The sequence below is a fragment of the Dipteris shenzhenensis genome, chromosome 17 (genome assembly GCF_047967505.1).
Source record: "Dipteris shenzhenensis isolate YYH24624 ecotype China chromosome 17, Dip_SZ_1.0, whole genome shotgun sequence".
In the NCBI taxonomy this organism is placed as follows: Eukaryota; Viridiplantae; Streptophyta; class Polypodiopsida; order Gleicheniales; family Dipteridaceae; genus Dipteris; species Dipteris shenzhenensis.
Genome location: NC_141612.1, coordinates 24,387,119 through 24,459,207, shown reverse-complemented (window position 1 = coordinate 24,459,207; position 72,089 = coordinate 24,387,119). Strand labels below are relative to the sequence as shown.

Below are 72,089 nucleotides of genomic sequence, written 5' to 3'. Positions count from 1 at the left end.
AATGTTGTAGCTCTCCCCTGGTAATCCATGCTCACGTCAACTAGTTTTGCAACCCAAAACTTCACATTCTCATGTTCATCATCTGATTGTCGAACTGCAACAAAACAATGGACGTCTATGTCTATTTGTGGCATAAACTCTCTCTTCTTGGGTCCATAATATGGACATGGGAGTAGTGATTCAAACTCATTTTCAAAGAGACCACATGCTGAGTGCAAGTCGTTACCAACATTTGGCCAAAATAAAGGACGTTCTGCCTTAATATCATCTTCTTGCATTTTTTCAAGGTCCTTTATCAATTGGTAGGTCTTACTAATTACAACAGTAGAGTGTTCCTTCCAAGAGGGCTTCCAATCAGGAAATCTCCGGAGCATTTCCTCTTTGTATGTAATAAAAGCTTTTAAGCCTTCTATTTCACCTTTGGATTTCTCGCTGAATTCTTTTATAGGAGCAAATGTTGGATGCATTTCTTTGCTCGAGATTGAAGTTAAGAGAGAGTAAGGTTCTTCAGGTTCCCATTTTGTATCAAGAGAATAGTGTTGTTGCATCACTAGTTTTTCATCCTTTAAGAAAAAGCGAAAATAGTGTGGAGCACTATGACCTATCAGGGCATCACCACCTTTTTGTATGAAAGGTATAATAAATCTCTTCCAATCATACATCCTCTCAACCATTGAGCATACTATTCCTTCCTTATGGCCACCAACTTGCCTCCCACATTTTCTTATCAAGTCATTCATCGTCTCCATGTCCTTGTGTTTTAGTTCTCTTGAAACTATGCTAAATACCTAATCGATATCCTCATGTGTGTGCCCAACCAACAAAAACCCAACTTTAATCTCATTGAAGACTCTATGAGCGATTAGCATTGAGCAAAATGCAAAGAAGAGTACATTCTTATTCTCTCGTGCACAATTGTCTACTTGTACTCTCAAAGTTGCTGGTAGGCGACCTTTTTCAGCATGTACATTGTGAATTGCCTTCATAACGGATGTTACAACTTGATTGCTATCATGTAAATGCAAGGAATCAATCCATATGTCTACAAAAAACTTAAATCCATGCACCAACAGTCCACATAGATGTGTCTTTAAAAAGTATTTTCCTTGTAGCTTAGGTGGAGTGTTAACGAATCGAGGTAATGTTGTGGTATTTTGATCCATACCATCTATAATAATGCACATGTACTCATTTGGGTGAGAAATAGCTTGCTCCTTCCAAAATGCGTATTTTATTCTAGAATGTCGAACAAGTCCAAATTCTCTCTTTTTTTTGTAAGCTTCTTTTTTTTCTAGAGATGTTGCACTCTCAAGTGCTCGCTTTAGATCATCACAGTCATTGCACTTTGACATTTTTTGCATCTTTGGGATTTTAACATGTCCAAAGCTTTTTTTCCAAAGAGTATACAAAGTATGAAAAGATGCTGGTGCATGCCCTCTTTGCCTCTGTGTTTCTCTAATAGAATTAAATACTTCTTTTTTAGTCAAACCTATCGGAAGATGCATTTCTAATAGATGGGGTTGTGGTAAAGCATTTTCATAAATGTAATCTTTCAAAATTGCTATTGCCACAACCGTTGAGGCTTTTGTTTTGGGCCTTCCTGTGTTTCCATGAATGTTAAATTTAACTCCATACTTTGCTTTATTAGCCAAATTCCAATATGTGCCTTGTGATAATCCTGTAATAATGCGATATGCATTATTGCAAACACTTTTTCATTTATAAGAGGCCTTATCTATTGTCTTGAACTTCGCCTTCTCTTATCATTTACAAGAAAGCAAGATAGTCTTGTGAATAGGTATTCCTTTCTTCTGCTCCCTTTCCTTTGCCAAACATGTTCTCTACAGCCCTTGATGTCATGTAAGTTAATGGATCGCATACAATAATGCTTATAGCATGTAGATCGCATTGCTTTTAGCATAATATCTTCATTCGTTACTCTTATTCTCTTTGGTTGCTTTTTTGGATCTGCCTAGACTTGTTGTCGTTTCATGCATCTGTATGTCCGTTTGGGGATCTTTTGTACATTCCTATTTGGATTTATGTAGTTCTCCTTGTAAGATTTATTTGTCACGTTTTCATGGGATGTTGCATCCTTGATCTTATCACTCTGACAATACTGAATTGTCCTTTGTTGATGTAATCCTCACTTTTGATACATTCGTCAAATCATTTGTAACATTAAATGTTTCACAATCAAAGTCAAATACTGACTAGTCCTTTGTTGATCTCATCCCTACTTTTGATACAATCATAGAACCACTTGTCACAATGGCATTAGAGTGTCCAGAATGATCTTCAAACTCATCTATTCTTGAGAGAACATCACTCATTGATGCACTTTCTATGGATTTCGTAACTCCATAATCAGTGGCGATAGAGTGTCCAGAATGATCTTCAAACTCATCTATTCCTGAGAGAACATCACTCATTGATGCACTTTCTATGGATTTCATAACTCCATAGTCTTGAAACTCCTCTACTCTAGAGAGAACATCACTCATTATATCATCGTGCATGATTTCCATAATTCCATAGTTACTTGGTTTGACTCCAAGAACTTTATCAGTATCCATGAAGCCATCCATGCTTGAAAAGAAATCACTTTTAACATCTTTGTCCAAGTTTTCAGTGTGCACAAACTCATCTCGGATAAGGCATCACTTGTGAAATCTTTTTCTTTCTCAGTACCAATGAACTCATCAACTCCTAATAAGACATCAGTGCTATAGTTGAGTGCATTGGAATCATCCATCTCTGAAGGAATAAAGCTTGGTACATTGGCATATTCTTTCAATTCTTTGATGTTGTAGTATATGAAAAACCACACGCCGAGACTTTCCAATCTTTAAAAATTGCATGCTCCATCTCAAATCCTTACCTACCTTATAGTAGGGACCATCCAATGAGATTGAGTTATCATCTATACCATCATCAGTAACTTTTTGAATTCTCATCTGTGCAAATTTCCAGTGTTTCACTTGTTCAAATCCCAAGACTTGACCTTCTGCTACATTCTTATTTGTAAATGATAACATTTGTAAAATATTTCCCACTCTAAAATTCAAAGATATGCACTTTGTATTCCTGAAGACATGTGTTGGATAAGTCTCATCTCTGTCCCATGCAATAAATGCTTTGTTGGAAGTATTATAGGGCATAACATCTCCAAGGATTTCCATATCCCCATACTTATGCTTTAGCTCAACATGTGCACTAAGAATCATTGATACGATAACTGCCACCTTATCTTCGCCAAGTCTTCTAAAGTGACAAATAGAATTTGGATCACTTTCATGGATTGTAGCAAATGCAACTACTTCTCTTTTGCAACATAGAATCACCTCCATCCCTAGAATAAATTTTGTAGCCATCTCCTTTGTGAGTTTCCTTTGCAAACAACCTATAACAACCATTATAAAGAACATTACTTATTTAAAAATATAGATCCTATTTAAAAAATTAATTAAACCCTAACCCCTAATCCCCAAACCATAAACCCTAATTCAGGCCCTTGAAACCATAAATCCTAATCCCTAAGCCCTAAACCCTAAATCTTAAATTCTAACCCCCAATTTCTAAATCCTAAATCCTAATCCTAGCATCCTAATCCTAGCCCTCAAAACCCTAAATTCTATACCTTAATCCCTAATTCCTAAACCCTATCCCCTAATTTCTAAACCCTAACCCTTAAACCCTAAGCCCTAAATCCTAAACCCTAATGCCTAAACCTAAATCCTAAACCCCTAAATCCTAATCCTTAAACCCTAACCCCTAATCCCTAATCCCAAAATCCTAATTCCTAAACCCTAAACTCTAATACCTAAACCTGAATCCTAAACCCCTAAATCCTAATCTGTAAAACCTAACCCCTAATCCCTAATCTCAAAACCCTAAACATAAACCCTAACCCCTAATTCCTAAACCCTCAATCCTAATCCTAGACCTCTAACCCCTAAACCCGAAACCGTAAAGCCTAAACCCTAAATCCTAAATCTTAAACCCTAAACCCTAACCTCAAAACCCTAACTCCTAATTCCTAAACCCTCAGTCTTAATTCTATACCTCTAACCCCTAAACCTTAAACCCTAAACCCTAAATCCTACACCCTAAACCCTAAACCCTATCCTCTAAACCCTAATTCCCAAACCCTAACCCGTAAACCCTAACCCCTAATCCCACCATCCTAATCCCTAATCCCTAAATCTTAAACCTCTAAACCCTAAACCCTAATCCCTAAACCCTAACCCCTAATCCCTAAACTGTAAATGTTAATCTTGACCCTTTAAACCCTAAACCCTAACCAATAAAAACTAATCCCTAATCTCTAAACCCTAAACCCTAACTCCCAAACCCTAAACCCTAAACCCTAACCCCCAAACCCTAAACCCTAATCCCTAAACCCTAACTCGTAAACCCTAAACCCTAAACCCTAAACCCCAAACCCTAAGCCCTAAACCCTAACCCCCAAACCCTAAACCAAAACCACCAAACCCTAAACCCTAACTCACAAACCCTAAACCCTAAAGCCTAACCCCCAAACCCTAAACCCAAACCACCAAACCCTAAACCATAAATCCTATGAGTATTTTTAGTAATATCATTTATTTAAGTAATAGTTTTAATTAGGATTCATAAGTAGGAGTGGAATTGATAGTAGGAATGTGGGAATGGGAGTGGGAGGTGGGAGGGTGGGAGTGGGAGAAAGGGAGAGTGGGAGTGTGGAAGTGGGAGTAGGAGTAGGAGAGGGGAGGTGGGCGTGGGAGTTAGAGAGGGAGTGGGATTGTGGGAGGTGGGGGTGGGGGTGGGAGGATGGGAGTGGGAGTGGGAGAGGGAGTGGGAATAGGGGAGGTGGGGGTGGGGGTGGGAGAATGGGAGTGGGAGTGGGAATGGGGGAGGTGGGGGTGGGGTGGGGGTGGGAGGATGGGAGTGGGAGTGGGAGAGGGAGTGGGAGGGGTGGGGTGGGAGGATGGGTGTGGGACTGGGAGAGGGAGTGGGAATGGGGGAGGTGGGGGTGGAAGAATGGGAGTGGGAGTGGGAATGGGGGAGGTGGGGGTGGGGTGGGAGGATGGGCGTGGGAGTGGGAGAGGGAGTGGGAATGCGAGAGGTGGGGGTGGGGTGGGGGTGGGAGGATGGGAGTGGGAGTGGGAGAGGGAGTGGGAGGGGTGGGGTGGGAGGATGGGCGTGGGAGTGGGAGAGGGAGTGGGAATGGAAGAGGTGGGGGTAGGAGAATGGGCATGGGAGTGGGAGAGGGAGTGGGAATGGGAGAGGTGGGGGTGGGAGAATGGGAGTGCGAATGGGAAAGGGAGTGGGAATGGGAGAGGTGGGGGTGGGAGAATGGGAGTGGGAGAGGTGGGGGTGGGAAAATGGGAGTGGGAGTGGGAAAGCCTGTGGGAATGGGGGGGGAGGGGTGGGGGTGGGAGGATGGGAGTGGGAGTGGGAGTGGGAGTGGGAGAGGGAGTGGGAATAGGGGAGGTGGGGGTGGGAGGATGGGAGTGGGAGTGAGAGTGAGAGGTGGAGGTGGGAGGATGGGAGTGGGTGGGAGAGGGCGAGAACACTTCTACAAAACTAGGTAGAAATGGCAGCCCAAAAGTGACATTTTTACATTATTAAATGGCACTTTCTTGCTGCCATCTCCACATGTGCCATTTTTTGGAAATGGCAACCAAAAGTGCCATATATTTTTGCCGTTTCTATGTCCATAATGGCAACCAAAAGTGCCATACATTTTGCCATTTTTACGTATGAAATGGCAACTAAAATTGCCATATAGTTTTGCCATTTCCACATACAAAACGGCAACCAAGAGTGCCATTTTTGTGTCTAAAATGGCAACCAAAAGTGCCATAAAATTTTCCATTTTTACGTATCAAATGGCAACTAAAAGTGCCATATAGTTTTGCCATTTCCACATGCAAAATGGCAACCAATAGTGCCATATATTTTTTGCCATTTTATGTCTTAAATGGAAACCAAAAGTGCCATGTATTTTTTTTGGTATGAAATGGCAACCAAAAGTGCCATATAGTATTGCCATTTCCACATGCAAAATGGCAACCAAAAGTGCCATATAGTATTGCCATTTCCACATGCAAAATGGCAACCAAAAGTGCCACATATTTTTGCTATTTTCATGTCTAAAATGGCAACCAAAAGTGCCATATATTCTGCCATTTTTACATATGAAATGGCAACTAAAAGTGCCATATAGTTTTGCCATTTCCATAATCGAAATGGCAACCAAAAGTACCATATATTTTTGCAATTTTTAATGCATGAAATGGCACTATATTTGAGACCAACTGTGAAAGTAATGGCTAAAGGTGACATAAAACTTATGTTTGAAATGGCAAAACGTGACATAAAAATTGTCACTTATTATATTCAAAATGGCAAAAGAAGAATTAAAAATTGCAAGATTTCATGTTAAAAATGGAAGTAAAGTGACAAAAAAAATGCCAGTTATTATGTTACAAATGGCAAGAAATCACAATTGCCATTTCTTATTTTATAAACAATAGCATTCAAAATGGGCAAAAAAATTTAACTTCTACTAGCTTTCAAAATGAGCCAAAATTTTACATATTGGAATCTTAAATGACTAAAATTTTACATTTGATACTTGGTATCCATGAATGAACTTTATTATCTAAGTGTAAATGATTAATCAAAAGTCTTAAGTGCATCAGTACTCATAGTACACAGTGTGAAGAAGTCATCTAAAATTCTAAGGAATAACTTATAACTTTTATAACACACACATTTTACTTGATAACAAAAATTGTTCGATAGTTAATTAAGAAATAAATAATACAAGTTTTACATAACAAAATAAAATAAAAATTTATAAAGACATTACATGAAGAGTTTTTCAAGCAACATTCAAGCCTATGGCTTTGGACCCAATGTCTGAATCTCATCATTTGCTTTAAATATACAAGCATCGTTAACGATTGCATCATTAACTCATACTGAAATTTAACATATATAAGGCAGACATAGATGCTTTAGTCCCAAATAACATGAGATGTTCCTTTTCAAAGGAAAACTCCATGTGCTCATTTTTAGTCAAATACATCTCTGCCATATCTCCATCATCATCCATCAATTGTTCAATTTCATCTCTTACCTATAACAGAAGTAAATTATATGATTTTTGCAATTCGATCTATACAGACAAAGAGAGTAAAGTGTTATCTATTCATATCAATTAGACATTTTGCTCAAGAACATCATTACAAATATTTCAGCAATATTGCAAGACGTTACCTTTTGCACATGACTAGTCAAAGAAACAAGCTTTCTTTTGAGTCTACGGACACGTTTCAAATTTAGTGTATTGAATTTTGAAGTCAACTCATCTAGAACAAGGTAGGCCTCACCTGCTTCAGGCCATGTAATACCTTTTCCAACCTGCAAATAAATTCCTGTGATTTTTGGACACACTTTTCTGATACTGAAAACTCAATCAAGAAAGCACTCTTAACATCCTTCTAAGAGAAAGGCTTTCCCTTTTGTGCAACTATAGAACTCAAAAAGTCTCAAAAGATTCACTAACTTCAATCTCACTATGTCCCTTGACTACCAATTCAACATTATACTCCTCAATTTTTCCCTCCAAATCCTCTTGAATCTGTGTATCCAAAGGTGCCAATGACCTTGTCTCCCTCTATTGAAAGAACTTGTTTTAAGATTCCTAGAAATTATGTAAAAATGGCAATTGAATATTTCAAGAGTGTAACCTCTATAGAAGAAAGTATAGAGTATCACTTCCAAATATTGCATGCTAAAAAATAGTCCTACAATATATGACAAATTCCATCATCTAATAGGCTAGGCATGTCTCCTTGGAGAAATAAGTGCCTTGTTATCTAATCACGAACTGCTTTGTCATTAACACTCCATCTGGCCTCTTCAAGAATTCAAACCATTTCATACAAGGCTATGAGAACTATTGTCCTTGTCCAATCCAACTGGGGGACATACTATGGCTTCCATCATTAGGTTGACACTTTGGTCCATCAGGATTGCAACCTTTCCTCTCGAGATCAACTACAAAATAACAAAAGGTGAGACCAAATTCCACATAAATGTCTTAATACAAAAAACAATGTTAAATTGCAAAGACTGTAATTGTGATTTGAGCTATAACTTCAAAACACCCCACCAACAAAGATCTTCAATGAGTGTGATTGACTTCCATTCTGCTTACACTACTGACCTTGTTAATAAAACAAGAGCTAGTCTCAATTATTCAAGCAACCCAATACATCAGAGGTGGCTGCCTATTAATAAGGAGGCATAGCACAAGCATTTGAGACCCATTTTAAAACACCACAAAGAGAAAATATGGTCAGAGAAGTGTAGAGTTTAAACATGCTTACTGGCATGTGACATATGTGAGTGCATGAGCACATGTATCAACTAACTTATTGTTCTACGTACATATGTGCATGCAGGACAAGGTAGGAAAACAAGCCTACATGTGATCCCAATAGTTGGAAGAAAATAAAAAATAATAAGATTAAATATACCTCCTCATAGAATCCTCTTTCCACATATATAGTTATCTCTTGGAGAACCTTTCTTTGCAACTTCAACAACAACCTTTTTTCTAGTCCAACCACAATTTATTCAACTTCAAAATCCTCTAGCAATAACAAGCCTTGCCCCTAGCTCACAATAGCAATCTCTATGTTCTTTCTACCATTCTCAACAACCTGCATTAACATACAATATCTCAATAGTAAGAAGGCAACACACTTTTGAGTGCAAAAGAATTTAAGCTCTACCAAGAAATAGGTAAATTAAAGCATTGCAAGTGAAACAAAAGTCTTGTGCCCATGCTCATCACCTCTGTTGGTAAACTGAAAAGAAAGAGTAGATTGAACACAAACTCAGAATACTTGCATTATAGAATGAAGAAGAGTGAGGTCCTTAATTAGGCACCTCATACATGCTCATTGACATCACTAATGACTTCAGAGCTCCACAATCATCTCCTCAATCTGCTCCTAGATTCTCTCAATCATCCTATGTGGCTCTCCACCACCTAATTGTGCTTGTGGGCACCTAAATGTGCCTCAAGCACTCACACATAGAAACCAAGGTGTGCCTGAGGCATGCACCTTGAGATATCCCAACAAACCCCCCCTCAAGGGAATGTCTCAGGCTATGTTAAGGATACATCTAGTCTCATAGTTTCTCATGCCATCTCATGGTGGTCAAGGATAAATCTATGGCTAGGTTCTCATGCTAGCAAGGGTTCCCGTGGGTGTAAAGTAAACAAAAAGGGATACAAAAAAACCTTCCATTGGTTATCTCCCCTGCATGTACATGCACACAATGTCTGCAGGAGGTACCATGGAGCAAAACATACACATGGCCTACATCATAAGGTGACCAGAGGTGTTTACAAAACACACAAAACACAAGAGTTTATTTCATTCATTTTAGAGGACTATCCAGGCTGAGTACCTTGACATAAAAAGAGAGATCTGGAGCATACATAGAGATGATTTAAAATGCATAATCTTCAAAGGATGCCTCATCTTATGGAGGCAAAATATCCATGTCAAGGCAAGGTCTTACCACATGGGCAGTGTCTAGTGCCTTATAAGATGGTACTATGATAGAACAAGTGGATCTGAAAATCATATCCTTCAAGAGAACAATTATCTTGTCATCTCCATAGTTGTGTAGAGAAGCATATCTTAGGTATCTGACCTTCATCTTTTTCTTGTACTTGGAGTCAAATAAAAGTGCCATGAGAGGGTAGATCTTTGGCTTTGTAGTTGCTTCCTTTTTGGCAACCATTGTTTCGGCAATCTTCAACAAGGAAATCAGGTTGGCATTTTCATCCTTTGTAGCATAACAAGACATTGCTTTATGTTTAGGCTTTTCACATATTTTGCATAAGCAAGCCATGAGAGGGTCTAACCCAGGTATTGGGTAGTGTCTTCTCTCTTACAAGGCTTAGAATAACAACTGAAATGCTTCAAAATATAAGCATTCAATGTAGCAAAGTCTTGTGACCAAATTTCAATCAATGATGCTTTCACTTACATGCTTCACAGAGGTGGCTAAAATGAATACTTTCCAATCAAAACCAGGTATAGCAATTCAAAGCAAAACTGAAGCCACACTTGTACTGATGTTATTGAAAGTTTCAAAAAAATAGAAATGTTAGAATAGCATCTTATGTAGCATCATCTTCAAAAAGCTTGTCAAAACTATCAAAACCAAAAGGCTGAACTTGGAGGGCTTGTAGCTTACTCTTCAGAGCAAAGGAAGAGGGGCTTTATAAAGCAAAAGAAAGCTCACATAAAGATGAACTTCTGGTGCAGAGATTTGAGGAGATTTCGTGCGACTTGGCTGGCTGGAGCGTCTTCAAAAACGACTGGTTTTTCTCTATTTTTACCTTGAATATGCAGCCATTGCTACTTAGATTTCAGCACAGGATAGCCCAAGGCATGGAGAATCTACCCCTGAAAGGAATTAGAGGAAGATGAAGTATGCTGAGAGAAAATGCAGAAGCAAAAGTCGACGAACTTCATGTAATGGCGATGAAACGAGGGCATCTTTCTTCAATTCTTTTTAGCCAGGGGTTCGCCCCTTCGAGGTGCATCTCCAGCAAGAAGGGCATGGGAAATGGTTGAGAACCGGAGGAGAACAAGCTTAAGCAAACTTTGGGAAGAAGAGGAAGAGATGGTGAAGAAGAAGATGAAGAAGATGATGATGATGTGGCAAAAATGGATCAAGGTGGATCAAAAGGCTCTGATACCATGTTGGTAAACTGAAAAGAAATAGTAGAGTGAACACAAACTCAGAATACTTGCATTATAGAATGAAGAAGAGTGAGGTCCTTAAGTAGGCACCTCATACATGCTCACTGACATCACTGATGACTTCAGAGCTCCACAATCATCTCCTCAATCTACTCCTAGATTCTCTCAATCATCCTATGTGGCTCTCCACCACCTAATTGTGCTTGTGGGCACCTAACTGTGCCTCTAGCACTCACACATAGAAACCAAGGTGTGCCTGAGGCATACACCTTGGGATATCCCAACAACCTCTTCTTCAATCTTAGGACTATTCTCTCCAGTGTTATTCTCCTCCACACCTCTCCATTTCTTATCCGCCTTGGGCCATATATTCACTCAACTTACTCCTCCTTGTATTCTACTTGTCACACCTAATTCTTCCTTCTCTCCATGGTTGGTTCAAGAGTGGTATGTTTGCTCAACATTACTCTACCCCATTTTCTAATTGTCACACCTAATTCTTCCTCCTCTCCATGGATGGTTCAAGAGTGGTTTATTCTTTTAGTTTGGAAGCCAACAATCAAGAACAAGAGAACCCTCATAGTGCTCCCCACCAAATGCCTACCACTGGCTTTTGACATAACAGCAACTAGCAATGCTCAAGGAATAGGCTACAAACTACTGATCCTCCATAGAGTTTAGGTGGATAGTCGGGCATTCACCATCACAAAAGCATAGTTATCATAATGGCTACAAGCGATTATCGCCCTTGAGGATAGCCATATTGTGGAGGGGACTCTTTTGGGATGATGGTCTTCATGTTGAGGCTCTAAAAAAACAAAGTTACTAGCGAGATCTCCCATCTTTCTTGGTTACTTCTTGATTGCCCTCATCTAATGTATCATAACTTCAAGGCTGAATTTTTTAATTCTTAGCATCGTGTGCCTAGGCACCCATCACAATTTTGTTCCTAGGCTTGCCGACAAAGATGTGGCATTCTATGGCAATAGCTACTTACAAATTCTTTTGCAAATGCTTTAATCAATTCTAGGGTACCTCAAGTACATATTGCGGTGGAGGTAATTTCCATGATTTGAAAGACCATTGATTCATGATGGATATTTTGTTGGCATGCACAGAGGGTGCCATGTGGTAGATGGAGCATCGAGTGTAGGGGGTCCCAATCCCTCACCTCCTATCCACACATGCCTCTCTCTCCCCCCAAAAAGTCCTGGGAGGGATTAGAGAGAGTCTTCAAATAAGCCTTTTATATTCATGCCCCCCAAGAGGGCACATATGCATATGGGATTATTTCCCAATATATCCACGTGTTGAAAGCGCACAAGACCCCCTCTATAATTCATGAATTAACCATGTCGAGGGATGAAGGCCACCACCTCCAACACCCCCTTGTGGACAAACCCCAAGGTACAACTGATCAAACCAAAGGTGACTCCCAACCAAAGCAAGGAGGGGCCAACCAAACAAGGCACATGGGACCAAATCGAAGCCCATGTAGCCAACAAAGATCAGCCTACATGGGTAGCTTGTAGCCAAATCCCATGGTAGTCGAATCATAGTCAGTGCCTTCAAGAGCCACTACCACCTCCGTTGTAATAGTCACAAACAATGCACTGCCATGAACTATCAATCTTTGTTGCCACACGCAGTCCGTTAGATAGTTCGTATGTTCAGTCCTACAGTGTCTCAAACAGTCCACAGGTTCAGTCCTACTCTGATACCATGTTAGCACGCATAGAGCGTGCCATGTGGCAGATGGAGCATCGAGTGCAAGGGATCCCAGTCCCTCGCCTCCTAGCCATGCATGCCTCTCTCTCCCCCCAAAAAGTCCCAGGAGGGATTAGAGAGAGTCTTCAAATAAGCCTTTTATATTCATGGCCCCCAAGAGGGCACATATGCATATGGGATTATTTCCCAATATATCCACGTGTCGACAGTGCGCAAGACCCCCTCTACAATTCATGAATTAACCATGCCGAGGGTTGAAGGCCACCACCTCCAACATATTGGAGTCTACTCACACAAGTGTTAGAAATAACCCAACAGAGGGTACGCATAGAGCGGAAGACTGATAGTAATGCCCAGGAGCTCACACAATGTGATGTGGGGTGTGGAATCACAAACCTCTTAACTTATGTGCATAGATGTGCAAGCCAGTAAATAGACAATGCTGAAAGACAAATATAGAAGCAACTCTTTAAAGTTTTCGTCCATCCAAAAACTAGGACAAGATACAATACCAAAAGGTCCATCTACTAAAGTCTAGCACTTCTAGATCTCTAAGCCCATGTGCTCCACCTCGAGCATATGTAGATTCTCTATCTAGATCCCTTCCACCTTGTTGTCCGGAAGCCAGCCTAGGTGGGCTCAGTCTACAGCCCTATCTCAACCTCCTTCTCTTATGTGTAGGTCCAAGGCTGTGGACTTGTCGCTACTGCTGTTTGCTCCCCAACTGCTACTTCAAGTGATGATTATGGAGGCAAAGCCCTACACAAAATAGCCGACCTAAACTGACTGACTTCAAGGTCTGGTCTGTAGGAATACATGATGTAGGTAGCCCCTATTAGGGCCCTCTTTTTGAGGGCCTTTGGCCCACACTCCAAGGGCTTTAGCCCTCCCTCCAAAAGGTAGGGTCCCAGCCCCTTCTATCTGCCTATATAAGGCTTAGTTGGTTGGCTCCAACCAGCCCAACCAGCTCAACAACAATGGCCAACCTTGCTACTGGTACACCCACCTCTATTATGCCCCTTTCTGGCACCTTGTATAGCACACACGAGTGTGCCTTGGCTGCACCACATGTCACATTGGTCCTCCTATGTGCCTCTATAAGGGGCCTGTTTTAGCCCTTATGTATAGTCCTTGAGGCGCCTCTACCAAGCTGCTATGCTGCCCACATGGCAGGCCATGTTCTGCCCATGTGGCAACCTCTTTAGCCCTCTCCCTGTGAGGTACTACCCATGTGGCAGCCCCCTCTCCACCATGAGTCTCTTAGGCACATGCCCTAGGTCTCCCTCCCCCATGCTCTCCTCATATGGGGCCTACAGATGGGGAGGTGACCTTTCCAACACCCCCTCTCATCAATACATCTAGGCCCAATTCCAACATGCCGATGATGATGCTCTAGTAACTCCCTAGTCGTAGTCCTCTAGAACATTTCGATGTCACAATCTTTACTTGTCTTTTCATCCAGTGGCTCCTGCTCCACTAGGCCTGGTTCCACTTCTGTACACCATCCTGGTACACATGTGCATCTTTGATAGCACCTCCTAGTAGCACCTCCTAGCACCACCTCCTTTAGTCACGTCCCACCTTCGAACTCGAGCAATCCAGTCGTCATGATCTTCCAGTTTTTCCCCTCATAATGAGTGAGCAACCTAGAGTCTTCCAAGAACCATGGTTTATTTCAACCCATCCTTCCTTTGGCGAGGTCTTCAACCAATGAATATTTCTAGATAATCTCAACCATGAACTCTTGGTGAGTTCTCAAGCAGGTACTCTTCTGGCTTCAATACTCTTTGTCTATCACCTTCTAGCAATCTGCGTCCAAGATTTGAAGAAGCACCAATACTTCCCCTTCTGCCTTCGAAGAAGGCCAATTCCTTCCAATCTTATATCTCCTAAGAAAAATGAAGAGCAGAGTCTGTCCATAGTCTGTCCATAGCATGCTATAAAGGCTCAAATGCAAAATATCAAGTACATACCAGATTGTGGTACTACCTGTGTGTTTGCTTTGAAAGCAAGCATTGTACCTCATCGAGGCACCCACCAAGAGCCTATATAATCCTATACTGTCCCCTTCTAAAGTATTGCATCCATCTAACCATGAGACCCCAGAGCCCTCCATGGAATGCACCCTCATGTTAGTGTTGACAGCCACACACCTGGAAGGTACCAAGTGCTCCATGTTGTCTTTCACCTAGAAGGTACCAAGCACTCCATTCTGGTTGGCCCCTAGAGTAGGGGGTCTGGCCCCCTTGTTGCAGCTGACTAGGGAAGGGGAGTCTACCTATATACAGGCCCCCTTCCCTCACTGGTTTTCATCTCATTGTGGAGCATTGGTGCCTATCTATAGTAGAGGTTCTCCCCACCATTCTTAGGGGTTGTGCTGAGATCCCTTGCAGTCTTGTGTGCTTTCTCCTCTCCTTCTTAATCATTTGTGTGAGAGTTTTGTTCTCTCTCTCTCTCTCTCTTTCCAAATCCACTGCACTTCTCACATGGTATCAGAGCCATGGTTGGCTAGAGACCCGAGGAGTGGAGGGAATGTGGAGCCAACACATTGAGAGGAGTGCAAGGGCTACTATTCAAAGGTGTTTGTGAGGAGGAGTGTGCGGAGGTTCAGATTCAGCAAAGGCATGACTTTAAAGGGTGTTTTTAGAATCAAAAGGAGTAGTTCTTGAGGACCGAGATAGCAAAGGTGTGAAGGTACTTAGGCTCTCAGCCCCTTCATCATCTTGTTGAGCCCTCTCCTCTCCTTTCTTCCATCATTCCCATTCTCTACCTTCTTTCGGCATCCACTCTCTCTTCCAGATCAATTTCCTTTTCACTTAGACATGTCTACTCTATCACAATGGTGGAGAGCAAGGCAAAATTTCCAATTTTGCCAATGCAAAAACCTAGACACAATTGATTAATCCTTGTGAACTATTAGATACCCAATGTTATTGGAGCACTGTAGTTCATTGATCTAGGGTCAATGTCCTAGTTTGGACCTAAGAGGAGGCTTCTAAGTGGGCTGTATAGCTCTAAGATAGATGCGCCTATGCAACGAAGTAGACCTTGCACCTACAATAGTATCCATTGGACTGTTGCACCAGTTGGATTATTATACTAGTACCAGACCAAAGGAGTACACCTAGCTCCTGTGGCCTGGGAGAAATGGTACCAGGATTCCAATGATTGTGTTGAGACACTTCATGCCAACAAGGGCCTTCTTTGATAGTATCTATGGTGGTCTTTAATAAGGAGCATCACATGATGTATTCCTCTAGCTCCCATTATAGTTTTGAAGGTGCACATCTTTCCACAAGGGGACCTTGCTTGTCTGAAATTGTAGATGTCATGATCACAAATGCAAATCTAAATATTGTACCACAGAGTGAGACCCAAAGTCTACCACCATTATGGGATAAATGGGGTCTCAAAATGGCCTCCAATTAGTGTTTCCTCATTTCAAGGGATTAGAGAGGGATTTTAGGTGTACCAATGAGAGTGTTAGGGGTGGGGCAATGGTATGTTGAGGTGGAGGGTGGGAAGGCCTATAGATTTCAGCCCGTTTAAGAGAATTAGAATATTGTGAAGGTTATTCGCACTGTCATCATGATCATATCCTTTATGTTTGCATCTTGAATATGTTAGTGGATTGGCAATGCCATCAATAGGCAGAATGATAGATTGGGGATTGATTCATGCACTGGCAGCTTGGTGAGCACCAAAGTCAGCTCCCTGCTGATCATGTTCCTTTTAGAAGCTGAGAGCAGATGTTGGAGGTCAACATCTCCTGATGTCACATTGTAGAGAGAAAGGACCTTGCTTATGGGTGTGCCCACCCTATGCTCGACTAGTGTAGGCTGAGTGAGGGCTTGTGTTGGGTTGTGGGTGTGCCCACCCCCTATGAGGGTAGAGTAGGGTAGGGCAGATCTTCCACTGTGGATCCATCTAGGCTTCATGGGTGCCCCTGTCATGGTGCACTTTGTTGATCTGCTACACCTCTTACACGTCCCCCCCACTGCCCCAACTAGTTATCGCTATCCTAGCCACTGCATGCCCCACCTCCCAAAAGAAAAAGAAGATGAAATTTTTCTACTACAAGAAGCTTGGTCACACAGCTAAGGAATTAATATGTTGCAAAATCTTCCCGCTTGCTCCCATGATTTTACGTTGCAGGAAAGCTTTGATAACATGATGTCAATATGGATGTTCACTAGTAGCAATGTTTCCCATGTGCTCATCCATTTCAAGAAACTTGTCATCTAGCTACTTTGCAAATTATGTCTATGATTGGCTTTTTGTATACCGTTGCCAGTCTCATGTTCTTGATGTGGTTGTCTAGTATCTAGCATGTTGAACACTCAATTGAGCTATTGCATAAACCTTTCAATCTTGGGTACAATGAGTAGCTTAAAGGGGCAATAGTTGTTAGAGATAAACGTCCCACCTATGAGCCCCCAAGTGGAGGGGATAGGGGACATTAGATCATTAGGGGTGGGAGGGACTATTGTGCAACAGCAAGGTAGAAATGAGGCTATGTGGTAGGGCCTAAAAGTGTAGGAGTAGAAGGAGAAATGGACCCCCTAGCTACCCCTTATTTAGGATTCCCAAGGGGAGTTGGTTGGGGCCAACAAAGACCAGTAGGTCAACCACCCAGAAACAAAGAGCTAGCCTCCATCCCTAGGAGTGAACTAGGCAGTTGACCTATTTCCAAGGCTGCCTGCCCTATAAAATCCACCCTTCCCCATCATTTCACTCATACAAAGCTTGTTGAAGCCTTCCACTACAGGTAGCGCACCCAGAGGGCACCCGGAGGGAGTAGTAGAGAGAGTTCTCAGGCTGGTGGTCTATACCAAGGAATGCATTGGAAGGGTTGTGGAAATTGCTTCCTCCTCTACAATAGGGCTGGAGGTGTCATTGGTACTCATGGTGTCTCTGATGTCATCAGAACCATAAACCAATGGATGACCCCCTGATTGAACCTCACCATCTTAGGAAAAAAACGAAAGCTTTTATACCAATGTAGCAGAGAGAAGGGTGACCTACTCTTTCTTGTATTTGTTGACTAAAATAGAGATAAATTGAGAGAAGGTGCACTCACAAACACAAGTGGGAGTAGTGGGGTTGAGTGCAAGAACTAACAAGGAATGTTGGAGTTGCAAGAAGGATTAAGCAAGTGAAGCAAAAGAGAGTGTTTATTCAAGAGAGACAGGCCCAATATATAGGCTCTAGTTACATCCAGTAGTGACATCGCATATGAGCTCAGTAGAGCATCTAGATCCACAAATCTCTTAATCAGTTCCATGATTCTCTCAATCACACACCACACACCTAGATTCACTCAATCACACCTACTAACACCTATCTAGGCACACCATGTGTTCACACACTCACAACCTTAGACCTTAGGACTCTAAATTCCATTATATCAATTTTTCCTTCATTCCCCCACACAAATTGATGGCCTTCAACCCTAGCAGTAGTCCATGGGAAACTTCATGGCTTGCCCACCTCTAGTGGAAACACACATGATCCACAACCTGGTACTCACTCTAGTTGCATCAATAGTAGACTCGTTTGGGCATCCTCATCCCAACATGATCTCACTCCTACTTTGGTTTGTTGGTTTACAATTGGGAGATAGACAATGACTATGCATGAGAATACCCTTAGATTCAACAAGGTAACACATAAGACTAACAATCATTTGAGGGGGACATCCTAAGTGAGAGTGCTCTCAACAGAAGTAAGAACGGAAGAGGGAGAGAGAGAAACAGAGAGCCACACAAGTTTTGGTGGGTGCAGAACCACCCTAATCTTCTTTTTCATTCATTTATATATGTGTTTGAGTATTGTACATAACCGGGGTAAAGGCACAGTGACCTTTAACCCCCACAACCTCCCACTTAAAGGACAATGTGCCTTTAAGGGAGAACAACCAGTGAGCATACTATCCAATGCCCATCAATACACGACAATACTCAAACCGCTGACTAGGTAGACTCTTCGTCAACATATCTGCAGGGTTATCATCTGTATGAACCTTGACAAGCTCTATGCACTTGTCCTCAAGTACCTCCCTGATGAAATGGTACATGACCTCAATGTGTTTGGTCTTTGCATGAAAGACTAGATTCCGTGCTAGCTGAATAGCACTCATGGAATCACTATGCAATGTCGGTACACCTGTATGAATCCCCAAATCTCCCACTAGCCGATCAAGCCATATAGCCTCCTTGCAACCCTCTGTGGCTGCAACATACTCAGCCTCTGTGGTAGACAAAGCAATGCACTTCTGTGCGTGAGACATCCACAACACTGCATCACCTGCAAAGGTGAACACATAACCAGAAGTGGATCTCCTACTATCCACATGCCCTGCATAGTCTGAATCTATGTACCCAAGTACACACATGTCTCCTTTACCAAAGTAGATGCACATCTCCTCGGTACCCTTCATGTACCTCATGATGCACTTAACTGCCTCCCAATGCCTCTTTCCTGGATTAGCCATATACCGGCTAACAACACCCACTGCAAATGTAATGTCTGGTCTAGTAGCTATCATAGCATACATAAGACTCCCAACCGCTGATGCATAAGGAACCTTGGCCATCATGGCCCTCTCCTCATCTGATTTGGGACTATCTGTATGACTCACTTTCACATATGGAGGCAATGGAGTACTCACTACCTTCCCCCCCTCCATATTGAAACGCTGCAATACTTTTGTAACATACTCTTTTTGTGAAAGCCAAAGGAGTTTCCTACTTCGATCACGCGTGATGCGCATACCAAGAATATGACCTGCAAGTCCCAAATCCTTCATATCAAAGGCTTCATGCAGCTTCGCCTTTAATGCATCTAGCTCATAAGTATTCTTGCTAGCCAATAGCATATCATCCACATATAGTGCCAAGATTATCAGGCTATTATCCTTAGCTCTTTTAATGTAGAGGCAGTGATCAATTTCACTCCTTCTAAAACCCTGGGACCGAATGAAAGCATCAAACTTCTGATACCATTCTCTAGGCGCTTGCTTAAGACCATAGAGACTCTTCTTCAGCTTCCAACTTAATGCTCTTTGCCCTTTTCTTCAAAGCCTTCCGGCTGCACCATGTAAATTTCCTCATGCAAATCCCCATGCAAGAAAGCTGTCTTGACATCCATCTGCATAAGCTCCATATCCTCTACTGCCACTAGTCCAAGCATGCATCTAAGTGTGGTCATCTTCACAACTGGAGAGAATATCTCATCAAAGTCCACACCCTTCTCTTGCTTGAACCCTTTAGCAACTAAACGGGCCTTGTACCTAGGCACATCATCACCTGTGACCTTCATTTTGTAGACCCATTTACATGGCAATGCTTTCTTTCCATGTGGCAAAGAAACCAAGTCCCAAGTCTTATTCTTCATCAGTGAACTCATCTCTGATTGCATAGCATACTCCCACTTGCGTTGATCCTCACGCATCATAGCCTCTCTATAACAAGAAGGCTCCCTGCAATCAGTAAGCATCACATAGTCTACCCCTGGAACAAACCTATCAGGTGGTCTAGACACTCTAGATGATCTTCTCAAAGGCATTTCAGCTTGCTGTCCCATTTGCATATCAGCCACATTTGGCTCATTATTTCCACCAATAGATGATTCATCATCTACCCTTGATTGTATACCTGTGGGAGTACTTGGTGGTACCATTTCTTGCACATTTGGTGCATGGACAGCTTGCTGTCTATCAACATATGCAAGTGGATTCACATCCTGGAAAGTGATTCTCCTCATTTCCACATCCCTCATGGGTGACTTATGCATCTTCTTCTCATTGAAGACTACATCATGGCTGCGTATGATCTTCTTTGCTTCTGGATCCCAGAAACGATAGCCCATCTCTCCACTTTCACCATAACCTAGAAAGATGCATTTCCTAGACTTAGGATCTAGCTTCTTTCGAAGCTCTTTTGGCACATGTGCATATGCCTCACACCCAAATATGTGCAAATGAGAGTAAGAGGGCTTCTTGCCACTCCATGCCTCTTCAGGAATACCACCATCTAAACTCTTACTAGGTGATCTATTGATCACATGCACTACAGTCTTCATTGCCTCAGCCCAAAAACCACCAGAAAGACTTGCATTGGAAAGCATGCATTGGAACCTCTCTTGAATGGTATGGTTCATCTTTTCTGCAACTGGATTTTGCTCTGGAGTACAAGGGGATGTAAGCTCCCTCTTAATCCCATGTGTATCACAGAAATGCTGAAAGTCATGAGAGAGATACTCTCCACCATTGTCAGTCTGTAGGCATTTAAGCGTTCTACCTGACTGATGTTGGGGTAAAGGGTAGTGTGCCCACCCACTTGTACAATGCCCATGTATACTCATATATATATGATAGAGGAATAAGCTGGAGTAGCTTTTGCTCCACCACTTTTGGTGTCTCCCTATCCCTTTGTGTGTGCTCTCCTCTCCCACAACTAGTATCAAAGCAGGTCGTGGTGTTCGGTCTGCGGGGAGCTTCGCGAGGGCTTGTGGTGTGTGCGGATCGATCATTGAAGGAGCTTTGGATCGATGTCTCTCGTGGAGAAGATGGGGCAGCCATAGCTATGCTGATCTGCTGATCTGAGCTCCGGGAGCTCGAGGAGAAGAGCCTGAGGAGAGAGTTCAATGGAGCCATCGAGGGATCCCAGGCTGTTGAGGCACCCATGAGCGTGTGTTGCAGGACACTGTTGTAGAGCCGTGAGTAGGAGTGGTTGGAGAAGACATCATTTGGGAGCTTCATTGCCTCGTTGATGGAAGCATTGCTTCGTAGATACTTGCTGGAGATCGTTGACATTGGTGTTTCGTAACTCACGAGTGGATATTGTTGGAGCTACCCATATGGCGGAGGAGCTGTGGTTGAAGCGTATGTGCTTGGAGCTTTGAGCGATGCACTCTTGAGGCTGAGCCTTCATTGGAGAGCGTTGTTTGGAGAGGGCTGTAGGGAAGCTCTTTGTAGATGTAGCTGCTACAGATGGCTCGTGAGCCACTGCGAGCTCTTAGATGGAGTAGATAGGAGTCTCTTTCTCTCCATACCCTTATCCTTCCTGTGAGCAAAGGAAGAGCAGCCCAGTGATAGCAACAACATCCACTTTGGAGAAAAAGAGTGAGTTCTTTGTTTTTAGTCTGGAAATCTGACAGTATTTCAGACAGTAAAAGTGAGCAGAATGCCATTTTCGACAGCAAGTATTTGCAAATCCATAAGGATTTAGGCTCGATGCCCAACAGAGGAGTCGGAGAACTTTGGAAGGGCTACGTTTTCTCTGTTGACAGCTCGGTCATCCGAGTTTACAGTACAGAGTTATTTACTATCCAAAATAGGGACAGTTCGTGATCAGTGTGCTGACAGCCATTTTGCAGACTGTATATCTTTTCACCTGTGCAGAATCTGCCGCTGTCTTCAACGAGAGAGTTGTAGATCCTTCAAAACACTACAACTTTGCTGTTGGATGCAAGTTGATCCAACTTTTAGATCAAAAGATATTGCTATTTAAAGACAATGACAACACAAGTACAATGCCATTTTTCTTTTTGCAGATGTCACAAGGGTACAACAGATGCATGATATTGTCGCTTACTTGGATGCACAAATGATATAGTGGTACATGCCATTTGGATGCCATTTTGGTTGTCAATTGACACATTTTGGATGCATCATTCCTCACATGCTGTGAGAGGTCTCAAGGTTGAGCAGAAAATACAGCCTTGGTAACATTTGTGAGGTGTCTTGATGCTGAGTTCAGTGACATTGATAGTCACTTTGCATTGATTTGGTTGGGCATTGTACTTGCCATTTCGCTGGTGTTGCAGTTGACATACGGGGTGATCTGTTGGATGTATTTTGACCGTTTCTTGGGGCTGTTTTTTTTGTCGGAGCAGATGAGTGCTGTAAAGGGCAGCAAACATTCAAGGAAGCTGCTGTTGCTGTTTTTATGACAAAACAGTCATTTTCAGGACTGAATATCTCTTTCTTGGTGCAGAATTGCACTTTGTGCCGAACTGGAAAGTTGTAGTTCACAGAAATACTACAACTTCTCTTTTGGAAGCAAGTTGATCCGGTATAAGCGCTGCAGGAGTTACAGCCTCTGCAAAACCACAAAAAGTTGCAGTCTGCTGTCTATTTGAGACCAATGTGCAGGAAGCTATTTTTCAGGTGAGAATATCTGAGAATCCACAAGGATTTTGCTCTTGAGCTCAACTGATAAGTTGTAGATCTTTCTATCAGCTATAACTTTGCTGTTTACAGCTTTGGCATCCGGTCTTTCAGTGAAAAGATATCGCTGTTCAAAAACAGGGACAGCGTGTTATTTTGCCCACAGTGGCTGTGAGGTATTGTTGTAGGGATTTCTCTTGCACAACAGTGAATTGGGAACTCACAGTAAATTATATAAAGTGATTGGGATCTCACTTCAGTCCAAGGGCATTATTGGCATTTTGGCAAGTCACTAGCACAAGCATAGATCTCAACTTTCTTCCAGGTCCTTTTTTTTAATTGTATTCTTTGAAATTTTATTATAGAGAGAGAAGTTAGAGAGAGAGAAAAGTGAAGGAGAGACATTTAGAGAGAGTGTGTCGTTGCCTCGACAACGAGAGAGAGAGGGAGAAAGACAGAGCGAGAGAGAGGAGAGACGTTTAGAGAGAGAGAGAGGGGGAGAGAGAGAGAGACATTTAGAGAGAGAGAGAGGGTGAGAGGTAAAAGAGAGAGAGAGAGGGGGGGAGGGCCATGCAAGAGAGGGAGAAAGAGGGCCGCCCAAGAGGAAGAGGGGGGAAGAGGGTTATGTGAGAGGCGAGAGAGAGAGAGATGAGAGGGAGAGAGAGAGGCAAGAGAGAGAGAGGGCCGTGCAAGAGAGAGATAGAGGGAGAGAGAGGGAGGCACAGCGCGCATGAGAGAGAGAGAGAGAAGAGAGAGCAAGAGAGAGAGAGCGAGAGAGAGAGAGAGAGAGAGAAGAGAAAGAGGCACGCTACCGTGGTAGCGCGGGCGAGAGAGAGAGAGAGGAGAGCAAACGAGGCACACTGCCACAGCAGCACGCGAGAGAGAGAAAGAAAGAGAGGAGAGAGTGGGCGAGAGAGAGCGAGAGAGAGAGCAGAGAGCGAGGTGCACTGCCACAACAGCGAGACAGAGAGAGAGAGAGAGAGAGGAGAGAGTGGGCGAGAGCGAGCGAGCGAGAGAGAGGAGAGAGCGACGTGCGCTGTCACGATAGCATGCACCACAAAGAGAGAGAGAGAGAGAGAGAGAGAGAGAGAGAGAAAGAGAGAGAAAGAGAGGAGAGAGTGGGCGAGAGAGAGCGAGAGAGAGAGAGGAGAGAGTGATGCACACTGCCACGGTATTGCACGCACGAGAGAGAGAGAGAGAGAGAGAGAGAGAGAGGTGCTACCACGATAGTGCACACGCGAGAGAGAGAGAGAGAGAGAGACGAGAGAGTGGGGGAGAGAGAGAGAGAGAGAGAGAGAGAGAGAGAGAGAGGAGAGAAAAGAGACAGAGAGGAGAGAAAGAGAGGCAAGAGAGACACAGAGGGAGAGAGAGAGAGAGAGGAGAGAAAGAGAGGCGAGAGAGAGAGAGACAAAGAGAAAAAGGAGAGAGTAGGAGAGGCGCACTACCGCAACAGCACGAGAGAGAGAGAGAGAGAGAGAGAGAGAGAGAGAGAGAGAGAGGAGAGAGTGGGAGAGAGAGGTGCACTGTCGTGGCAGCATACGAGAGAGAGAGAGCAGAGAGAGTGGGAAAGAGGCACGCTATCACGGGGAAGCATGCGAGAGAGAGAGAGAGAGAGAGAGAGAGAGAGAGAGGTGTTAAGATATCAAGCTCCACTCGTGATATGCCAAGGTGACCATTGTGCATTTATGTCACCGACTTGTTAGCTGCAGATGCGGTTGGTACACTGCCCATGAATAATAGCTAGATGATAGCTATCCTTATGTACTCTAGTTCATGGCTCAGTTAGTATGCCACCTTAGTTAACTAAGTTTGTTTTGAGACCCACATATAGGGCTCTTCTATTTCTTTGTACTAGAGTTCTTTTGGCTTTCACAACTAAGAAGAGAAAAATTGTTTTTGGCCTCCACCTTTGTGTGTATTCCCCCATTGTGTATGTGAGAAAGCAGCAAGTGAGACTCCTTCCTTCTCTCCCACTATCTTCACATGGTATCAGAGCCTCTGGTTCGTGGTAATGAGCTCAAGAAAGCAAACCAAGTTCACGGTGTCCTGATAAGAGGACCAGTGTTGCTTTCCTTTTTCAAGTTTGGGAGCAAATCTCTACAAGTAGCACAGCCGAAAAGTGCAAGAGTGCATTGTCTCAGATTGAGACGCTGTTCGCGGTGTGGCGAGAGGGCAATATATGCTGCAGGAGGGGGCAAAGCCAGTGGTGACTTTATTTTTCAGATTCAAGGCCATTTTGGGGCCCGTTTTGGAGGCGGAAGTTCTCCACAAGCACTGAAAAAAAGACCCTATTTTTGCTATGCGACCACTGTTCTGCAGGTCGATGAAAAGTTGCCACAGAAATTGCATTGTATGCCTGGCGCAGAGATATTGGAAGTTGCAAAATCATCCTTATTGCCTGTTGATGCAAAATCGTCACTAGGAAGTGACTGTGTGGCCAAATACCACTTTCGTCAGTTTTGCAGATTTGCCCTTGTGAGGCAGAAGTCGTGTTTTTTGCAGTGACAGAATATTTTGCAATGTTCTATAATGGCGTCTGATTCTCTTTCATAGATTGTCACTAAAAAGCTTGACAAGAAGAACTTCCAAGCATGGAAGCTTAGAATGACGAATTTCCTTATGGGAAAAGGCTATTGGGAGTTCATTACAGGAAATGAAGAAGAACCAGTTCTTCCTAATGTTCCCAATCAACAGGAAATGCAGGCATTTAAAGGATGGCATGAGAGAGCTAGAAAAGTTATGTACTGACTATCTATCAGTATTTCATATTCTATGATTGTGCATATTCATGATGCAAGTACGCCAAAGGAGACATGGGATACTTTGGCAAAAATGTATAGCACAAATATGCAAGCCAGGAAAATGCAGCTCAAGCAAGACTTGCACAATGTGCACAGAGAAAATATGAGCATCAATGACTACCACATGAAGGTGAAGAAAATTGCAGATGCACTTGCTTCCATTGGGTTGCTAGTGGAAGATGATGATTTAGTTTCTGTGACCTTGAATGGTCTAGGAAAGGATTATGCATAGTTTCGAACATGCATTGCTGTCCGTGAAAAATTTCCTGATTTTGAGGAGTTGTTTGCTCTTCTAATTTTTGAAGAGCAGACAAATGGTGGTGCATCTTATTCAGGAGGAACTTCAAAAGAAACTGTCTTCTACTCAAATGCTAGAAGAGGTAGAGGCAGAGGTAGAGGAGGCTGATCTGGAGGCCATGGTAGAAACCAGAATATACAGCAAACTCAAGAAAACCAGTCCTATGGAGGAGGATGTGATAATTCTAGAGGTAGGGGGAGCCAAAGAGGTCGTGGTGGATGGCAGAGAGGCCAAAATACAAACATCAATGTTGAATGTTACTACTGTGGTAAAATGGGTCATATGGCTAAAGACTGCTAATGAAAGTAGAATGACATCATGAATGGAAAATTGCAGCAAGGGAATTATGCATCTTCTAGTAGACAGGGTGATGACAGAAATGAGCATTTGTTTATGGTACAGCACATGACCAATTCTGTGACAAGCGTAGAAGAAAGCAATGATGTGTTATATGTTGACTCAGGTGCATCAAACCACATGACAGGTCATGCAGAATGGATGCAGGATGCAAGGAAAATGGAAAGGCTAGGATTTGTGGAGACTGGTGATGATACTGCACATCCTATTGTGCAGATTGGTAAAATTCCTTTGTCTATGCAGGATGGGGAAGTCTGATGTATTTCATGTCCCGAATATCACCAAGAACCTAGTTTTTGTTGGTCAAATGGTTGAGCAGGGCTTGCAGGTCAGATTTAATCCTCATGGATGCTTTGTTGAGGATATGAAAAATAACGGTCGCTTGATAGCAAAAGGAAAGAAGAAGGGTAGGATGTTTACGTTGGATGCGGATATGCCTGAATTGAGTGCAGCAATGTTTCCACATGGGACTGGTGTAGTTGCAGATATTGATATCTGGCATAAACGCATTCGTCATGTTAATGTACAGTGACTTAAATCAATGCAGGCCCAAAATATTATTGCAGGATTGCCTAAGTTCAAGGTTGCAGAAACACATAAGATATGTGAAGCCTGTCAATTTGGAAAACAAGCAAGGAAACCATTTCCTAGACATGTTCAAGAGAATAAGAAGCCATTGGAATTAATCCACTCTGATGTGTGGACTACTTAGATGCATCTATTGGAGGCTGCCATTATTTTGTCACTTTTATTGATGACTACAGTAGAAAAGTTTGGGTGTATTTTATGAAAAAGAAAAGTGAGGTGTTTGGGCATTTCAAAGCTTTTAAAGCTATGGTTGAAAAAGAAACAGGCCTACAATTAAAATGCCTAAGGTCAGATGGAGAGGGAGAGTACCTCTCAAATGAGTTTGCAAGGTTCCTGTAGGAGCATGGCATAAAGCAGCAATATTCATGCAGTCATACCCCATAGCAAAATGGACTAGCAGAAAGGAAAAACAGGCATATTGGAGAGGTATCTTGGGCCATGCTAAATGAAAAAGACCTACCAGATTATTATTGGGCTGAAGCAGTTGCTACAGTAGTTTACATAATGAGCAGAACTCCCACTACAGCAATACATGGCATGACGCCAGAGGAGATGTATACTGGTAGGAAACCAAATATTTCTCATTTGAAAATTTTTTGTTACATTGCCTATGTTCATGTGCCAGATGAGTTGAGGTCCAAGTTGGATCCAAAAGCTGAGAAGTGCATCTTTATTGGTTATTCTCTGTAGCAAAAAGGGTATAGCTACTATAACCCTTCTACTCGTAAGTTTATAGTGAGCACAGATATTGTTTTTTATGACATAAGCAGCTGGTATAAACCAGTAAATGTGATTGATGATGTAGATGCACAAAATGGTAATGCTGCACAAAATTCACAGCAGCAATCACAAAATATTAGCAGACCTACAGCGTCCTCTAGTAGTGGTTCACATACTTCGCCATGGATAGGCTGATTGAGATCAGGAGAATCTCCTCAAAGCAATGCAGATAGTGGTACGTAGGTATCACGAAAAGGAAAAGAGAAGGTAGATCAGCCCATGGTTGATGTGAATGCAGGTAACTCTTATGTGGATGGTGAGCTAGACTCTTCATAGCTATGCCCTGTCTCTTCTTCTTCTTCGATTAAGTCAGAGCTCTAACTCTCTAGTGTTGAAGACTCCTCCTTGACAACTTCCTTTTTGCGGGGCTTCTGATGTTGTAGCAAACCTTCTTATCATTTCCCTGCAAAATCAATTCTCTAGTATCTCACTTTTGAGCAGCCTTCACCTTGCATAGCCAAGGCCTCCCCAAAATCAATGGATAGTGTGACATGAAGTTGGGGGTAATAAACTTCACGCACCTCTTCACTTCCTATTGCTTTCGAACTGAGTGATAGAGATATTTATCACTGGAAAAGGGACATTAAAAGAAGCTTTTATACTAAGAGACCACACCATACTATCCTCCCTTAGATGAGAATGAAGATGGTATCAACCCAAGTGATGTTGTACTCCACTCCAATGCAACTCAAAATACTATAAACAAAAGGGAGAAGAAGAGGTTTCATACATACAAGAGGGAGCAGAAGCTCCAAGGCTACTCATAGAGAGAGAATGAACTAGAGAGAGATGGACTCAAGAGTCTACATAAGAGAATATCTACAAGAGGGAGAGAAGGCTCATGGAAGAGGCTTGAGGAGACTAGAGCTACATCAACATGAGGCCTAATGGTGGAAGAGATGTTGAACAAAGGAGAGGAGGGATCCTTTTATAGAGATTTTGTCACCCTCCTTCACCCATTTACAATTGCTACCTATAGATTCCTTTTCCCATCAATCACATAAGCTTGTATGTCACCATCCATGTCCTTTTTGGCTACTCTTGCCATGTGTCCCATCAAAAGATGCTCAAGACTCTTAAATATTGAGAAAGTTAAGAGTCTCCCCACGTGGAGCCCATAGGGACCCTCTCTTTTCCATATGTCCACATCCTCCTTATTCCACATAGGAATTCTAGAAGGATTCCTCTTGACTCCACACTCCTCCACATGCCTTCCACATGCTTGGCATGTGGCCTCTCTTATATTATTGGAACACATGGACATGAGCCCACCTCTTTATATGACTCACTCTTCCTATTTTCTAAAAACCCCATAATATCCCATACACAAATAACTCTCACCCCATACCAAGGTATTTATAATTCATACACATGGTATTTACAAGGATCCATTCCACTCATCCTCTCAATCCCATACAATATCTTAGAAAATAGAAATAAGTGAGAGCCACTAGGATATCACTTGATACTCAAACTCTTATCAAACATAGAAGAAAGCAATACCCATGCCAAATAAAAAATATCAATTTTTGGCATCACATCTTCCCCCCCCCCCAACAGATCCTCTCTAGTGATAGACAGGGTTTGCTAGCCCTCAAGGTGGTCAAGCATAGAAGAATTTAAGGCGATACTCATTGATGCATCCGGGTATCACCATGCCATCAACACCCTCAAGCTGATAGGTTCCATTCGTGAACTTCTTTTTGACTCGATCTATGCTCCCCCCTCCTATCGGCTGATAAACTTTTTGTCTAGCCTCTTGTCTAGATGGCTATCAAATCTCATGACCAAATCTCCTTCTGCAATATCTTTCTTCTTGCATAATTTGGTGTCAAAATGGGCCTTGCACCTTTTTTGAGAAGCTTCCAAGTTTTGTAAGGCCTGTAATCTGCATTCATCTAAGGCTTCTATCTGTACCAAGCGTTGAGCATAGGCATCTTCCTATCCTTCTTTTCTTGCAACAGCAATGTGAAGACTATGTATCTCCAATTCAATGGGCAAAATGGCTTCTATTCCATACACTAGTTGGAATGGTGTAAACCAAATAGCTAGCTTGTGTGTGGTTCTATAATAAGACCATAAAACTTCGGTCAAGTGCCTATCCCAATTCCTTTTCTTGGTGTCTACAAGCTTTCCCATTGAATTGCAGAACAATCCATTTGTTTTCTCAGCCAAGCCTTCCTTACCAATCTCTCCTTCTATTGTGGAGTTAACCCTCAAGGAAACATGCCTTCTTCCACATATTGCTAAACATCTTGTAGTTCTGGCCATCTAGTGTCTACCAAAGAAACCACTCCCCGGTCTTGTACTATAATGGCTTGAGCAACTAACTCATCTGCCCTTTGATTTTCTTTTCTGTTTATATGAACAAACTTGCAAAAATCAAACTGACTACATAGTGCCATAGCCTTTTATTAAGCTCCTTCAAATGAGGACTTCTTGTCCTGTAATGCCCTTACATTTTCTTTATAATAAGCTGAGAATCTCCTCTTACTTCCAATTCTTTAACTTGACTTTTAAGAGAAGCCTCCAAACCAAGAATCAAAGCATTATACTCAGCTACATTGTTAGTTGTGAGACCTAGAAGCTCTTGTCCTCTTGCCCACACCTCTTGACCTTCAGAATTCATCAAGACTATCCCCCCATCTCCTTGTTGGCATGAAGGACTAAAAGCCCCATCAAAATACAAGACAAAAGCTATTGGTGGTGTCTGCCTTTCATCATCAATGTCCTCTTTATATTTCTTTTCTTCTCTTAGATCCTGCCATCCTGTGAGCAAATCTGCCAGAGTGGACCTAGTGGTATTTTCAGTGGAAAAAGAGAAAGAGAACTGTTGAAGCTCTGACAACCATTTTGCAAATCTCCCCCCAGGATTAGGCTTGCAAACTAGATATGCTTTTTGAGAGTTCACGCTCAACATCATGTGATCATGTGTGCATAGCACCATCACATGATCATATGTGCATAGCACTGACCTTATAGAGTGCTATAAAGGAAAGGGTTAGATCCCCTAACCCTAACCCTAAATAGGTTTGTATATATTCTATTTTTACAACTAAATCTAGTGTACAATTAGTCATTTGTGGTGTGCTTTCTAGCTATTCCCTCTCTCCTCATCTCCACTCTTCTCCTCTCCCCTCTTCATATTTTGTCATGGTATCAAAGCTCACTTGCCTTCTTCTACTGAGGCATTGTGATCCTTGAGAGTACGAGAGTGATTGAGATATTGAGAGATTGAGAGCAATTGAGTGTGCATTCTCTTCCGTTGAGAGAAAATTCTGTTCATTGAGAATTTCCATCCATTCATTCCGTCAATTGAGAGAGAAAATTTCCATCTATTCCATTGAGTGTAATGAAAAACACCTACTCCTTCTACTGGTGCCGACTTGGGAGAATACTACCTCCATGCTTAGACTTCATCAATGATCCAAGTCCCATAGAGGTCACCTAGGAGGGAATGAAGAGCTCCCTTTGTGGCTTTGGAAATAGATAAGCCATGTATGTGGAATGAGTAGCCGAATAGACAACACTTCTGAGCGCTTTGGAAGAGAAAACAATGGAAAAAGGAAAGAGACACTCAAGAGAGAGACCTTCATTACCAATAGAGTGAGACTCCACTCCAATGCAACTCAAAATACTACTAACACAAGGGAAAAGAAGAGGTTTCATACATACAAGAGGGAGTGGAAGCTCCAAGACTACTCATAGAGAGAGAATGAACTAGAGAGAGATGGACTCAAGAGTCTACATAAGAGAATATCTACAACAGTGAGAGAAGGCTCATGGAAGAGGCTTGAGGAAACTAGAGCTACAATATCTCCACCATTAGGCCTCATTTTTCTATAGCTCTAGTCTCCTCAAGCCTCTTCCATGAGCCTTCTCTCCCTCTTGTAGATATTCTTTTATGTAGACTCTTGAGTCCATCTCTCTCTAGTTCGTTCTCTCTCTATGAGTAGTCTTGGAGCTTCGGCTCCCTCTTGTACGTATGAAACCTCTTCTTCTCCCTTGTGTTTGTAGTGTTTTGAGTTGCATTGGAGTGGAGTCTCACTCTATTGGTAATGAAGGTCATTTCAGGTTCACTCTCATGAGTGTCTCTTTCCTTTTCTTTCTTTCAAAGCCTTAAAAGTTCTTTCTATTCGGCCGCTCATTGCACACACCTGGTCCATCCATTTCCCGAGCCACCAAGGGAATTACTTACTCTCTTCTAGGCAAAATCTATCAGTGGTGGATCGTTGATGAAGGTGGAGTCTTGAGGGAGCATCCTGCTCAGGCGAAATTAGCATGGGTGGAGGGCAGTTTTTATGACAGTTTGACCCATTGTTAGTATTTTGCTCATAACTTTTTGCTCGATAGTTCGATTTTGATGAAACTTATATTAGCATGAAGCTCTCTTTAAGGCATGTCACTATATGCTTAAATCTTGAATCAAATACCGTTGCAAAAAGTTATGAGTCTCTCTATTTGACAGTCTGTTTTCATGATAGTTTTTACCCCCGTCTAGTAAATTGCCCATAACTTTCTGGCCGCTTCTCTGTTTCTATGAAACATATATCAGCACAAAGCTCTCTTCAAGGAGCATGTCTGTATGTTCTTATATTTTCAATCAGATATTGCTGCAAAAAGTTATGGATCTCTGTGTTTGACAGTCTATTTTCACAATAGTTTTTACCCCCGTCTAGTAAACTGCCGATTACTTTTTAGCCACTTCTTTGTTTCTTACAAAATGTATATCAGCGCGAAGCTTGTCTCAAGGTGTATCCTTTTATGTGTTTAAATATTTAGTATCATGTCTCTACTGAAAGTTATAGGCCTCTGTGTCTAATGATAGTTTGTAGAGTGTTTTGAGCTAAGTGTAAAGGTGTCTATGAAGGAGGTGCAATGTTTCCTCGGAACCTACCCATCCGACCCAATCAGCCCCTCCAAACTCCTCGAGATGTCATGTTACGCCGCAAGATCTTCTTTCAGTATTATAAAAGCTCCTTTGTGCCCCTCCCCTTTGAGATGTCATTTCCTTTTCAATGAATCATCTCATGGCCCTCCTTCTTGAATGCCCTTTTATCCATCCCCCTTTATACCTTAGTTTAATCATGGCCTGGCCCTCTTCCTTTTCACCCCTCTTCTTTTCTCTCCTTCTTTAATGTCCCTATCCTCTATTATTCCTTAATTTATCCCTCTCACTTTATACCTTAGTTTAATCATGTCCTTTCCCTCTTCCTTTTCACCCCTCTTCCTTTCTGCACACAATTAATTAATAGGAATTTCCCATTTTTCATATGATGGGGCACCTATCTCTCCTATTAGGAGTCACTTCCCATAGCAGTCCACCTCTCGAGTAGAATTGATGTGTTGGAAGCTCCTTGATGAATGACAAACACGAGAGAAGATAACTCGCATTGGTTTTCTTGCTAGCAGTCATATTAATCCATCGGCCCACAACAATGATAGGAATGGTGCAAGCACCCAACCAGCTGGTCAAGCTAGTCTATGAGGTCAACAGACCCACAGGTTGGGTTAGCTAGACAGATCTGTTCGACCAGACCACATGGGTATTCAGATCTATATGAAGCCCTCCTGGGGGAGTAGAAGCATACAATTCAGGATAGAATATCAACCATTGCAATGTACATTCTAGTAACTAGTAGAGGCAAAGTTTGGTAGTAGCAAAATGTAGCAAAGGCACTAGCAGACAATAATTGCAACAGGTCCTATCTCGAGTGTAGAGCTTTGCATTGGAGACATCCACAACAGAAGGAGAGCTGAGAAGTCATTTTGGGGCTCAGAAGAAGAGACCAAGACTTAGGAGGTTGTGTAACACTTGAGGCCTTAGATCTAGCTCCATTTGTAGCATCTGGCTATCCACATGGTAATCAAGCAATAGGACCTACTGCGCAGCCAATTGCATGAGGAGCATGCCACACTAAGGGTGAGGTTAAAACAATTAGTGCAAGGAAGTCAATTATGGCCTTGTCATATGACAAACTCCTCAATGATTTAGTCTTATGGCTGCGTACTCATGCTTTGGTAGCTTCCTTCCAAGAGTCAAACCCCCATGCTTTGGTAGGCTTCCTTCCGAGAGTCAAACCCCCAATGGCCTTTATTGAGACTTGGATCAGAACAAATTGGGTAAGGAAGGGCATGAATGTGTTGAATGTTAGATTCTTGACCAAAGGTCTCTTTGTTTTCCTCTTTGGAAAGCTTGAGATGGGAGAAACAGCCCTACAGCATGGTCTTTGGACCATTAGAAATTAGCCTTTATACTTGGAATGGTGTTCCAAGGATTTTTCTCCAGGTGCCCCTAGATCCACCAGGACTCTAGTTTGGGAAGAGCTATCTGACCTTCCTCTCAAGTTTGTGTAATCACTTACCTTTCTTATGATGCGGTCTAGGAGAAGTCCTTGGAGTGGAACATGAAAATTTTATTAATCCTAGAGGTAACCCCAATCTGTATCAAGATGGATATTGCATAGGAAATTTCCAAGAACCTCATAATCCTAAATAGAAATAGTAGTATCTTTAGGGAGCAACCCTTGGTTTACAAGAATTTGCCCAATTCTTGCTTCTTCTATGGACTATCCACACATATGGTGAAAATTTGTCCTTTGGGGAAAGCCCAAAGAGGCTGTCACTACTATTCCAAAGCAAGCTATACCTACAAAGAAATGGGTTCCCAAGACTCCTTTAGTGCCTTTGAGTACTCAGTAGAGGGGCAAACTTCCAAGAGCAGTATTGAAAAAGGTGAGGAAATTGTGCTAGCCCCTACAACAGATAAAAATTCTTTTAAACATCTCAAGGATAAGGGGGCACACATTGAAGTCATTAACAGAGAGGAGGATGATGATCACATGATTATTAAATCTAGCTTGTCAAAAGAGTTGGAAGAAGCTGTTAATAGAGAGGATGCCATGGATGGGGAAGATATTAGTGAAGAGGATTCGGAAGAATAACAAATCAAGGGCACCCCAAGAAGCCAAGGGGACACCAGTCAAGGTAAGGCCTTCATTATGCTCCAACATAAAAAAAGACAATCTAAAGCTACTACTACTCAGGTAAATAGCCCCAACCCCAGGGCTAAGAAGGGGTATAAAAAGAATTGTCAGATAAATCAGTCTCCTTTAGAGGGTTGATGGAACCTAGAAGAGGAGAAGAGATATCTCACTGATTGAGGGCTAATTCTCTTTCCCCTACTTTCCTAGCATTACAAGAGGTCAAGGCCCGAGGATTTAGAGAGTAGATTGAAGTCTATAGACAAAAGAAGAGTCTGGTATTTGACTTCCTATGTGGAAGGGAAGGGAGGGGCTGCTATTGGAGTCCTCTCTCCCTGTTATGGAGGAGTCACCCAAGTGATCATCACACAGATGGGCAAAATAGATGGGTGCTCCACGAGTGCTTTATTAAAGGGATTAATTATGCGCAGTAATCTCTGTGTGTGCTCCCAATTTAGTAGCAGAAAGAAAGGAATTATGGGATTCTCTTTTGTGTGCAGATGGCAATTGTTTTACTATGGGGGATTTCAATATGGTAGAGCTGAAGAGGGATAGATGGTTGGAAAAAGGCACTGCCATTAGTGGATCTAAGTTGGATGCTTGGGAGGAACTCAAAGAACACTGAAAGATGGTGGATGCATGTCCAGATGGGGATTTCACTTGGTGAAAAAGTCAATTGGGTGACTACAGGAGAGAAGCTAGATTGGACAGGTTCCATCTCTCACAGGGTCTTCTGAATAATCTCATTTCTTTAAAGACTAAGACTTTATCCTCCTTAACTCTTTTAGACCACACGCCAGTGTCGTTATGCTATGCTTTTGGGTCTGGTCACAAAGGGGAACCTCTTGGTTCAAAGCAGCCCCAAAACTGTTTGCTTTAAAAAGTGTCCAGTCCTTGATAAAGAAAGCTTGTGGAAATGCTTTTGTAGAGGGAAGGTTTGCTGTTGCAGATGCTTGGGCTGTTTAGCTGAGAATACTCAAAAATTTATTAAGACAACTAGAAGGCATAGAGCCAAGGTAAGAGCTCAGCGAATGGATTTGATTCAGAGAAAAATTGAGAGCCTAGAGCAGCAAACCAAATAAAAGATCCAGATACTCAAAGGGATCTACTTACTGGGGAAAAAGAGCTCAGAAAACAAAAACAGGTTAGATTAATTGTCCCACCGCGTGTATTTCAGAGATTTATGGGCAAGCAAGATGGATAGACCTACTAAGGAAACCTTCAAACTCATCAAAAGAAAAAGAGTCAAGGAGGACATCCCTCTTTTAAAAAAGGCTGATGGCACCTTGGTTTGATTCATAGAGCACAACATCCAGCTAATACATAGTCACTTCTAGGCACTCCTCTCTTCTCTGCAGTCATTCCTGATGAAGAGACATAGAGAGCCAGAGAGCAGAGCAATATAGAAATGAGGTTTCATCTATTTAGGAAAGCCTTTCACCATTGAAGAGTTGAAGGAGGTAGTCACAATGATGGGAGATGGTAAGACACCAGGAGAGGATGGTTTCCCCATTGAATTTTATAAGGTATTTTGGGACATGGTAGGACCTTACTTGCTGCTATTGTGGCAAGAAAGTACAACAAAGGGTGCTCTCTCCCCTCATGTTAATGGTGGAATCATCAAGCTCATCCCCAAGGAAGGCTCCAAAGAGGAGCTTAGGAACTGGAGACCTCTCACAATGCTTAACTGTAGTAGCTACAAGGTATTTGCTAAGACTTTAGCTCTCAGAATTCAAAGAAAGATGAAGGACTAGATACTTCCAAAACAAAAAGGTTTAATAAAGGGTCGTCACCTTTTGGAGGTACTTATAGATATTTGGGAGGGGTGTGAATATGCCAAGGAGACCAAGCAAGATATATGCTTCCTCAAGACAAACTTTGACAAAGCCTATGACACATTGGAATGGGATTTCCTCCTACAATCTCTGCAAAACATGGGTCCGGGTTCTTCTTTTATCTCTTATGTTAAGCTTTTACTCACTAATGCTTCAGCCAAGGTAAGTGTCAATGGAGACCCTTTTCTCTTGAAGAGGTCAATTAGACAAGGTTGCCCTCTTGCCCCTCTTCTCTTTGCAATAGCAACTGACTCTCTTGGGTGGCTTCTCAGGAGTTCTATTCAAGAAGGTAACTTGAAAGGGATTGAACTCATGCCTGGCAAGCATTTAGTGTGTGTCAGCAATTTGCTAATGACACTACTCTTACCCCAAGAATACTGTGCAAGATGTTAGATGCATAATGGATTGTCTAGACATCTTCTGTAAAGCATCAAGCTCTAAAATTAACCATACAAAAATATAATATGACACTCTCAGTGGTAAGGAGCAGGTAGTTTTGCAAAATTTGGGATGCCACATGATAAAAAAGGACAGAGTTTTTAGGCTCTTTGGGATTCCAATGGGATTTGACATATCCATGAAGCAAAGGTGGGATTGGTTTATGGACAGGTTTCAGAAAAGGATTGATAAGTGGAGGGGATTTCAAGCCAATTTGGCAAGAAGGCGACTAGTTCTCAACCATTGCATTTATCCCATCTCTATTTTTTACCTTTCTTGTTGGACTCCATCAAAGTTTGGACTCGACCGATTTATAATAGTTTGTAAGTGTTTTCTGTGGGGAGGTAGAGCAAAGATCTGTAAAGTAAGATGGTCTTATTTTACTAAGTCTAAAAAAGGAGGGCTAGGGGTCACAAATATTCATATGGCAGCCAGAAAGTTATCTACTACTTGGGTCGTTAAAGCTATTCTAGATCTAGAGTGTGACTGGGCTCAACTTTTGCTGAGGAACATGAAAGAGATTAGGCCAGTTAAGGCCCCCAAATGGAAGAACTATCCCTTAGTATCTGTTGTTTGTAATTTTGAACCATGTAAGACTAAGGGTAGCTCATTGTGGCAATCTATTTGGGGAGCTTTTGAGGAGGTAAAAGTGTTTATACAATTCTCTCATAAAGGAGCCTTTATGGCTACTGATTCCATTTGGGTCTCAGTTATCTTTAGGAACTGTCAACTCACTAATAAATAGTTTTCTTTGGCAAGTACCTTGTTTAAGAAAGGCTTGCAGACCTGGGGCCAACCTTGGAACAGAGTTCAGTTCAAATGGAAGACCTGGCAGGAGATTAGGAGAGAATTTGCTTTATCTAACCAAAGCTAGGCTCATATCTTAAGCAGGATGGAATTATGGCAGGGAGATGTCAGATGGAATGGGGGCTCTGTGTTGATGTTTCACAAGGAATTCAGCTGGTTAGGAAGCTCTTCAATCCGTCCTATTCCCACTTCAATTGCTGATATGGATGATCTCTTTAGAACCACAACTTATGGATTAAGCAGGTCCTTGAGAAGATGTCCTGCCTTCTTGGCTCATTCTTCACAAAGCTATGGGAAATGTAGAAGATGCCCTGGTGTTCTTGAGCATATTTTCCACTTGTTTGTTGCTTGCCCTCATGCTAGGAGGGTCTGGAAGTTCATCTAGATTGAATGTGGTGAGCCAATCAACTGGAAAGCTATATTGCTAGGGGATGCACTCAAAACCAAGCATGATCTTTGGTTCCAAATAAGGGCACATGCTTTATGGTTTATTTGGATCTCTAGAAACAATTTTCAATTTAATGATGTTGAAATGTGTACCTATGCCTTATTTGCTGCATGGTGGGATAGGAAAAAGAAGGTTGGAATTTCAGATAGAAGCTTATATATAACCTTGAGCTCACAAGGTTGAGTGTAGACTTGGCAGAGCACAAGAGCAAATGTACCATTGCAGAAGAACATGGCACACTGCCCAAGTATCTCCACAGGAAGTCTCTGTCCCATGTTGGGGATCTACATGTAATGGAACCCCCATTAGCTCCATGTGGTAGATTACAACTTTTTGGAATTATAAAATTTAGTGCTCAATGTTGTGTCTATAAAGAACATTTTCGACGATTTTATTGATGTTAATATCGATGGAAATATCGACTTTGGTAACATTTTCAGAACGTTTTTCGATGAAAATATCGATGGAAGAGAGCATGGTTAATGATAAAACAAGATGGATTCACTTTTGTTATGTTTTGTTCTCGTGTATGGATTATGGTGTTTTCATGAAAAACAAGGGCAGATGTTAGGCGGTGTGTAAAGAGGGTGCCCATGGGTGAGCACTCAATTTTTCAAAACCTAACGGGGTGTGCTCATTCAAGATTGTTGAGGACTCTTTTGGGGCAACCACACATTGGGCTGTAGTTGGGCACCCTTTAGGGTGTGTAAACAACCTCTAGGTTCACACAGGGACGGCCATTCTCGTGTGAAGGGCTAGTGTCCTAGTTTGGCCCAATAGGAGAGACGGGCCCACAATAATGAAGGCCGCGGACTCCATGGTCAACTTCTCCAAACTCTGCATGATTGGCGCATTCCAATCACACGTTGGAGACACATAGTCTCAGGGCCATCTTGTAATTCTATTTCCTAGCAACCATCCCATAATTTGGCATGATGTTCCGATTTTTGAAGAACGTCCCTAACAAAGCGCTGCACAAACTGCGTGTGAGCTTGTGCCAAAACTTAAGAAGAGCAACACTAAGGAATTCTTGAGATGGTGGGCTTTGCAAAAACTGGAGCATCGACTGCAATTTGCATTGGGCTCTACTTTTTCCTGGAAACGCTCCGATTTAAATACAAGAATGGGATGACAACACCCTTGCTTGGAAGTACTTGAACAGAATCGTCGAGAGCAAGAATATGCAGCTGGGGGGACACCCCTGGAGTTTGTCGCCAACAGGGTGGGCAGCATGGCACTCCAAACATTAGTCTTAAGAAAACTTTGCAAAGAGGGACGGCACAATGAGGCTCTTCAGGCTGTCAACCCTGAGACGGCAGGGAGTTGTCTGTCTAGGACATCCTTATACCATCTTCTACAGGAGTGTATCCACAACAAAGACCTGATAGTAGGCAGATTTGTGCACTCTCTTATTGTGGGAAATGGATATGAATCGAACACGTATCTGGGTACTTACCTGATCCGCATGTTTGCTTCCTGTGGGAGTTTATCGGAGGCAAACCTCGTTTTCAGCAAATTGCATAAGTCAAATGTGTATGCATGGAGTGAAGTTATTCTAGCAAATATCAAGTATGGACAATTTGAGAAAGCCATCAAGTTGTATCGTCAATTGCACAGATCGCGTGTAAAACCAGATGATTATGTTTTTGTGGCTGTGCTCAAAGCCTGTGCCAGTGCAGGAGCCCTGGTACAGGGCAAGTTAATCCATTGCCACTGTGTAGAAGCTGGTTTTGAGTCGGATGTTTTTGTCAGAAGCATACTCGTTGACATGTATGCCAAATGTGCGAGCCTCAAGGATGCACGCACTGTTTTTGACCAGGTGCTAAATTGTGATGTGGTGATATGGAATGCAATGGTTGCAGGATATGTCCACCATGGGCACTGTGGGAAGGCTTTACAGCTTTTTAAGCAAATGCAAAAGCAGGGTCCTAAACCCAACGCCTGGACTTGGACGGCAATGATTGCAGGTTATTTCCAAAGTGGGCATGGCCAGCATGCTTTCCAACTCTTTCAGCAGATGCGATATGAGGGTTTAGAGCCAAACATTGGTGCGTGGAATGCAATGATTGCAGGATATGCATTGCATGGCCAGGGCAATGAGGCACTTTGGCTTTTTCAGCACATGATCACAGAGGGCAAGAAGCCAGATAAGATCACCTTTTTAAGTATCTTGAAAGTGTGTGCTACTATGGTAGATCTGTGTCATGGCAACCTGATTCATGACTATATCGTTCACAATGCACTTGAGTCCAACGAAGCTGTAGGGACAACCCTCCTGGACATGTACGCAAAGTGTGGGAGCCTTGAGGATGCATGGAATGTTTTCGAGAAATTGCCAAAACGAGATGTAGTGGCATGGAACACCATGATTGCAGGATATACTCAACAAGGCCATGATCACGATGCACTTCAGCTTTTCCAGCGAATGCAGCAGGAAGGTATGATGCCTGACAATGTCACACTTCTAAGCCTTCTTAAAGTATGCTCCAGCATGGCAGCCTTTAAAAAGGGCAAGCAGATTCATGCCCACATAATGGACAATGGTGTTGATGTAGACGAGTTTATAGGGAGCACCCTTATTGACATGTATGCGAGATGTGGGAGCCTCAACGATGCATGTCGAGTGTTCAAGAACCTTACTATGGAAGATGTGGTAACTTGGAATGCAATGATTGCAGGATATGCCCTGCATAGTGACTATGAGCTTGTTCTTCAACTTTTTGAAGATATGCAACCAAAAGGCTTAGTCCCAGATGATGCAACGTTTGTCTGCCTGCTCTCTGCTTGCAGTCACATGGGCCTTGTAGATGAAGGTTCTCATCACTTCAATTCAATGATACAAATTTATCGCTTTGCACCAACAGTTGAGCATTATACCTGCATGATAGATCTTCTTGGCCGTGCTGGACATCTTAATGAGGCAGAAGATTTTCTTCATGCAATGCCATCTCTACCTAGTATTGTGCCTTGGACCTCCTTGCTCAATAACTGCAGAACTTATGGCGATTTAGAGTTGGGTAGGCGTTGTTTTGACCATGTTATCACATTGGACCAAAGATGTGCTTCTGGTTATGAAGTTATGTCGAATATATATGCTGCTGCTGGCATGAAAGATGATGCAGCCAAAATGAAAGACATTAGAAAAGGTTTAAATGCATGGAAGAAGCCAGGAAGGGCCTTTATCGAAGTTGAGAATGAGGTGCATGGTTTTGTGGTTGGAGACAGTAGTCATCCAAAGAGTAACGAGATATATGCAAAGCTTAAAACATTGAGCATGAAATTGAAGGAAGCACTGATGTCACATCTAAACTTCATGCCGGAGATGACACTACATGAGGACAAGGTTGATGCTTTGTGTGGACATTGTGAAAGGCTGGCCATAGCTTTTGGGCTCATAAGTTTACCACAAGGGACAACCATTCGAATTTCAAAGAACCTGCGAGTCTGTACTGACTGCCACAATGCCACCAAGCATATATCCAGAATTGAGGGGCGTGAGATCATAATAGTGGATACATATCGCTTTCATCACTTCAAAGAAGGAGTCTGTTCTTGCAAAGATTATTATTGATTCAATGGCGCCATTTGCACTGCAAAGTGTAGCAAGGCAGAGGTTCCTTGTTCTATATACTACTTGGTGTCATGATTTGGCACTCCTTTCTTTCAGGGATGTTGTACTTGGTAGGAAAATGTTGCTGACTGCACTGGAGCAAGCACAGAAATGACCGGGTTTGTGCAAACGTGCAGAGCCTTGAGTGATATAAAGAAAGTGAGAATGCTTTCCCACTAGAGCCAGGGGTAAGATTCCACAACATTTTCGGCTGTGGAGAACGAATAGTTGCTTTTATCATTAGCTTGGACTTTGCGTACATAGTTTGTTCGTGCAGTTTTTGTCATGGCCTCTTCAAAAACGTATTCACTTATCTGGTAACCTTTTATGCTTTAATTCTTTTGATTCTATTTTGAAATTCATGAAATGTTTTTCCTTGTTTGAAGACTTGTTGCTTAGGGTCTAGTATTTGAAGGGGTTATTGGCATTTGGTGCCCACATGGAGTCAGAGTGACAAGCAGTGTTTCTAGCGAGCAACCTTGAAACACGTTTTGAGGTGTCGGTTCAGAAATGTTTTGTCCTTTTGGGGACGAATGTTTTCAAATAATAGTGCAATTTTCATAAATACACAAGTGAGCATAGCTTAGTGGTTAAACAGTCTTCATGTGCATGTATATTGTGCACTACCATGCAATATTGTGTTGATGAATGGTTTATTGGGTGGTGTATTCACATGTAGTTATGGTGTGACAGATACTGTATTCATGGTGTAGGGGTTAGGTTATAGGAACCGTGTGAATAGTTGTATTGACCCAGATCAAGCCTGTTATCATGTCAATTTTTTTGTGAACGTTCACACTTTGAGAAGCAAACTGGCATGTCTCCTTCTCCACATGCTTGAGAATGTGTTGCTGCCACATTTTAACATGGTATCAGAGCTGAGGGTAAGGCTGGAGTGAATGTGAGGGAGAACATCATGATCCTCTAGTGAATGAATGTGAGTCTGAGTCTGGCTTCGTTTACTCTAAAGCAGATCTCATATTTTGTATCAACTTCCAGCTTGGGAAGATTGAGAGGCTCTTGCAGCTCTGGAAGATGGTGGGCACCTCTCTCAGTTTCCCCCCTCTGCTTGTGTATGTGGTATCAAGTCGATGATGAGAGTTACTTCCGTTTTCCAAGGGAACCATGTCGTCCTCCCCTTCCTCGGTTTCTGAGAAATTCCTTTGTGAGAGAATTCACCATGCATGCAATACATATCAGTGGAAGCAACTGTTTACCAAGAATAGTTCACACAAGAGAACGTACAATATACAATCTAGATCTGAATATATGCAGCCCAATGAGGTTGAAAACTGAAACTCCAACACAGGTATGATATTGGAAACCATACTCTCCTTACGTTAGTAGCCTTCCTTGGACAAGTCCTAGGATAGGAGGTGAAGGAAAATTGTGCTAGGTCAATTGCGCTCGTGTAAGTTCCTCAGCTATCCATATCTTGGTTCCTTTCAACTTGTAAGATTGTCGAAGAAGCTTGATCCGTAAATCTCGCGACTTAAGTGTAAGAATAGCATGTCCTTCGGAGTGCCGGATATTAGTTGCCCAGTCATCATCATTTTCATCATCAAGAGCGTTGATAGATGTTGGTATGTGGTGTCCGCTGTGGTCTCCTAGCTTTGGCCCTACGATTGACCACTGTCACTCCCGTTGGCAGTGCCCTTGATCTGGTGAGCATGGAGGGAGCGACCCCTACTTTGAGCTGTGCCTCAACCCATTGGCGAGTCTATGGTGTCTCTCGCTCTGGTCCTCAGATTTGCCGTCTCCCTGAACCCTGCTAGTCAGCTGTCCAGCTGGAAAACATAAGTGATCATGCTTTGATGAGTCTGGTTGTACACCCTGATCTTGCCTGTGTGTCCTAAGCAAATGCTCCCTGTGTCGGACGGCCTCATCGATGAAGTCACCAAGCATCCGAGATCTAGGTAGGACAAGAAACTAGATAGGGGTCCAAAATTATCCCTGAACTTTGAAGATACCGTAACAGCGACCTTAGATCTCATGGTACACAGGGCTACACCCTGATCTTGCCTATGTGTCCTAAGCAAATGCTCCCTGTGTCGGACGGCCTCATCGATGAAGTCACCAAGCATCTGAGATCTAGGTAGGACAAGAAACTAGATAGGGGTCCAAAATTATCCCTGAACTTTGAAGATACAGTAACAGCGACCTTAGATCTCATGGTACACAGGGCTCCTCTGAACTTTGAAGTGCCCCTTTGACTCGATCTCCTATTGATCAAATAAATGCAGATGCGACCCTCTCTCGGTATGCCCTCAGCCCGTCCACTCTCAATAGTCTGTGTGATGAAATGTGAAAATGTCCGATCAATATCCTGAAGGAGCGGGGGGGATTCACCCCTGTGTACTGTGGTGGATCAATGAAGCCCTTTGCTGAAATCTGCAAGTAGTGGTTTGTACAGAAGTTGAGCTTCATAGGAAACTCGCGAGGTGCCAACTAGGTCTTGAATGTGTGTAGTTGTAAGAGATTCTTGGATAACGTGGTTCACCTCGTGATATGTGAGTGGGACGGATGGTGTTGAGATATGGTGCCGTGAGCACATAGATTAAAGGGCAAAGGTATGTGCTAAGGAAAGAATTTAAGTAGCCATCCTAAGATGTGGACTACATGATGTGGAGATGTGGATTGAGGATATTCACAAGGAGAGATGTGGATGAGAGGATCCCACATGTGTTGACTATTCAAAGGGCACTCTCTATATAAGAGGCCTATCATGTATTGTTGAATACACACACATGACGAGAGAGAAATGCACATTCACTCAAGATTCTGTTTATGAGTCCAAGCTAATCTATCTTGGAACCTAATTGACTTGAGGTACATGTCATGAGCATTCTCTTCATCATGTCTCCACATAGGTTCCATCCACCTTAGAGCGCTCCATGGATCCTGAGGCACGCATGTTTTAACATGGTATCAGAGCATAGGTTTAGCTCTCCTAGTTTAGCTCATTAGTAGCTCACTAGGATTGCTCCCATTCCTAGGTTAGTTTTAGAATGCAATATTAGTTATAGATCTCCAGAGTTCTTCATTTAGAGTGATCAGTTCTTGTGAGCCAACGACATACTCTTAAGAGGTTTCCATTCTCTTGAGATTTCAGTAAGACATTACTATTGCTCTTTGTGAGCCTTTTTCTTCCACTCCACGACTCAGGCCTTCATATGCCCTAGCTTTGCTTCATCAACAGCTCTCCATGCACGACGAGAACGACAACTGCAGTAGAGGCGACCTCCTAGAAGCCAGGCGACACTATCAGCCAATCTCCAACGACAAGCTCAACCAAAGCTCTCACTATTTCTAAAGCCGGCGGTTCCTAAAGGTAGCTAACCATCGGAGGGCAGAAGAGGCGAGTTTGAAGTCCAAGCCTCCTCAGCGTACACTCCCTGCTCTAGCTTGTATGATCTGCAGGACGTCATCATCAACGGCCTAACGACCCAGCCCTTCGTGCGACCTGCTTCAACACATTCTTCCATAGCCAGCGCCCTCCTACACAGCCACGGGCTGGACTCTAACAACTAGCGAACTCTCAGATGACCCTCAAGGGCTATTCACGTAACTTTAGCGGCTCTTCAGCAATGGCAGCCTCCAACGATTGCTTCAGCCCATGAAGGCAAGCTCCTTTCTGCTTCGCCCTTCTCAACGACTCCAACCCGTAGCTCCAACGCTCTATAGAGCGGCTCTACCCCTACAACAACCGCTCCTACAAGCTGCTCCCTACAGCAGGGGCAGCCTCTCCAAACAGCTTTCAGCTCCAAGGCCACATGACTGGCAAGCCTCCCCTGATGGACAGCCATAGCTCCACTAGCAGCTAGGGGCCTTCAACGCTTCGCATGTAGCGCCTCTGCAACAGCGGCGACTCCAGCTCGACGGCACAACCAACAGCGACCCTCCAACAATGCACTATAGCACATAGCCGCAAGGTATGAGAGGCACAGCACCAGCAAACTCTGAAAAAGCCAGTGGCTCCTGCATCCTCACCAGAGCGCCGTCGCCATCACACCTTTGCCATCATGCTTCAGGTCTCAGAGATAGTCTTCATTGCTAAGGTTTCCCACAAAATGCCACGTGGCAGATAAGAATTAACTGGGGTTATTGAAAGCACCCAAGGTTCAATTTATGGTTAGGTTGAATTGCATGGTTTAGTGGGACCATGATTAAGTAAATCTAGACTTGGGTTAGAAGGTTGCCACATGGCAGATAAGGCTCAATCAGGGTCTAGTTAACTTAACTTACCATGGTTAGAGTTAGGGTTAGTTATGCCACATCAGCATGCAGAGTCAGCAGTGCCTTCTAAGCACATAGCCCCTGCCAAGCACAGTTTGGAGTGCAGCATATGAACAGCCTCTACCACATCATCAAAGGCCCTCGTCTTCATAGAAACTTCGACAAGCGGTAACTTGCAATCCAGGAGGAATTTGCACACGCTCCAAAAAGAAAAAGTGATTTGCCTTTTTGAGCTCTACGTGTTTGTCAGATGAGAATCATTGTTAGCAATTAGACACTGTCAATATTGAAAGAAATCAATTGGTAAGACCTTTGCAACAAATGAAAAAGTGACGCATGAATGCAAAACGCATGCCAAAAGCTCAAGTACATGAGATGACCATAGCCCAAAACATGGCATCCACACATAAAGCATCAAGGCACATGGAAGAACAAAGCATCATGCATCAAGCTTGCTACATCAAGCAAAGAAGCGAACCCATTGACATCAAGCATTGAGAAGCAACAACCTTGCCACCTTCAGCCCATATGTTTGTAAATTAAACCTGACCACCTGAGAGTAGCCATGTAAGCACCCAGGGGAGGTATTGACATGTAAAAGCCACATCTGACCACCTTAAGTAGCAATGTATGCACTAAGGGGAGGTGATGGATTTGTAACTTACATTTGACCACCTTGCAGTAGCCAAAGGATCATGGCACCAAGGGGAGGTGTTGAGATATGGTGCCATGAGCACATAGATTAAAGGGCAAAGGTATGCGCTAAGGAAATAATTAAAGTAGCCATCCTAAGATGTGGACTACATGATGTGGAGATGTGGATTGAGGATATCCACAGGGAGAGATGTGGATGAGAGGATCCTATATGTGTTGACTATTTAAAGGGCACTCTCTATATAAGAGGCTTATCATGTATTGTTGAGTACACACACATGACAAGAGAGAAATGCACATTCACTCAAGATTCTGTTTATGAGTCCAAGCTAATCTATCTTGGAACCTAATTGACTTGAGGTACATGTCATGAGCATTCTCTTCATCATGTCTCCACATAGGTTCCATCCACCTTAGAGCGCTCCATGGATCCTGAGGCATGCATGTTTTAACAGATGGGGCCCAATGTTGTACTGGAAGGGGGTAATCTGTCTGTGTGAAGTCCGAGACTCTCAAACCATTTGCATGTACATTCATATCAGCTCCTCTGGTCACCCTCAGCTGCCAAAGCCATGGATGAAGGGGCCAAGCCTATGTCGCCCCGTAGTGCAAGAGGCATGTTCTGTGACACGATAGCGGTATATGATAACATCAAGCTGTAGTTGGGATGCTCCGAACTCAGCTAGGACTATCTGATGTGGGACTGAAGGCTTTATGCGAATCATTCGTGAAAGCAAGAGGACCTTCACTAGAGCCCAATCTGTCTTTGATAGGTCTGGCCCCCAACAAGGGCTACCATACATATCTGTTGAGCAGATCAAAGAGTCCTGGAGAAGAGACTTGGTCAGGGGATCTTGGAAAGCACTGCTACTTGAGTCTAGCAAGCGCGGTGTGTCCCCTGCTTAGTCGGGCCTGTAACGTTGGTTGCATTGTGAAGATCGGGCCATAGAAAAGAATCCCCAAGTGTTGGAAATGGTGTGGTCACCTTTGTGAGAAGTGCAACAGAAATGAACGGGAGAGAGAGAGAGAGAAAGAGCACGCCTCACACACACACCACACTGAGGAGAGAAAGGAGAAAGAGGCATAGGAGAATTGCAACTGATCTCTGGAGAAAACCCCTCTACAATTGGGGGAAAACCTCGGAACCAACGGGCTGCTCAAGAGCTCAGTCAAACAGCTCAACAACCAAGAGAACGGGAGCACAAGGGAGTGGATGAATTGCTCCTCACATGCTACTGTGGGCTTGCTTTGCACCTCTGCCAGGCATTGCACTGAAGTGATCAATGCACATGTGGGGGGGGCCTAGATATAGCCCCCCAGCCTCGTAGTTGGCCAGCAAGGAGTTGGGCCGACCAGCTGCCTACATAGGCCGACCCAAACAGCTCCCTATATAGGGCTGCATAAGGCCCTAATGCATGGGCCTTCCAGTCGCTCACTAGGCAGAGACACCCACAAGCAAGGTCCTCTTTGTAGGTGACATTAGGAGATGTTGACCTCTAACACCCCCTCTCAGCTCTTGGATGGAACCGAGATGCAGGGAGCTGGGTGTGCCACCCGAACAGGTGGAGGAATCCATTCTATGATGCTCCACCGTTGAAGACCGCCAGAGGTACTTCTATGATGCTCCACCGTTGAAGACCGCCAGAGGTACTCGAAGCATCCGTGTGGCTCGAACCCCTCAGCACAATCACTGGAAACCTAGAACTGTTGCTCCCAGGCCACAGGTGCTAGTACACTCCTCTGGTCTGGTAATGATACATTGGGTCAACTGGTACAACAATCCAACTGATATTGCCTCCGGTGCAAGGCATGCTTCCCTGCATGGGCACCTGTATTGCAGAGCTTAGATTGCCCCCTCTGAAGCCCCCTTTCAAGTCCAAACTGGTTCACTGTTGCCAGATCAGCTCCCTCTGAAGCCCCCTTTCAAGTCCAAATTGGTTCACTGTTGCCAGATCGATGAACTTCAGTGCTCCAATGGCAACGGGCATATAAAAGCTCACAAGGATCAATCAACTGTGTCTGGGTTCCCGCAATGGCAATCTACTGACCCATCCGGATCTCCAGCAACATTAAACAATAGCAGCAGAACAATAGGAGACCCTCTCTGGATTTACCAGGTCATAACATCCAAACAAAATACATACTGCCACCTGAGTCAGCGGGAACAACTCCTTGTGGCTCGACGTCTGCCTGAAAGCCTGCGTTGATAGATGACTCTCTGCTCGGTGCACCTGATCGGCAGGTCCAGCTGCCACTAACAAGCAAGCAATCCTCCATCTGGATCCGGAAAGCCTACTGGCAGCTCCTGCCAAGTGCTACTAAAAGGCTGGAGTATACGTGGTCGAAGTAGTCACACTATTGGCCACCTGGTTACTGGACCCCTTTGCATTCCATTGGGGACGCTGACGCCAATAATGGCCTTTCTGGCCACATCGGTTATACGTATGGGATACCTTGAGATCTTCTCGTTCCTCAGCTGCTAACTGCTTTCTACCTTTCTGATCAGCTATCAAAGCCTCAGGCTGACTGTCGTAAGCGCTCCTCCTGGTCAAGCACCATGGGGACCAATTCATCCCAGGTCAACTCATTCACCCTACCACTGGTGATTAAGGATGAACAGAAGGCCCCATACTAAGAGGATAGCTAGGACAAAAGAGTTATAGCCATGTCCTCTGATGAAATCTGCTTTCCTGCTAGGAGGATCTCCTACTGAAGCTCCTGTAATTTGTTGATGTGGTCCCACATCGATGAAGACTTCTTGGGATCCAACAACCTCGTCTGGACCTCCAGCAAAACCCTCTTCATGGGAGAGGTTCGGTTATAAATGGATGCCAAATGCTCCCATATACTTTTGGCCACTGTCATGTGCTTCACATGATTAATCATCTGAGGAGTATAGTTAAGAAATATAAATGATCTTCCTTGGCATTAACACGGTCCCAAAGCTGAGACAAGGTCTCGGCCTCCTTTTGCTCGGTCCTTCGCCAAGGGATCCGGTCGGGGGCAATACCTATCAAGATGAAATCTGCCAGGTCGTATGACTGTAACATAGTCTCCATCATCACCCGCTAGACGCTGTAATTGAGCCCATCCAACTGCCGGTCAACCGGGAACGTGGGCAACATTGAAATTCTAGTCTTGTTCTCTGCCATCTCGAACAAAGTCGCCATGTCGGAGTGAAGAGGAAGCTGAACTGAAAGAGAAGATGGATGGGATAGAAGGGAACAGAGGGTTGAAGAAAGGAGAGGGCTGAGGAAGAGGATGAAGGGGCTGACAGCCCAATGTATCTTCACACCTTGCTTTCTGTCCCTCAGAAACACGTCCTCTCTGATCTGAAAACACCCTTCAAAGTCACCCTTCGTTGGTCACCTGAACAGTCCACTCCTCGCACACACTCCTCAAGGGCACCTCCGAACAGCACCCTAATCCTCCTCTTTGTGTGTTGTCTCAACACTCCCTCCGCTCCTCGGGTCTCAAGCCAACCGTGGCTCTGATACCATGTGAGAAGTGCAGTGAAAATTAACGGGAGAGAGAGAGAAAGAGCTTGCCTAACAAACACACCACACTAAGGAGAGAAAGGAGAGGAGGCACATGAGAACTGCAAGTGATCCCTAGAGAAAACCCCGCTACAACTGGGGGAAAACCTCGGATGCTCGAGAGCTCAGACAAACAGCTCAACAACCAAGAAAATGGGATTACATGGGAGTGAATGAACTGCTCCACTACCCTGCTCCTCACATGCTACTGTGGGCTGGCTCTGCACTTTTGCCAGGCACTGCACTGAAGTGATCAATGCACATGTGGGGGGGGGGCTATATATAGCCCCCCAGCCTCCTAATCAGCCAGCAAGGGGCTGGGCCGACTAGCTGCCTACATAGGCTGACCCACAGCCCTAGGGGCCCAACCCAAACAGGCCCTATATAGGGCTGCACAAGGCCCTAATGCATGGGCCTACCAGCCGAAGCACGGCTCTAGGGCAGACTGCTTCTAGCCCTCCACCGGGATCTGCACCAGCCTATATGAAGGGGCTGTGCCCTCTGCCCTCCAGCTGACCTGCACATCAGGAAGCTGACTCCCTAGGCGCCTCCAGACAGCCCTAGAAGGGGCTCAAGGAAAGCCCTAAAAGGGAGCCTCTCCTCATCACTGATCAGGCTGCCACTACCCTAGACTACCCTCACGGGGGGCGGGCACACCCACAACACAGGCCCTCACTCACTGGCAGGCATAGCCTCCAGTCTTTGTGTAGCAGTACCGCTTCTCTGAAGGTTTTATTCAGCCGCCATGTTATCATAGCAGAGCATTCGTTCCTGAGCCTCTTGGAGCGGGATCAGTCCCAGTGCCAGACTGTCATTCCTCAGTTCTTTGGGAGGATAGTCAAGTTTCGGGTGGGAGTTGGTGGCCATCATGATCACATTCGCTTGGCAGATTCACTCAGTCCCTCAGCAGCTACCATCATCCAGAAGTAAAACAGGAGGGAATGTCACATGCACCCTTGCACTAGGGAGCATTGTGACACACAGTCTGACCCATTTGTCATACGCCGTTACCCCTTTGTGAGCCTTTGTCCAGGGACGAGTGAGGCACGAGCTACAAGGGTCCATTCCCATTTCCCAAAATCACAAGCCAAGGTGGAGCAGTTTGGGTCACTATGGCAAAGTGAGGTATCCACCTAGCAACAAGTTCAGAAGAGGGGAATGCCACATGCACTAGGGTAAAGCCCAGGTTGTAGTGACAACTGGCTGCCTTGTCAGCCAATCGCAGCCCCCTACGCAGCATATGTGGCAGGTTTTGGGGCCTCCAAAGGGGAGCAACAAGCATAGTAAATGGGCTGGAGGGCTAGGACTGTTTGGGTCGGCCAAAACAGGCTCTTCCAGCCCCTATATAAGGGGGGCCTTGCCCCTCATTTCAGCACTCAGCTCCCAGCCTTCAGCAGCACCTTTATGCCAGCATATGGTTGAGGTGTGGAGTCGTGTTTCAGCAGCATAGTCTCATCTCCCACATGTTGCAGTTAGGGGAGTGGTCCCAGTGCAGTTATGCATGCCGATTTGGCAATCATGTACAACAGTAGTCAGGGCATTTATGCCATCAATATAAATAAGGTAGTGTGCTATAGTTAGGAAGATCTCTTGTGTCTCTCATGCTTGAGTTCTCCTTGTATGTTCATCTTTTTCCACACAACAAGCCCCCCCATGCTACATATGTGACATGGGGGACTTGCCTAGAGGTTGGGAGCTGAGTGCTGAAATGAGGGGCAAGGCCCCCCTCATATAGGGGCTAGAAGGGCCCGTTTTGGCCGACCCAACCAGCTCTATTTAGCCAACCAGCCAGTCGGCTGCTTTGGCTGGGCTGGTCGGGCTGTTTACTCAGCCCTAGGGGCCGACCTAGAGGGGGTTGAGGCTGCCTATAAAAGGCGCCTCCCCTAGCCCACTTACTATGCTTGTTGCTTCCCTTTGGATGCCCCAAAACCTGCCACATATGCTGCGTAGGGAGCTGCGATTGGTTGACAAGGCAGCTAGTTGTCTCTGCAACCTGGGCTTGACCCTAGTGCATTTAGTTGGGACAACGATTAGGAAGTTATCACCTCATAAACTGATAGAGCGTCCTAGGAATGCACACGGAAGTGTTTAAATATGGAATCCAAAACTTCTTTACTTGCTTGTACTCAACAACATTCATGTGTGTACAAGCCACTAAGTAGACAATGCTATATGGAACCAACCAAAATGTATTTCCATTTGACAGGACACAATACAAAATAAGTCCAGATTCCCATCAACTCGTGGTACTCTATCTGCCAGCATTTCTGGGATGCTCTATCAGTCTTCCGCTGCTGCATTTTTACCACCAAGTACGTATAGGATGCAACCACCTCCACCGGTAGCCCATCTAGTGTGAAGTGCTCTCTGTGCATGGCCGCCTGAGATGTATTGAAGGTCATGACTTTGGTTTTTACCACGGTTGACCTTCAAGTCATGTGTCTCGTAGAAAGTATGAAGTGCATCCAAGTGTCGATGTAGGACCCACGTCATCTACGTAGAGGACAATTTGGTGGGCTAGAGAGCAGCCAGCCCTCCCTAGAGTCCCAGTGAAAGTCTCGAGCTCGTCTATATAGAGGCAAAACAAGGTTGGTGATAATGGACAACCTTGTTTGATCCCAATAGTGCTCATAATCTCCTGTGTCCATCCTCCATCTGTCCGAACCTTGCTTGAGACTCTCTCATAGAGTGCCATGACTGCCCAAATCATCTCCTGATCATACCCCAACTCTTACAGCTGTCTGATAAGTTGAGCTCTCGGTACCATGTCAAAAGCTTTGCGGGAATCCAAAAAGAAACAAGAAAGCCTCTGTCTCTATGCTTTGGCCTCCTCAATGACAACTATGAATGTGAGTATGTGATTTAGGGTCCTGTGTTTTCTCTGGAAACCCGCTCATCCCATGGCCCTGCAAACTGACTAACCTCTGTGCCGAGCATTGTTGCATAGATCTTCGACATGTCTACTTATATCGGTATGTTTCCCAGGCTCATGGGATCCCCTGCCTTGTGAATGGGAGTGATGGTGTTAAGGGCCAAGGTGTGAGAGTAATCGGTGCAAACTGCTTCATTAAAAAGATTTGCTAAGATCGGGGCCAAAGTATTTATTCCATATGCAATGATCGCAGTATGTAGGCCCTCATGATCTTTCATTCGGCCACTGTAAAGCTTCAAGGCTGCGTGTTTGACAACTTTGGTTATGAAAAGTGTGCATGATGTAGGACGGTGTGGGCAAGAGATCAGGTGCTCGTTGGTTAGGGACATAAGTCCGAGAGTTTGGTGTCTGTGAGAGGGAATGGGGCTCGCCGCTCAAGGAACTTCTGCGATCAGTATTTAGAGTTGTTACTAAGCAAAATGCTCATTTATTCCTCGTTTTGGCCAATGAAAACTTGCTTTTTCGATGACGGGTACTCACGTATCGTCTCTGCCTCACTCAAAAGATGATGCTTATCTTGAATCTGAGTTGCTGGCATAAAGCCTTACACTCGTCATTATACCAATCATTACAGGGTATGTGTAGGGCAACTTCATGGTGTATGTGTGATTAGAGCAACTCGGTCCTCTAGGAGGAGTATGTGGTTGATGTATGTGAGTAGAGTGGAGAGGCGTGCAGAGTACTTAGGCGAAAGGTTGTTGGGAAAAATGTGTAGGGCAACTTCATGGGGTGTGTGTGTGATTAGGGCGACTCGGTCCTCTAGGAGGAGTATGTGGTTGATGTATGTGAGTAGAGTGGAGAGGCGTGTAGAGTACTCAGGCGAAAGGTTGTGATCGAAATGTATGTCATGATAAGTAGCACGTAAATGGTGTCGTGGTGTGCATATGTAGCCCCGTGGGATGGGTATACGAAAGAATAGATAGGTGTGATCCTCTCTTGGAGCTAGTGGCGAGACAGAAAAATCTGTGAAGTGAAGGCAGGGGATCCCATGAGAGTCAACTACTTTGGAGCACGCCCCATGTGGAAAACAAGTGAAACTACTTGAGGAGGGCCAGCAATCCAGGCCATTATAGATGATAAGATGATGTATCCTGCCCATGTCTAATAGTGCATGCCCATAGGATGTGATTTGGACTTGTGTGTTTGTAGAGACTCGAGACGTCCTAGCCTCGTCTAGATCAACATGTGGTAATAAGATAGAATCATCGTGAAGTTCCAAAATTGAAACCTGGTGTGTACCCATCCTTGTGTTGAAGTCTCCAACAAGGAGAACTTCCCCACTGCTTGAGAGATCCATGATGTCCATGTTAGAAATGACAACAAAGAATATACACAAAGCAGAAGACTAAGAGAATAGCCCAAGAGCTCACACATTGGGGTTGGGGGTGGAATTAGAAGCTTCTTTACTTTGTGTGCTCATCAATATGTGCTTGAGAGATCCATGGTGTCCGTGTTAGAAATGACAACAAAGGATATACACAAAGCGGAAGACTAAGAGAATAGCCCAAGAGCTCACACATTGGGGTTGGGGGTGGAATCAGAAGCTTCTTTACTTTGTGTGCTCATCAATATGTGCAAGCTAGTAAATAAGCAATGCTCCAACAGAGAGATAGGACCAACTAAATATATTTCCATCCGAAAGTACACAATACAAAAGGAGTCCAGAGTCCCACCAAATCATGGTCCACTGCCCTTATCAAAAGGATGCTGTCTTACTACCTTTGTGGCTCTTCTAGATCCCTAAGTTTGCGTGCTCCTCGTTGAGCTTCAATAGACTTTGTCACAGTGCATTGATCCCTTCTCCTTGCTGCCCTGGAAGACAGCCAATGCTGCAGCCCCTTCCTGACCTATGTCTGCAGCTCTTCAGCCTCCACTGGATTCCTTTGATGGTGGCCCAGATATGCTGCTCTGCTGCTCCAATCTGCTGCTTGAAGTGCTGCCTCAGTGGCCAAGGGGCCCCTTTCATGGGGGCTGGAAGCCCCCGAAGTAGGCCTACTGGCCAGCCCTAGTGGGCCGACTCGATAAACCGTCTGACAACCCTATGCATGTCAACTAGTGGCTTTTGCTCCACCAGGTCCAATCCCGCACAAGCAAACCATCTTCGTACATAGGTCCATCCAAGGTAGCACCTGATGGCACCACCACCTTCAGTCACATTCCCACCTTCGAACTCGCAATCTAGATGCCACCATCTTCTTGTTGTCCCCCTCATAATGAGTGAACAGCTTGGAGTCTTCCAGGCACCATGCTCTCAAGGTTTGTTTCAACCCATTCTCCTTCTAGCAAGGTCCGCAACAATAGAAACATCTCGACAAATGGTATCCTGAGAATATCTCCAGATAACGTGGACCATGAGCTTCCATTGAGCTCTCAAAAGCAAGTACTCTTCTGGCTTTAGTACACCTTTTCCAGGATCACCTTCCTGCAATCTGCAGATTTGAAGAAGCATCCACGCTTCCCCTTCTGCCTTGTAGGAACACACATTCCTTCCAATGTTGTATTTCGTGAGGCACATGAAGAGTAGATTCCCACAACATGCTATAAAGGCTCAAATCAATGACATGAAGTATAAAACAGAACACAGTTCTGCTGTTGTGCTTGCTCGGAAGGCAAACTACGCACCTCGTAGAGGCACATTTAACTACCGTGTGTACTCCGGTAATGTCCCCTTCTGAACCACAACATCCATCTGATCCTGAAACCCTAGGCCACTCCATGGAATCTTCCCTCATGTCAGTAATACTGGATGACTCCAACCACTCATCGTGACTCCTCGTTTACCCACATCTCAATATTAGACATCCTCACGGTGACTTTTGGGTCTGCATACCTGATCTCAGCAATACTTGGAGATGTCACCAAGAATAATTCTCCACTAAGTACTACCACATTGGCAGTGTACAGCTCCCCAAAATCTGAACTGGTTACTGGACCATTCATGTTCTTCCGATCTGCCTTCTTCTTTCTGAAATCCTATGCAAAATGGCCTTGCTGATCACAATAGATTCTTATGCTTCCTCTTTTTCTTGTTTTTTGAAGTGTCCTCATCGTTCTCAAAGTCGTCGTTCTTGGGTTGCCACCGTTAGGCTTGCCCTTCCCTTTGCCAACCTTGTCTTTGGCTAGCAACGCCTTGTCATCACTTTTGTCATAGAGCTTGTCTCGAGCCTTCTCCTGTAGCCCCAGTTCCTGAAAAGTCAGAGTTATGTTTCTCTCTCCTTCTCTCACAGTTGAAACAAAGCCCTTGAAACTCTATGGTAGCATCCCAAGAACCAGCAAGGCCAATTGGCTTGAGTCCACCTTGTGACAAACCGAGGCCAGCTGATCTCTCACTACCTTCATCTTAGTGAGATGGTCATAGACCGTATCTCCTTCATCCATGCTCATGTTGAACAATTGATGATTCAAAGCTAAGATCCGGGATGTATTGTCCATCTCATATAAATTCTTTTCAGAGTGCCCCACGCCTGTTGCTCGAATTTGCCGTTGTCCCTATGATCAGTGCTAGGGCCTGGGCATCCTTGTCCTCCCACACTTCGAGGTCATCACAAGAACAACATTATCAGCCGCATCCTTGACATCCGCGGGCACTGGATCTGCTCTTGTTGTGATCTTCCACACCTTCATGGCCACCAAATGACTCTAGATCTTTACCTTTCAGATAGGATAAATTGTCTTGTCCAGCTTCTTGGTCTCTCTGAAATTCGGAATTGTTGAAGAGGGCGTAGTTGTTATATGAGCAGTGATCGTAGGTGCCGAAGCACCTCCACCAGTCCCGCCACCTACCCGGAACCATTGACCTTGGAACCTCCTCTACCAAAACGTTTCTTTGCCGACATAGCTCTAGGAAATCACCTGAGTAACCAAACAATCAACCCTTTTGTAGCAACCAAATAGACTCTGTACAAACCTAACTGAACCTGAGTCACCCTCCTTGCGAGGGAACAATCCTCCAGCTGGGGAAGTTGATTCCCTAGAGCCTTGAATCAAGGTGTCCTTCAGCAAGGTCCTTGCCTTCTTTTTTAAATCAAAGAAAGGAGCCTTCTATTAATGCTGAAAGACTTCATACAAAACAACAGCCCTGAAGGTGTTATGGAAAAGAACCAGGAAAAGGTTGATAGAAAAACCTGCTTGTTCTAGAGAAATCCAGCTCACTGCCTAGGGGATCTCTGGTATTGGGGTTAACAGCCAGGTGGGGGGACTATACAACCAACGAATCCTCACAGAGTGAATAGGTAAAAAACTCCTACAGGCCAAGCCTTGCAGGCCTTTCCCTTCAAGCTCCCCCACTTGCGAACCTTGTTCCGGGCTCTAATACCATGTTAAAAATGACAACAGAGGGTATACACATAGCATAAGACCAATAGAATAGCCCAGGAGTTCACACAGTGGGATTGGGGGTGGAATCACAAACTTCTTTTCTTTGTGTGCTCATCAAACATATGTACAATCGGACTGTCTTACTCCCTTCGAGTACAGCTTGGATGCCCCTAATTCCGTGGTTTTTTGTGATGAGATCAACCGTATCATATGGTTGGATCTACTCCAGCTCCGTCACGAGCTTGGCAGGAGACTAGGAGCTCCCTAGCAAGATCTAGTTCTACCGCAACAGCTTCTCGAGAGTATTAGAGGATGGAGTGATTATCAAACCCTAGTATCTGGAGGACAGACGAGCCTTGGAAGAGACAACGAGAAGCGGTGGAGCTAGAGATACAGGGACCATGCACGATGCAGAGCTGACTAGAACATGCAACATGGGGGTCCATGAAGGGGCAAATTGATGTGTGTGTGTGTGTGCCTATGGGCTTGGAGTCCTTTGCAAGAAGTGTGTGAGTGTAGGTGTGCTAAAAGGTTCTAGTTAGGTGTTTCAGGTTGGTGTGATGAGTGAGTGATCATAGGAGGTGATTGATTGAGATAATTAGGGAGATGATTGTGGATCTTGGATCTACCTACATGGAGGCAGTTGCCTATATATGTAACCACTCTTTGAATAAACAACTACATTTGTGTCTCATTGTTTCCATATGGATTTACACTTGGTATCAGAGCTTGGTTAGAATCTGAGTGCCAAGAATGAGATTCCTAGAAGATTCCAACTAGATTCCTCCTTCTCATATGCCTCCTATCTCTCCTTCTTCTACCTTGAGCTTTGACAGCTTTATTCTCTTCATCCACGCAATATCTTGAGGAGCCCTTCCAGCCAGACCTTTCACACTTCTAGGCGACCCTCCTGCCTGGTGGGATCTCTGAAATACGTTGCCATGAAGTTGCACTGCCACTCAGTGTATTCCGCGCCACTTCTGCAATGCTGCTCACCTCAGTCAACAATCTTGTAATTCCTCTGAGCCAAGCTTACTCTACACCTAGAGCTACCCTCTGAAGAATTTTGGGGCGACTTGGTCCAGCAATGAAGGAGAACTAGACAAAAAACCAGTCGTCTTGTTTTGTGAAGACAGTTTCCTCAAGCAAAGGAGATGCTGCTGCCCCTGGAATTATAGTGCACCATTTTGGCTATGGTTTGTTCTGAACCTTCCTTGCATATGGATCTATGATTGTGCAGCAAAAGCCCCCATCTTGGTGATGCTTGGAGTGAGGCACCAAGCCTCCAAAGTTTAGATGTAATCTGCAAGCATTTCTAGTGTATTTTTTGGAGTTTGTTATGCTACGCTAAATGCTTGAGTAAAACACTCAGTTCAGAGATTATTCTGATCTCTAGGTGCCACATAAGGGGCTGACGCTCAAACTCCTCTCTGCATCTGGGTGAAGCACGAATGAGAACCAAAAATCAGTTCAAAGTGTGTCATTTCAGTTCAGAGAATGTTAGTTCAGTTGTTGCTAATCTCTTCACAACATGCCAACCTCAAGTTCTCAAAGCTCTTCAAAAATCAAGAAGAGTACAAAGACGAAGTACAAGGTGAAGAAGACTCCAGTTAAAAGGTTGTGGGAGAAGCCAACTGGTTATGATTATGCCAAACAATTAGGTTTTTTAGAATTCTTATCTTGCAATTTGCATCTATATGGTGAAGGTGATTTTTTTGTTCAGAAAGATTGACCTCTTGTAAAGGGATTAGACAGTGCCATTTGCTTGGTAAAACCTTCCCAAATGGCTTCCAAACTGAAAATAGATAAGTTTGAAGGAGAGGGGTTTCACACTTGGCAAACAAAACTAAAGTTTATTCTCAAGAAAAAGAGAATATGGAAGGTAGCAAATGGCAAAGAAACTAAACCTACAACTAGAGAAGGAGAAGCTTCATGGCTCCCAAAAGATGGAAAAGCTCTTGCTGTAATTGCTCTTGGTCTGAGTGATTCCTATATTCATCACATTGATAGATGTGAGACTGCTCATGCTGCATGGACTCTCATCTTGAGCATGTGTTTGGAGCACAGGGAAGATGCTCTAAGTATAGCTTGCTTATCAAGTTCTTTGACTTAAAATTGGATAGGGGGGAGTCCATCTCTTCACATCTAAATTCAATGAAGAGCATTTTGACACAGTTATCTGGCATCAAGTTTAATCTTGATGAAGATATTGTAATTGCCATCTTACTTAGAAGTCTCACTGAAGAATATGACACTATTATAACCACACTCACCAATTTTCTAGAGATAAGTTTGGTAGAAATTGAAGCATCACTCTTGGAAGAGGAGAGAAAGATCAAACAAAGAAGTGATTACAAAGAAGGGGCATATTTGGCTAGAAGCAACTTAAGCAACTTCAAGGGAAAGAGCAAAATGAAATGTAACTTTTGTGGCAAACCTGGACACTTTGAAAAGGAATGTTATGCCAAGAAGAGATGTTCAGCTAATCTTGTTGAGGAAGCAGAAACTGAAGAAGAAGAAGAACCAGAGAATGTCAAAATTCAAGCTCTCACTGCTTACAATACCCAAGTCAAATCTGACAAGGGTAAGGATCCATATGTTCTCTGAGTTATGTGTGTATGAGGTCAATAATGGTTCTCTGCCATGGATAGTTCATCCTTAAATAATTGTTAGTCTTTTGAGATTTTTCCTTGTTGGACTCATTGGGCTTTACATACATAGTCAGTGTCCATCTCCCAGTTGTAAACCAAGAATCCTATGAGTGAGTCACAGGTTGGGGCCATGAGTGTTGCCACATGATAGTGGGCAAGCCATGGAGCATCCCATGTACTACTACTGAGGGATGAGGTCATCAATTTGTGAGGGGGAATGAAGGGGCAAATTGATGTGTGCCTATGGGCTTGGAGTCCTATGCAAGAAGTGTGTGAGTGTAGGTGTGCTAGAAGGTTCTAGTTAGGTGTGTCAGGTTGGTGTGATGAGTGAGTGATCATAGGAGGTGATTGATTGAGATAATCAGGGAGATGATTGTGGATCTGGGATCTACCTACATGGAGGTAGTTGCCTATATATGTAACCACTCTTTGAATAAACAACTACATTCATGTCTCATTGTTTCCATATGGATTTACAGTCCACCAAACCATCCCAGCTCTACTCAGAGGGGACAGCCCCAGCTGGGGCATTACTCTCGAATGGCCCAGTGGATACAGAGATCATGAGACCATGCCTCCCGCCACAACAAGAGATGACCTGGCAGACACAGATACAAGATATCTTCGCAACTCACGAGAGAGACACCATGGCACCTAGCTATGCATTTGGCTAGTTTTGAGTTTGAGTTTAGCATAGCACTCAGCAAGGGCCTTAGTGAGCCCTTTGCTTCAGCCCACAATGGCTTGCATGAGTTACCCTTGGATTGTACTTTGTCTTGTAGGCTTGCGAGTCCTTCTGAAGATGGTAATCTCTCTCTCTCTCTCTCTCTCTCTCTCTCTCTCTCTCTCTCACGCACGCACGCGCACGCACACACACAGAGGATGTGAGAGATTCGGCTTGCAACACCTGCAACCAGCAGAGAAAAGTGGATGGGGATATTGAAAGCAAGAGACTTGAAGAGAGAACGCTCCCTCACACAAGCATGGCTCTGATTGGAACATTAGCAAGCAGGTGGAAGGAGAGAGGAGAGGGTCGCCTTCTCAATAGAGATGCTCATATGTGGACACCCTCCCTCTGTTAGACCTAGACATACATCAGGATGATGAACACATTTTTGCAGATGCCTACTATACATCAAAACATAAGAAGCTCGACTGAAGTATCACTTCCTGCTTTCACGTGGATGCTTTAGCCAGCGACTTTGTCTATGAGCATATGTATAGGGTTCCATTCTTTGTGAGATATAGCAGCAAATTTATTTGAGTCTCAATTTTGAGTTTGTGTCAATTATGTGTGGTATTGTAATTCTGGCACAAGGAAGGGCCAAAGATGTTTGGACTGTCATTTGAATGTCATGAATTTATGTAGAATTATGAATCTGCTTATGAGAGCTTTTCTTGCGTTCATATGTCGTGAAGTTGCCCTTGAAAATTGTTTTTTCCACTTTGCTTTGATACCTGATAACTGTGAGGATTTACGTGGCATATATGCTGACTGTCCGTGAATTAATTGTGTACCTGTGGAAAGAGAGACATGGAAGCTATTGCAGAGTCTTCATTGAAAAGTATGATGGGTAGTATCATTTGGCTAGTTTTGAGTTTGAGTTTAGCATAGCACTCAGCAAGGGCCTTAGTGAGCCCTTTGCTTCAGCCCACAATGGCTTGCATGAGTTACCCTTGGATTGTACTTTGTCTTGTAGGCCTGCGAGTCCTTCTGAAGATGGTAATCTCTCTCTCTCTCTCTTTCTCTCTCTCTCTCTCTCTCTCTCTCTCTCTCACGCACGCACGCGCACACACACACACAGAGCATGTGAGAGATTCGGCTTGCAACACCTGCAACCAGCAGAGAAAAGTGGATGGGGATATTGAAAGCAAGAGACTTTAAGAGAGAACGCTCCCTCACAGAAGCATGGCTCTGATTGGAACATTACCAAGCAGGTGGAAGGAGAGAGGAGAGGGTCGCCTTCTCAATAGAGATGCTCATATGTGGACACCCTCCCTCTGTTAGACCTAGACATATATCAGGATGATGAACACATTTTTGCAGATGCCTACTATACATCAAAACATAAGAAGCTCGACTGAAGTATCACTTCCTGCTTTCACATGGATGCTTTAGCCAGCGACTTTGTCTATGAGCATATGTATAGGGTTCCATTCTTTGTGAGATATAGCAGCAAATTTATTTGAGTCTCAATTTTGAGTTTGTGTCAATTAATTCTGGCACAAGAAGGGCCAAAGATGTTTGGACTGTCATTTGAATGTCATGAATTTATGTAGAATTATGAATCTGCTTATGAGAGCTTTTCTTGCGTTCATATGTCGTGAAGTTGCCCTTGAAAATTGTTTTTTCCACTTTGCTTTGATACCTGATAACTGTGAGGATTTACTTGGCATATATGCTGACTGTCCGTGAATTAATTGTGTACCTGTGGAAAGAGAGACATGGAAGCTATTGCAGAGTCCTCATTGAAAAGTATGATGGGTAGTATTTCTCTACGTGACAACTGATTGTCCATCTGTTGTTGATGGAACGTGGACTCTAGTCGGTGGTGTCAGGTTCAGACAAAGCCCACCAAGCTGAGAAGATTTAGCATATGGGAGTCGAAAAATGAAGAGGTGCATGAAGTGATTGGCTAAGCACTTAAAGGAGCATATGTGCGCCATCTTGGTAAGCTGAAAACTGCTGGAGAAAATTTGTTAAGGCTTTATAAATTGTCTGGCTCCAAGATGAAGAATTACAACTTTGTTCTAAAGTAGGAATTATTTAATTCTCATTTAAACTGAAGATGGAAGGAGAAATGCTTGTGATGCATTTAATAGGATGCAAGATTTATTGAAGCAACTCAACAATGTGGGTGCCATCTTCAATGGTGATGATTCAAAGATGATCTTGCTATCAAGCCTACCAGCTGAGTATGAAAATCTTGAGGTCCAAACAGTGAAGTTAATTTCAATTGTTTGGTTTCTACACTTTTGGATAGGGCAGGCAATGGAAGAAGCAACTCAACAATGTGGGTGCCATCTTCAATGGTGAAGCAGCTGAGTATGAAAATCCTCAGGCCCAAGTACTGAAGTTAATTTGTTTCTTCACTTTTGGATAGGGCAGGTCATGGAAGAAACACTTCTATCTTCTGATGCAGAACATTAGTGAGCAAACAGATAAAGAACACGCAAGTCAAGAAATCACTGATGCACAGCTATTGTTAATATCAGAATCACACTGAAATTGTTGGACAAAAGGAACGGAAGATTGAAGAACAAAAGAGATACACATGCAAGCTTTTATGAGGAAATCTTTGGGAACGAAGCTCCAGGATATGTGGAAAGTTGAGGAAGGAAGCTGAGGGGTGTGGGCTGTGAAGAGGATGTAGAATTAATCGAGGACATGGACATGGAAGACTATAACAGCCTTAATGCACCATCTGGTTTTTAAAAGGTGGGCAAAATCTCATTTTCTTGTTCAAGCTTCGTTACAAATGTTGTCACTCTCTCCGGACATGGTCATTTCTTCGTATGTTCTAGCAATTGATTGTAGAGATTCGCTGCATCTTCTTGTGGAGCAAGCAGAGATTTTGGCTCTGGTTTTTTCACGGTCTTGCGCATGATTCACCGTGCACATATGAACAAAAGCGGAAGCAATACACCGAATTCTAATTCACACACATGCAGAGAACAGAGAAAATCTCATATTATGCTCCTCAAGATTGGGCTAAAGAAACTACAGCAAACTCTCCAAGTAGCCGCACGCTCCTACTGAAGGTCAGTGGCCTTTTCTAGTGCTCCAAGTGATGGAAGGAGTAGGAAAATCATATATGTAGAGGAGAATGCAACCCTCACATTTTATAAGTCCCAAAGAGAGATGATGTGGACTGAAGAGTCCTTTGAGTGGATCGACTCGCAATGGCATGTGGTAGCCCTTGAATCATGTAAATCTTGAGCCATTAATATGCTTCCAATGCATGGCTATGCCACACGTTGCATGTCCTTTGCACAGCCATATATGGCTGAAATGATGACCTATCCTAATCCATTGTTTAATGGCTTGTCCTTATATGGTGGCCTTCCATGTTGAGCGCCTAGCTGTCCAAGGGGTGCAGTGTCCAATCTCTGGACATGGGGTTCAAATACCAAGAAGTTTCATAAGGTACTTGTGTCGCACGACTGAGAGCCCTAGTGAAGACATCAGATAAAATCTCCTTGGTTGGACATTGACAGTTGCTCTTTTCTCAACTCGAGTACTTAGACCCGTCTATTGCCATGTGGCATAGTTGTGTATGAAGAATTGTGTACTTAAACCGTGCGTTGCTGCAGGATGTAAAAGACATTGGTGTGTAAAAGACATCATGTTATTATTAAAGCCAATTATTTACTATTTTCAAAGCTAATGGCTATGGATTTTTAGATTGGCTGATTTGAATTCCAAGAATAGTTTGAATTTTAATCACTACATGCACAACATATTGAGAAGCTTAAGTTTAACAAACAATGATGAAATGTGAATCAATTGATGATGAATGCACTTCCCTCTTATTTAAATGATAGAATTCCATCAATCAATCAATCAATCTCTCTCTCTCCTTCCCTCCCTCCCTCTCTCTCTCTCTATCCATATATATATATGTGTGTGTGTGTGTGTATGTGTGTGTGTGTGTGTGTGTGCGCGCGCGTGCGTGCTCTTTTCTGGAGTCCTTTCCTTTTGTAAAATGATTGTTTCATAATATGATGTTCATAGTTTCACCCAAAAAAAGTGTGTGTGTGTGTGAATATATATATATACACCATTGGGGTGGTTCGATCATCACTCACCTAGAGAAAAGAGGTTGTTGGCCAATTATCTTCAACTCTAATAATTGAAAAGAAATGAGAGTTCGAATCTTCTGCTGCTAGCTATGTGTCCTCTATCTTTTGGGTTGCTTGGTCTCAGATCACATACACGGATACCTTTCCTATCAAGGGCTTGAGCCATCCTAGAGTTAATTTGTACATCTGAAGTTGTTAGATAGCCTTTACTCGGCTAGAGCAACGAGGCCATTCGATAGAAAGTTTGCTTTCAAGAATTAAGGATAGCTGCCCAAAGGCTAAGAGCACTACGAATGTGGCTCAGAGAGTCCTTATATTGACAACTATTTTGTCAATTGCCAGCTCATCTAGATGTTTGTAAAGGAGACTATTAGTGCAACCCAATTTATGCAGACCAACAAAGTCATATGAGGTAAAACCTATTTTATCAAATTACTAAGGCGATTAATCCTATTCATCACTCAGATAAGTTCCTTAGAACTTCACACAAACCTCTGCCACCATCATATAAAGGTCAAACTCACAGTTTCAAGAGCATATGATTGCCGTTATATAGAGGTCGAAACATGTTTTCAAAACATTTGATCGTGGAAACTTTTTGCCAACATACTTTTCCAAGCCTGTTGATTTCTATACTCGAAAGTTGATGGCAACCTTTGAGTTGCTTACGTAACCCCCCAAGATCGTGGCAGTTTTGGCACTTACTGCTTCCCGGCTGATGCTTGTACAAACTTGTGAAGACTTTGCACGCTAGCTTTGCGTTTGTATCACTAATTCATATCTATCCGACTAACCTTCTCCCTGCAACCTAATCTTTGCTATACCTCTCTATTTTATGGTAATCTTCTGCTGTAGATCTAGTATGGGGGACTCATCTTATCTAAGCCAATACTTTCAAATTCTATCATCCTTAGCCAATCGTTCCACCTACTGGAGCTCATTTGAGTCCTCTGCTTGCATGTTCCTCGTATATGTTATTTTCCTTCTCTATACAAATCATTGTGTCAAGGCAGCTTCCCCGACTTGCATACTCGTTTTCGTGTTCATCGTATAATATGATCTTCTTTGTGTGGATTAGCAAGGGGAGGACCCTGTTGGTATTGATCACGCAATATCAGATTGAACATAAGGGCTGATGATGAGAGCTTTCAGCATATCCATTTGGGAATTTTCTAACCCTCACGTAGATGGAGGACTCCCAGATTCGTGTTCAACATAGGCTTTTCCTTCAAAATCCTTTGAGATCTCGAGGTGTCACCCGACTTAACGTGCTGTTTCGATGAGCAATCCTCCATTTTTGCTTCGCAGAGCGCTTTTACTTGTCGTATAACTCATATGCGACACACTCTTCGGCAGGGAAACTATTTCATATGCCATGGAAATAGGCAGCAGCATTGATTGCAAGGCGTGAAAGGAGCTCGTCTCCCAGGCTAGTATGGAGTTATTTAGATGTATCTTGGATACCTGCCATTAGAACCATCTCCACAGCTGACAGATCGTCCTTGCCCTATGTATCACTGGACAAAATGAAAGTGGTTTGCTTGTGGAACTTTGCCAAGCCTTGCATCAGACATCCCGGAGTTTCCTGCCGATCCTTTTGTGTCCACAAGTCATGTTTTGGGTTCGGACAACATAACAACGGAACTGGCTCTGGGTTGATGCATATTGTCCCTTAGTCTTCGTAGGTTCTTTCCAGCTCGAAGGGAAACATTTGAATGTCCACTGGAGATAGGACTGCTAAGCTGCTGGCGCTATCCCACATTGTTAGTTTTGGTTCTTGCCTAGTTGCCAAGAAGGTGACATCGCCAAGCCCGAGCCCTTGAGTTGCTCGAACGCGTCTCAAACAAGGTGGCACAACAAAAGCTGCCCTTGATTCTTATGAAAGACGAAGACGACGGAAGCCTTGACAGTGGTGGCGAGTATTTCGCCCTGCATTTCTCTAATGGAGCTGCTATTTATTTTGCAGGCTCGACACAATGTTGTTGCTATACTCTTCGGGTACCACGGGGTGAGCAAGGGAATCGTAGATTCCCTCATGCATTCTCAAAATCTGGCCCATAACCTTTTTGGGACCTATGCTGCAGCTGCTTCAGCGGCAAAATCTGACTTGGCTACTCAGTCTCTCTCTTCCTCCCCATAATTTCCTCTCATAGCTCTCCCTCTCTCAACCCGTAACCTTCCGCTTCGATATGATCTCTCCTTGCATACCCTTTGATCCTTGTGATCCTATTTTTACTCAATGCTCACAGAAACATGCCACTACCTGAGACCGTGGTACCTGAACATCCTCTAAATGTGCTTTCTCTGAATTGAATTTCCTCTTTCATGCCGGTATCTGTCTTTCCCTTCCTGCCTACTCGTAAGAGTCTATATCCACTCTAGGAGAGGGGATCCAGATAGGATATTCTTGATTCGGACCGAGAGTGGTGGGGGGAGTCAATCCCCCCAGATGAGAGCAGCATGATCATTAATGCCAACACGACGGTTCTCACCCTGGTCGAATTCATCTTGAGCCAAAGGTTTCACCTCTCATGCTACGGACAGTCGACATATTTGGACACTCTCAGACTCTCTCCTTTGTAGAATATATGGAGGCAGGTTGCTCGATCATAGTTCGTATCCCAAGCGGAATGACAAAATCGGAGATTTTGTGTGAGCGACATTGAAATCGCTATGGAGATGGGGTTGAAGGATGTAGTCACTCAAAGACAGACAAAGTTGATATCTTCGACCCATCAAATGTACCAAATGTGAATTGGCGCTCATGAGATCATCTCCAGAGAAGAATTATAAGGAGAAGCGCCAAGAAGAAGAAGAACGGGAGGGCAAGAGAGGAGAGAGAAGGTTGAAAGACAAAGAGGAGGAGAGGGGAGATGGGAGGGGGTCTTTTCAGCAAAGTAGCATGCTTAGAGAGGCTTAGAAGGGGACCTCTCAATAGCCCCTTCAGTGACATGTCGAACTTAGAAATATGGAATATAACATAAGAACATAAGAAGATATAATAAGAAGTGGCTCCACCTCAACATCCTTTGTCCAAGCATGGAACAATGGTCTCTTTGCAATTGCAACGCATTTGGTTGTTGCAATTTCGGACAGTCGAATTATTCCAAAAAGAACCCATTTCATCCAAGATCCATCTCAATTATACTGCTTTGCATGTTGCAATGCAAGCATCTCGATACATCATACTCCACCCCCATGACTCCACCCCCATGGAAGACAGAGCATCTGTGGTTTGTGTTTCTGCTAAGCCAAGGAACACAGCTACTTGTCAAGATGAAATGTTATTTTTATTTTTTAAAATAGAAAAGAGTAGTTATATTAAACTTGAAATACTTTGTACGTCACCTAATTTTATCCATGAGAGTTCAACTAGTCCAATAGGGGACTCGGAAAAAAATCATCCTTACAAAATACTATCTACAGCAGGCAGTTAAAACTGAGAAGTTCTTCAAATCCTCTTGTATATGCAAGATGGAACCTGAAGGGAAAAGTTGGTAGCGTCTTCATTGTACTCTGCACTCTGTGTAGCAACAGTAGTAGGAACACCTTGTAAAGCGTCCAAAGAGATCTCTTGTGCATGTAGCATCTCGTCAGAAGTGTGAGAAAGGGACTGAGTGGAAGGACCAGCAACTACTTTGCTATGGACAATTGAGATCGCATTTTCATGAACTAGAATACCACCGGTGCATTGTTTCGAACTAGAGGATGCATGGACAAAAACATGGAAAGGTTCGTCTGATTGTTATGGTATTTTGCACTCAATCTAGGTGAGTTTAAGTCCCTCGCAGAGTATCGTGGCCATCCAGTCCCATTTACATGCCTAGAACACTACCGAGGCATTTTTTTGAACTAGAGTGTTGTCACTGTTTTTCCCAAGTGCATGTTTTGAGGAGGGTGTTGGTCTAAGTTAAGGCAACAAGAATTCAAATTTTTTCCATGAGAACATGGTCGTCCAAAATGCTAGTAGGTAGTTGTAATAGTGAGCTTCAACATTGAACCCCAAAGAGTGGGAGCTTCATTCCATTGAGAGATATTTATACATGTTGGTCTCTACACAATCTGTAGGTACCTTCGTGGTGGGACCTCTTTTGTAGGAGACCTTTTGGACAGGAGTCCCTCCACTTTTGGGGGGGACCTTTGAGTCTCTACACAAAGTGGCGGGACCTTTTGGGTCTCTACACAAAGTGGGTGGACCGTTTGGGTCTCTACACAAACTGGAGGGACCTTGGAAAGTGTAGGCTTTTAGTCTTTCTCTCTCTAGATCTTGATTTTGCAAGTATGATTGGATCTTTTTAGAGAGGATGTTGGCTATCCTCATCCTTTAAGATTCATCATACCATCTTTGAGGCTCAAGATATCACAAGCAGAGCTTTGCTACTACTCTACACACACAATGCTCTCATAGTTGTTCTCCTAGACTGCACTTCTGGCCCTTGTTGCCACAAGGTTAACAACTCCCCTGGACCAATTTGATTACCCATCCTCAGGTTATGGTTGAGTCTGCAGACGATGTTGTGCTGCGGTTGTCTTTACCCAATGAGTATGGTAAAGATGGCGGTGGTGATAGATGGAGCGAGCTTGTTGTCGATCTTTTCCTCGTAATCCACGAATATCGTAGATTGCTTGCTCAGTTTTTAAGAAGCCGGTGCCAACTATTTCTTCGAACAAACACACATAGTGTCCTTGAAGAGATATTTCTCTTTGAAAGAGGCGACTTGTTATTTGAGCATCTATCTGTTGATTTGGATTGAAGCTGAGGTTGGGCAAATGGTCATCAATGGTGAGGGACACCTCCAGGATGACTGCTAAGGCTTCACTGTATTTTACACTTTCCTTGAGTGTTTTGTCATAATTGCCTTGCATAATTGATGCATGTTTGTCCAAGGCTTTGATGAGTGTTTCCTGGCTTGTCCATTTGATTTTAGAGTTTCTATTGATTAATGGCCAATTGCAAGGAGCATCTGCACTATCTGGATCGTGATAATTGGCATCCCACCGGTAGCGACAGTGTACCGCATCAAATGTGGGATGCATGCAAAAGGAAGATGGAGCTTGTATGTGTTGAGATATCGAGCTCCACTCGCGATATGCTAGGGTGACCGTTGTGCATTTATGTCACCGACTTGTTAGCTGCAGACGCGGTTGGTACAATGCCCACGAATAATAGCTGGATGACAGCTATCCTTATCTACTCTAGTTTGTGGCTCAGTTACATTGTGTATGTGAGAAAGCTGCAAGTGAGTCTCCTTCCCTCTCTCCCACTATCTTCACATGGTGTCGTGGTAAGGAGCTCAAGAAAGCAAACCAAGGTCGTGGTGTCCTGGTAAGAGGACCAATGTTGCTTTCCTATTTCGAGTTTGGGAGCAAATCTCTGCAGGTAGTACAGCCAGAAGTGCAAGAGTGCACTGTCTTAGATTGAGACATTATTTTTCTGATTCGAGGCCATTTCGGGGCCCGTTTTGAAGGCAGAAGTTCTTCGTAGGCACTCAGAAAAAAGCCCTGTTTTTGCTGTGCGACCACTGCTCGGCTAGTCGGTGAAAAGTTGCCGCAGAAATTGCATCGTATGCCTGTGTGCAGAGATATTGGGAGTTGCAGAATCATGCTTGTTGCCTGTTGATGCAAAATCGTCACTAGGAAGTGACTGTGTGGTCAAATACCACTTTCGTCAGTTTTGCAGATCTGCCCGTGTGAGGCAAAAGCTGTGTTTTTTGCAGTGACAGAATATTTTACAGTGTTCTGTAATGGCATTTGATTCTCTTTCACAGATTGTCACTGAAAAGCTTGACAAGAACAACTTCCAGGCATGGAAGTTTAGAATGACGAATTTCCTTATGGGAAAAGGCTATTGGGAGTTCATTACAGGAAATGAAGAAGAACCTGTTCTTCCTAATGTTCCCAATCAACAGGAAATGCAGGCATTTAAAGGATGGCATGAGAGAGCTAGAAAAGTTATGTACTGGCTGTCTATCAGTATTTCGGACTCTATGATTGTGCATATTCAGGATGCAAGTACGCCAAAGGAGGCATGGGATACTTTGGCAAAGATGTACAGCACAAATACACAAGCCAGGAAAATGCAGCTCAAACAGGAGTTGCACAATGTGCAGAGAGAAAATTTGAGCATAAATGACTACCACATGAAGGTGAAGAAAATTGTAGATGCACTTGCTTCCATTGGGTCGCCAGTGGAAGATGATGATCTAGTTTCTGTGACCTTGAATGGTCTAGGAAAGGATTATGCACAGTTCCGGACATCCATTGCCGTTCGTGAAAAATTTCCTGATTTTGAAGAGTTGTTTGCTCTTTTAATTTCTGAAGAGCAGAGAAATGGGGGTGCATCTTCTTCAGGAGGAACTTCAAAAGAAACTGTCTTCTACTCAAATGCTGGAAGAGGTAGAGGCAGAGGTAGAGGAGGCCGATCTGCAGGCCGTGGTAGAAATCAGAATATGCAGCAAACTCAAGAAAACCAGTCCTATGCAGGAGGACGTGGTAACTCTAGAGGCAGGGGGAGCCAAAGAGGCCATGGTGGATGGCAGAGAGGCCAAAATGCAAACAACAATGTTGAATGCTACTATGTGGTAAAATGGGTCATATGGCTAAGGACTGCTACAAAAAGCAGAATGACATTATGAATGGAAAATTGCAGCAAGGCAATTATGCATCTTCCAGTAGACATGGTGATGACAAAAATGAGCATCTATTTATGGTGCAGCATATCACCAATTTTGTGACAAGTGCAGAAGAACGAAATGATGTGTGGTATGTTGACTCAGGTGCGTCAAACCACATGACAGGTCATGCAGAATGGATGCAGGATGCAAGGAAAATGGAAAAACCAGGATTTGTGGAGACTGGTGATGATACTGCACATCCTATTGTGCAGATTGGTAAAATTCCTTTGTTAATGTAGGATGGGAAAAAGAAATACCTGTCTGATGTATTTCATGTCCCAAACATCACCAAGAACCTGGTTTCTGTTGGTCAAATGGTTGAGCAGGGCTTGCAGGTCAGATTTAATCCTCATGGATGCTTTGTTGAGGATATGAAAAATAACGGTCGCTTGATAGCAAAAGGAAAGAAGAAGGGCAAGATGTTTACGTTGGATGCGGACATGCTTGAATTAAGTGCAGCAATGTTTGCACATGGGACCGGTGTGGTTGCAGATATTGATATCTGGCATAAACGCATTGGTCATGTTAATATACAGCAACTTAAATCAATGCAAGCCCAAAATATTGTTGCAGGATTGCCTAAATTCAAGGTTGCAGAAATGCATAAGGTTTGTGAAGCCTGTCAATTTGGAAAACAGGCAAGGAAACCATTTCC

At 43.6% G+C, this 72,089-nt stretch overlaps 1 protein-coding gene across 3 annotated transcripts; it reads left to right on the top strand.

The window, feature by feature from the left end:
• Nucleotides 1–38,944: 38,944 nt before the first annotated feature.
• Nucleotides 38,945–64,202, top strand: LOC147891886 (pentatricopeptide repeat-containing protein At5g16860-like). Of its 3 annotated transcripts, XM_087387847.1 has the most exons (4): nt 38,945–41,819; nt 62,504–62,628; nt 62,947–63,003; nt 63,174–64,202. In XM_087387847.1, exon 1 carries the CDS (start codon nt 39,253–39,255, stop codon nt 41,590–41,592), a length of 2,340 nt encoding a protein of 779 aa, XP_087243973.1. In that variant the 5' UTR covers nt 38,945–39,252; the 3' UTR covers nt 41,593–41,819; nt 62,504–62,628; nt 62,947–63,003; nt 63,174–64,202. The 3 variants fall into 3 exon arrangements, with proteins under 3 accessions (XP_087243973.1, XP_087243972.1, XP_087243971.1); XM_087387846.1 differs by having other exon boundaries at nt 62,947–64,202; XM_087387845.1 differs by having other exon boundaries at nt 62,504–64,202.
• Nucleotides 64,203–72,089: the final 7,887 nt, after the last annotated feature.

What these genes read in the sequence shown, in the direction of transcription:
- LOC147891886 (XM_087387847.1), top strand. Translation starts at nt 39,253, where the DNA reads ATGGCACTCCAAACATTAGTCTTAAGAAAACTTTGCAAAGAGGGACGG.